Source organism: Hibiscus syriacus, unplaced genomic scaffold (genome assembly GCF_006381635.1).
Source record: "Hibiscus syriacus cultivar Baekdansim isolate YM2019G1 unplaced genomic scaffold, ASM638163v2 tig00109972_pilon, whole genome shotgun sequence".
In the NCBI taxonomy this organism is placed as follows: Eukaryota; Viridiplantae; Streptophyta; class Magnoliopsida; order Malvales; family Malvaceae; genus Hibiscus; species Hibiscus syriacus.
The window spans coordinates 2,524,595-2,577,155 of NW_024062543.1; the positions used below are offsets into that span (position 1 = coordinate 2,524,595).

Genomic DNA, 52,561 nt, shown 5'->3' on the forward strand with positions numbered 1-52,561 from the left:
GCATTATTTAATATAGTAATAATTTTATTTATGTTTTTAATTAATAAAATGAAAATATTTTATTATATATAATTAGTATATAAAATTGTTTTGATAAGTTTGTATTTAAAAGTTGGTGGTATTAACAAACATATATGGTTACCCATTATTAGGGTTTTTTTTCTTACCCATTATTAGGGGTTTTTTGTCATATTTTGCAAGTTCTGAAGATCCTTTGTTCGTTAGAGATTTCAATGATTATTGTGAGCGAGGATTTGTCGAGATGGGAGATGTTGTTAGTGAATTGGAAGGGTTTGAAATAGGAGAAGATTCTACACTTAGAGAGCTCGGGTTCATAGGCTTTGGTTTCTTTCGAGAACTGCTTGGTGGGGAGATTCTTGACAACGGGAAACGTGAATTTTCAGGCGATGAAGACAATGATGGCGACGTGCGGCACCCAATTGGAGAATCACCATTACTGAATTGGAGGGGCGCTATCTTTTCCGATTTTATCATGAAGTAGATATGGAGAGGGTGGGGATGCAGGGCCCTGGTATTTTAATCCCATATGTTGATTGTTCATAGGCTAAAAGAAGGGGAAAACTTGAATATGGTGGAGTTATGTTCTGGCGAATGATTTTTCGTTGGATTTATATCGGAGCAAGTGGCTAAACAGTTTGGAAATTTTCTTGGAGAATTTGTGGATTTTGATGCTTTGGCAATAAATCTGGGTTACAAGGGTTCGTTACAAATTCGGACTAGGCTGCATGTTGGGAAACCATTGAAACGTAAGAAAAAGATTGCTTTGGCAAATGGGGGATTCACATACGTTACGTTTCAATACGAAAAATAGAGGGTTTTTCCCTCCCATGTGGAAGATTGAGACCTGGGGAAGGTTTTTGTCAACTACGGGTTCTGAAGTCGAAACATAAATTGGTACCGCAGTGAGATCTTTACTTGAGAGCCCCAACACGAAGACAAATGTCGACACGCAGCCCAAGGTTACGCTAGGAAGGGGAAGTTATTGGAGTTGGTTGAAGTCAGGTATAGGGTTCGACAACAAAGCAGAGTGGGTCACGAGAAGGGAAGCCCCAGCGCTAGATTGATACATCGATGATAGGAAGTGACGATATGCAGGTGAATATGGACGTCACAATGATTCTTACAGAAGAAGATATTGCAACACCATGTCTAGTAACAAAAGCTACAAATGTTATATGAATTCAACTTATATTTTGTTGAATTTAAATGCTTAAAATTTTCTTTTATTTAATAAATGTTATATGATTTCAGTAAATAATTAGGTAGTTTAGTGTTATTTATATCTAAATACAACTGTCTAATACCGTTTGATTTTAAACCATTTAAATTATAATATTTATACTATTCACTCATAAGTACAAATAATATTAAAATTAGACAAAACTAAATAAAATAATCATAATTACTATTATAAGACATTTTTAAAACAAAACTAAATAAAATAATCATAATTACTATTATAAGACATTTTTAAAATAATCTTGATAAAGCAACCCAACAAATATAAAGTACATATCACTAATAAGTCAAAATTAGGATGTCTTACTGATATTGTCGGTAGATTTTATTTTTTTCATAAGATGTTGGCAAGCTTCTCACTTCATGACCTCTACTTTCTTCTAACCTCATTACCTCTACTTTCTTCTAACATACGCATGAAAATCATCACTCGCTAAGTAAAATTTAATGAGACATTAATATAACTAAAGTGATATAAAACTATAAATTTCATTAATATAAAAAATAAACTGTAATTTAAATAAAAAACATTAAATTTTAAAATTGGCTAGTCAAACCATTTTTCCTTCTGAAAACCTGAAAAATCGTCATCTCATGAACTTTATTAAAAGTCATGTAAGTAATCAATAAATATCAGAAATAGCTTTTGTTCTTAACATTCGAACCATAGTTTTCAGAACCAGACCGGTTAGCAAACCGACTATGCTACCGGTTCACTGGTTCAACCGGTCGAACCAGTCGGAAGAAGAATCGGACCGGTTAGCGAACCGACCATGCTACCGGTTCACTGGTTCAACCGGTCGAACAGGTCGGAAGAACCGGACGACGTCATAATTATTTAAAAAATTAAATAAAAATACCAAACATATTTAATAAAAAATATTTTTTATATCACAATTCATATTCAAATCAAGTCATAACATATATAAGTTAAAAACCATAAAATCAAGTGAAACAAAATGATTTAAATTAACTACAACATAATATTTAAGGTAAAACATATTAAATAATAAATATAATTATATAACTATAATTAAAAAAAAATGGGGCTAAAAAATCATAACAAAATGATATTGTTTGGTTTAATTTTTTTTAAAAACAATCCCACATGGCTAAGAAACATAAAAGATCATCCCAACTAACTTCTATAAATAATAAAGATAATTTGACATTCAAAATCATGGAGCCTTTTGGTGAGCATTGAGTGAACTATTCTTTCACTTCAATCAAGCTCGAATTTTAGGCTTCAATCGAGCTTCTAATTTTTTTTGAGTTCAAGCCTTTTCGAGTTCAAGTTTCAATATTATATTTCGAGTTCGAGTTAAACTTGATAATTTTTAGCTTGTGAGTTTGAGTCGAGGTGAGCTTACTTTTAAATTTTTCAAGTTCGAGTAGAGCTCAACAATACTCGAGTTCGACTTGGCATGTTTAACAAACGACGTCGTTTGATTTATTTATTTTAAAAACAAAAAAATAAAATTGGCGGTTTTTTCTGGTTTTCAGTCGGTCCGGTTTGAACGATTCAGCGGTTCTGATCGGTTCACTAGTAGCGGTTCAACTGGTCTAGATTGAACCGAACTAGGCAACGGTTCCCGGTTGAACCGGCCGGTCCGGTCCGATTTTCAAAACACTAATTCGAACATATTTCATTCTTTTCAAGTCTATGTTCTTTTTTATATACTGTCATAACATACACAATTACTGTTATAGCTCAATGTATATGTAAGAAAATATAAGGTACGTGAGTTTAAGGTGCACACTAGACACAACACGGTGTCGAATCATAACTGAAACTGAAATATGATACACTTTAGTGCAATCATAACCTGAGCACCAATGGTGCTGAACATTGATACACGAATGTACCAAAGCGATATGAAAATAATATATTGATACACGAATGTCCAAAGCTGATATGAACTGATAAGCACTCACTTAATGACATGCTAAATGTACCTACAACTCTCAATGCAACATACAATGAGCTTATATTTATCATAAAATCAATTATTAATATGTATTTGATAACTGTAAAATATCTTTATCTGTAAATATATGATATTGTTATCATCTTATATCTGTAAGATCTGATAACTGAAAATCATAAGATAACTGTAAACATTTAGATTTATCATCGTAAAATCTTACTTGGGCAGTTCATACCCAAAATCATTCATAGACTTGATGAAATTTATAGAATATTACATACTAAAAATTTAAATCATACTGAAAAATAAAATGAGGTTGACTTATCGCAAGTCATCCTCGACTATAATAATCAAATAAACCAATAGCACTGACTTTAACACTTCATTATTATTTTAAATAAATATAAGTCTCACTAAGTTTCAGATTTAATCATTTGTCTTCCACTACTTTCAATATACAATATATCAAAATTTTTATATTCTGATAATTTGTACTACCTTAAAAAAATATTATTTTGTATTAATAAATTTAATGAAAAATTATTTTGTTTGCACTAATGAAAACTATACTCGAATACGAATTTAACCATATAAGGCCCTCCGTCTAGTTCCACTTGTACAATTCATAGTGAATTTTTAAAGTTGATTGACAGAAACAGTTTCAGGCATAATTTGCTACCATGTTTTCTGACCTATCACCTATTAAGCTAGACTAATATACAAATCTAACAATATAGATCATCTTCTAATCAATTTTGTATAATTTAGATAAATTTTCTAAATCACTGTTTAAATTCAAATTTCTAGACAACTTTTCCTTAATTAGCTTCCTTAACTTAATTTCATAGTTCTGTAAGCTTAATAAATGAACATTTAGGTCAGAATCACAATTCACATAATATTAGGAGTCACTTATTACCATTTTAACTCCGCCACTGGCTCATCGCAAGCCAATGTTTGTACGAGAACAAAAACAAATTAAAGCACTACCATTTTAACTCCGCCACTGGCTCATCGCAAGCCAATGTTTGTACGAGAACAAAAACAAATTAAATGCACTTATATTTACCTCGCTATTGAAACTTCTCCACGATAGTCTTCTCGATCCCATAATTTTTCCTTCCCTTCAAGCTACTTGAATCACTAGATTTAACTTGATCTGACGACGTTATATAATAACATAAAATATTCAAACTATATGTTAGCATCGAACTAACATAATCTAAACTTAAATATAAAGTTCGATAGAAATAAATCCTATACTTAAATCGATATAAAACTAAATCGTACTTCCATCATAACTTTCAAACTTCTCAAAATACTTACTCGATCCTATGAATATTTATTTTCACTATCAGCCCTTCAACTTTTGCCAATTACACAATCAAACCCCTAATCATGAATTCTTTCTAGAATTCACCTTAACTTTTCTATTAACTTCATAATGATCCTTCACCATTATGATTATTTTACATTAATAATATAAAATTTACAGCATCTCAATAAAATATTCAAATCAATACTTTAACATTCAAAAGCTTGCAAATCCATCCTAAACTTTCTTAAACTTTGCCAATTCAACTTCTAATCTCTGTAAACTTGTAATTTGATTCAAACTTAATAACTAAACAAAAATTTCAGCAAGCTTCCAGAATTTTCAGAATTGTCCTAATTTACCCAAATGATACTTCTACATTTACTAACTTGCAAACAAGTCCCTATTTTCTTAGAACCTTTCGAATTCCAACCCAAACTTTTACCAAATTTGCAATTTGGTTCGAAATAACTTTCCAACTTAATTTTCCAACATCTCAATACTGAATATTATCATTGAATACTCCAAATCTCACATTTATACAATAATATCCCAAAATCCTTAAAACTTGTAAACTAACCCTTTTTCACTTTCAAGGTTCCAAATTGATCCAAAACAATTTCCAATTCACATGGAATACTTCTAATATCAATCCTAGATCATAAGAAAATTTTCAACATTTCCCCCCTAATTTTCTTCATGTGGTCGAACCTATCCAAATACATAGGGCTTGATTTCCATTCAATTTCAAGCATGAATTCAACCTTCTAACACAAAATTCATGTTATTCCAATAATCACAACATCAAATTAAATCAAAATTCAATCAACTCTACTAACCCTATCCATGGCCTAACTTGATTTAAGCTTCTACACTTGATTTTAACCGTCACTCATGAATTAGAATTATCTAACAACTTCAATAACATAAAAATATTCCATCATATTTTCAAAACCAAACATGATCTTCAACCACCCAATTCATGAATCTCAACATCTAAGCATGATTTCCATGTAATTTTTATACCAAATGATAGAGAATTTCATGTAGATTAATTATCTATCTAATAGCTTAATCCAAAAAATCAATTGAATAGACTTCAAAATCAAATTGAAAATAACCCTTACCTAGCTATGGTGGATTCGAAAGCTTGAAGAAGATGGCCGATGGGTTTCTTGATTTTTCTAGCAATTTTTTTATAATACACGTAGCATTTAACTTTATTTAATTGAATATTAAATTCAATTAATGAAAATTTCCAAAATTGCTATTAATGAACCATGATAATTACCATTTGACATTATAATATCTTCCATTAAAATATTTCTTGGTCAAATATGAATCAAGTTGGGTTTGACATTCTAATTTGCAGTGCAATTTTTGAAAATTTAATTTTAGTCACTAAAATTCAACTGTTCTGTCAAATCTAAAAAATTACACTGCTCTGAGCCAAATTTCTCTGATCTAAAATATGAAAAATAATATTTCCAACTATTTTCTAACATCCTTAAAATTTTCGTAAAATTTCGGTTCGATCCGATTATTCGATTTCAATACCGAACTTTATCGCTTTATAGCTTTTAGCACAAACCCTGTACTAAAAATCTAATCCCCATAAAATCTCGTTTAGGCCAAAATTTTATTTACGAGCTAAAATCTTTTTAAAATTACATTTTTATCCCTAAACTTTTACAAAGTTTATATTTTAGCCCTCAAACTTTTAAAACTTACATTTTAGTCACTAGTCAAAATTTGGGATATTACAATATTCCATTGCACAAAAAAGAAGGGTTGAAATAGGAAAAGGGTTATTTCAGAGGATTTGAGTATAGTTGAAGGAAACGAAGTTAACAAAGATAATTTATAAGCAAGCGCGCATACACAGGCCAGCCGGTCGCAATGAGGATCATTAGATGAAACATTCAGGGGTTGGGGATGACCCGAATGGTTCATCGTCTTTGACATACATTGAGATAAAAATCCCACTGTAGTTTTTATGATCGAGGTAAAACTACAATCAGAAGGTATGGAAAAGGTTCAGAAATCTTTTGGGTTCATGAATGGCCTTTATGTGAGTTCACGTGGTTCGTGTGGAGGACTTTGCTTAGCTTCAAAAGCACATTGTACCATCTCTTTACAGTCGTTTTCAGCGTCGCATATTGATGTTATGGTGGTGGATGATGCGACTGGATTTTCATAGAGGCTAATGGGTTTCTACGGGGTTCCAGAAGAAGGTAGACATGTAGATTCCTAGAATCTATTACAAAGTTTGAATGACATGACAGATGTACCTTGGTTGGTTTTAGGCGATTTTAATGAAATAATATTTTCTTTTGAGAACGAGGGCGGATTAATCAGAAGTGAGTGACAAATAAAGATTTTTTGTGAGGCTTTGGATGACTATGGATTGATCAATATAGGGTATATGGGTACTTGGTACACATGGTATAGGGGTTGTGGGCTGATCAATATAGGGACTATGGATTGATCAATATAGGGTTGCGGATTAATCATGCCCACATTGTTTTGATTCTGAAGATTGCATCTCCAACTACACTGACTCAGTATCATCCAACCTATGTAATGTCATTTACAAAATTGTGTACAAGATGCTGGATGCCTGTATTGATGAAGCTCAGAGTGTTTTCGTTCCTGGGAGACTGATTTCTGACAACATTATCGTCGCCTATGAACTTTAACACTCATTCATGAAAAAAATGGAGGGGAGAAAAGTTTTTTTTTTTACTCTAAACTTAGACATGGTCAAAGCTTATGACAGAGTTGAATGAGAGTTTGTCTGGGTAGTAATGAGAAAGATGGGCTTTGATTTGAGTTGCATTGAAATTTTAAAACATTGTGTCACTACTGTCTCCTATTCGGTTATTGTAAATGGGATTCCAAGGGAGTGTTTTGTGCCTCAAAGCGGTCTTAGGCAAGGAGACCTTCTCAGGCCTTACCTTTTTTTGATATGTAGCGAAGGTCTTTCGGCTTTACTCAGAAGAGTAGTGCAGTGGAGAAATTACAAAAGGGTGAGAATTAATAGGTATGCTCCAGTTATATCACACCTATTATTTGCTGATGATAGCCTTGTTTTTGGCGAGGCCACTTCTCATATGGCAGCTCAGGTCAAGAGGATTCTTGTAGTTTATGGTGAAAGTTCAGGGCAATTGATAAATCTTAATAAGTCTGACATTTGCTTTAGTTCGAATATTATTGAGAAAAATCGAAGAGATGTCTTGGGGAGCTTTTGCAAACTTGAAGGACAAGTTCCGAAATAGAATTCGGAATTGGTGTATTCGAGTATTGTCTTAGGGAGGGAAATAAGTCTTTATTAAATTTGTTCTCCATGCAATCCCAATGTATACTATGAATTGTTTCCTTTTACCCAAGACACCTTGTAGATAGTTATAAGGCATAATGACCCAATTTTGGTGGCAGAAATCGGAGAATAAGTGAGGTGCTCATTGGTGTTCGTGGGAGGTATTAAGCATGTTAAAAGAATAAGGAGGGCTAGGTTTTCGGGACATGACGAAGTTCAATATTGCCTTGTTAGCGAAACAAGGGTGGCGACTATTAATGGATCATGTGTCTCTGGTTAGTCATCTGTTACAGGTGAAATATTTTCCCACTGGATGCTTTATGGAATCACGACTTGGTTCTTCCCCGTCTTTCATGTGGCGTAGCATTTGGAGTGCCAGGGGATTATTAGAGAAGGGCTTACGGTGGAAGGTAGGTAATGGGCATTCCATTTCAATATGGAATGATTATTGGCTGCCAGGGTCTAGGAATCAACGGGTGGTCTCAAATCAAGAAGATTCGATCGTGAGGGTCTCAAATTTAATTATTGAGAACGAAGGCAATTGGAATGAAATTCTAGTCCGTCAAACATTCAATATGGAAGAGGCAGAGTTTGATTTTGAGTATTCCACTTTCACGATACATGCAAGACGATACACATGTTTGATGAGGTGAACGTTCGGGAGTGTAGTGTGCGAAGTGCTTATCGGTTGTTTTTACATCGGAATGAGGTGTCCCCAGATGAAGCCATAGTGATAAAGGCGACTTGGGATTGTACATGTCAATGCAAGATTAAATTACGCCTTTGGAAGTTCCTATTCAATTGCATACCCACAAACAAAAACTTTTTCAAAAGCGCATCATGAACAACCCTAACTATGCGAGATGTCAAACGGTGCTAGAGAAAGTGGAGCATGTTGTCAGAGATTGGCCAATTGCAAGATTTTACTGGCCGCCTAAAAGTTTCTGAAGTAGATGAGATGACCACCTTTGTTCAAGCACACTGCTTAGAATTTTCAACAGCAAATGCTTGCATGAGTACCCCGAACGCCCCTGTTGCTCGTTGGAAGCCGCCTGTCGACCCTGCAATAAAGGTAAATTTTGATGCTAGACTGCTGCGAAACCAAAAAATGGCATGGTCAGGGGGTTATCATAAGGGATAGAGGGTTTAATACTAGGAGCATGCAGGAGATTAAGTTCGAACATTACATCTCCGTTTATGGCCGAAGCAAAGGCGGCTCTGCATGCGGTGGAGTTGGCGGCGGACCTCGATTTCAAAAGAGTGATCATAAAAGGTATACCCGAACAGTAATAAAGAAGTTAGAGTCTCGGGAAGAAGATTTTTCAAAAATAAGTGCTTGGATTTGGGAAATCAATAGGAGAACGCACCGGATATTTTCCAATTGTTTTTTTAATGTGGCCAACTATAGGATGGCTTACTCAATGTGGTCCTGGACCACGTACCACATTGGTGCGGGTGTAACAAGTCCATTACACTTGAGACTATGTAGTGTAAATGTTCGAATTTTGTATAGTAGATAAGATACAAGATAAATTATGTGTTTAGTATCTCAATTATTAATTTTGTTCGCTTTAGTATCTAAATTTTTATTTTTTTTAAAAATCATACCTAACGTTTACTTTTTATTTTTTTAGTATCTCGCCATCTTAACAGGTGATTTGCACGTGGAACATTTTTTATGGATAAATTGCACCATTCTTCACTCAACTATTTTCTTACTCCTATTTTAGTTACTAAATTTTAATTTTTTTTAATTTAATTACTTAACTTTCAAATTACTCCTAATTTAATCACTGTAACTTTCATTTTTTTGTTTTTAGTTATATATTAGTAAAATAATGATAAAAATGTCATGTCACAAAATTATTAATAAAATAAATTAGAGTGATTAAAATAGGAGCAATTTGAAAGTTGAGTAATTAAATTGATTTTTTAACTCTAGTACCAAAATAGGAGTGAGAAGACAGTTGACAGATGAATGATGTAATTTACCCATAAAAATGCGGTGTCATCAAGTTTTCAACGACAATGTACTAAAATGAAACAAAAAATAAACGTTAGGTATGATTTTTTAAAAATTAAAGGTTTAGATACTAAAACGGATCAAAACTAATAGTTTAAGCACTAAACATTTAGTTCACCCAAAAATATACTAGATTGAGAGAATATTTTATAATATTTAGTTTAAATTAAACTGGCACGTGCATCAAGTTGATCCGATTATACGCATACTCTGTTCCTGTTAAGAATGCCGACAAAAGATAATACAAAAGGACAAATATTGTAGATCATGATATAATTTGAAATGATATTCGATTCGACCCTCAAACTTATAATTGATATTTATTCCGATCGAGGAATAAAGATTACGAACCTTACAAGAACGATACCAATCGATCCATTGATAATAAAGTTACACTTTTCAAGGAATTTTAAAGATTAAAACTATACACTTGATATAAAAAAATCTAAATCTAAATCGAATCGAATCAAATATTTAATCTAAAAAATAATTATATCTCAACCTTTTATGTAAAGTTTTTGATTTTGTTGTTGTGCATAACTAACATGTACCAATAGAGCCAAGTGATGAAATGATGGACCCAATATTATTGTGGTCAGGTACTAAGTTGGTACTTTAAAAAAAAGGGGTACTAAGTTGGCAAGTTTTGATAATAGTTTGTTCAAAACTAGAGTAATATGCCCCTTGTGGTTAGCACCATTGCAATCACCGCTTTTATTTTAGCCATGCGACGTCGCTTACCTACTTTCTCAAAAGACCAAACCATGAAAAGAATTTGTCGAAAAGAATTTGTCGAAAAGAATTTGGAGGTCACGTGTAGGTCTGCATTGGACAGTTTTCTTCCTCTCTATAATAATAATAATAATAATAAGTTGGAGATCTTGGATTTAATGGCAACTATTATTCAATACATAAAAAAATATTTATATTTATTTTAGTATTTTTTAATACTAATAAAAAATAGGTTTATATTTATTCATATTTTATTTTATAGTATATCTGGTTGAAGTGAAAGAACCCCCTCAGTCTCCTTGTTTCCAAGAAATTGTTAGATCAATTCGGTTCATCATGTTATTTATGATTTTAATTAATAAGATTTATTCATCTTAAAATATTTTTTAAATAATTACTCACTTCTCATTTATATTTAAAAAAAATAAAGGTTCACCTTCAAAAAGATGAAATGAACGGATCCTATTGATTGGAACCACAGATGACGTGATTAGATGAGACCATCTAATAAATTTTCCTACAGAAATTGTGTTTTTAGGATGACCAATAGGATTGTTCATGGACGGTTAATCGATCCGTTTAACATAAACGGTTGATTAACCGTTATAATAGCTATGAGATTTTTCTAACCATAACCTAATAATTAAGAAGCGGTTAATCGTTATTAACGTTTCGGTTACAGGTTAACATACAGGTAATATATTACAATTATTTGTGAAAAATCATAATTTATACTACAAAAAAGAATGTAACATTTAAAGTATCTAACAATAACTCATTAAATATATTTTTAAAGAAATATTAATTTAAAAACAATAAAATTATATAAATTAAGTTATTTGCATACAAATTAAATATATATATAAATTATAAACAATAGAAAATTATATTAAGTTATATGTGTAAAAATATAATTATAAATTTAAAATATTAACGATTAACCGTTTATTAAAATTTATAATCGTAGCATTAACCATTAATCATAATTTTTAGCGATTCGATTAACTGAAATTATTTAATATTAACGGTTCGATTAATTAAATCACTAAATGTAACGTTTATACCGATTAATAAACAACTTATGTGTTTTGTTTTTAATTTAGTATTTGCTCAACATTAATATTTCGATACTTTAATCAATTAATAAGATTTTAAATTCTTTATAATTTTAATTTTTTTTTTCAAATTTACTTTTATTTAACTATTATTAAATTTATAACGCAATCGAATAATTATCTGATCGAATCTACCACATACCTGATATTCACTCTGTTGCTTCATGCCTTGGCCTTGGCGGGCTTGCTAGCTACCGACAAAGTTGCCCCTCCTCTTGCTTTCTCTTCCGTTTCTGTTGTTGTTTTACCCTCTATTTTCAGTCTCCCATTCAACTCGGACTCAGACCCAGCTGTCGCCGATATTAAGCAACTCACCAGTAAGTTCATCTTTTTGACTTGTTTTATTGTTGTTTAATAAAGAGAGTAATAATGAATGCACATGGATTTCTAAAAATGGAGAAACATCTAGTTTTTGCGGCTCAGATCGATACGTTAGTTTCTTCATACGTTCTATTATCATGTCAATTATTTGAGGTTTAGAGAAAGGAAATGTAAAGAAAATAGTAGATGCCTTTATGATTTATATTGCTTCCTCTTTTTTATTTTTCCCACTATTTCTTTGTTTCCGCTTTTCCTTTCTTGCTTTCTGGGGAAAGTGAAAGAAACGACTACGTTTATTTTCTATTTAAAATATGATTTTTTGAAATTTACCTTTTGTTTTTCACTTCATATTTCTAGCTTAAATCTAGTTAGTTTTTTTTAAATAACGATATGAATATGATGGGTGATACCTGGATAGGGAGCACTGAGAAGCTACTTTCTAGAAATTTATTTCTTTCATGATTTCTATAAAAAATATTTAATTCATTTCTGTTTCTGTTAAGTACGGAACTAAGATCGTATGAGGATGAGTTTATGAGTATGATTTTATTTCTTGCACTGATTTTTTTTTATGCATTTGCTGTATTTCACTATTTTTTGATTGGTTTTCATATTTTCTTATGTTTTACTTCTTTTTTTAAGGCTGTAAACTTTTGAATTTGTGGTAGATTAGGGTTTCATTCAATACTTCTTAAAGTATCTATCGGTCTTTGGGTCTCAGTCAGGGACCCACTTTGTGGAATTGCCAAATTGAATTATTGAATCTGAATTATTGTGGTTGAAGGTTTTTAGAGCACGGTAGCATCATCAAAATTAAAACCTAAAAAGCAAAACACTTTTTTCCTATACTTGTAATCTGTTACCGCTTCCTATAGTTATTGGGGAGAGAGCTGGTTCTTAATGGTGCAGAAACTGGGTAGTTAGTTTCCAATGGGTTGTAGATAAGGGTAATTCCTCTAGGATTTTGTGGTGGAATTTGGTCCAAGTGTTGCACTTGCGGGTTCAGGGAATGCTTGTATATACGTACTTGGTATTGAAGTAAAATATTTATCTTGATGTTGTACTCTTACATATGTAAAAGAGCAAATAGAGATCCTTTGGAGTTAGTTTTCAGCTTGTTTGTGTTAGCCATAGTGGAAGGAGGAGAAAGTTCTACTACAATTTGTTCCGAACTTGTGTAGCTTATTCTGTGTTTTTTTATCTCTTTTGAGTTGTCAGTTTTTGAAGGATGGAAATTGATATCTGCACACACTTGGACTGAAAATTGGTTGCTACGCTAGTTCAACATCTTTGATACTTTGGTTGCAATTTTCAGTGAATTGGATTCGAAGTGTCATGGCCAATGCTTTTAGCGTAAAATTGGCGTAGGAGTGAACAAACTATCGTGTTATTAAAGTGGATTGACATTTTTCTAAGTTGCATCCCTCTAGATCTGAGGTACAGAGATGAGTGGGCTCTGAAGCTGTTGGATTTAGAGGTAAATTTTGTACTTTGTACGACCGGAATGATTAAGCTTATTTTTTGTTTTACATGCTATGCATCTATAGAGAAACCATAAATGGTCTCCATCTATAGTTGAATTTAGCATGAATACATGTTTGGAACTTCTTTTCCTGATTTATTTCCTCTGTGAATTGAACAAGTTTCAAGTTTATATTTTCAGGATTTTGTGACAAGTTAGCTTGTGTTTACTTTATATGAGCTTAGTTTTCTTTGGGTTCTGTCTCTCTGATGGATTGGAGTGCCAAAACCCCCTTGCAGTGGGACTGGGAAAAACTTAATGATGTTAAATGCAACACTGACTGAAATTCCAAGGAAGCTGAAACAGTAGAGTGGGATATTGATGGAGATGGAGGGATTAACTCAGGGCTCTCTATTCTTCCGGTGCTGCTGGGGTTAGTTGAGGTTCTGGCTCAGATTTGGGCCTTGCATCTCTGTCTAAAAGTTCAAAATCGGCATCTATTAATTCCTCGTCTGTGGGGGAAGTAAAGACAACCAAATATGATTTGGAAGCCTTTGAAGCTGTCCCAGATGGTATTAGCAACCAGAAAGTTTCCATGTTTGAGCTGGCTGATACTCCCCAACTCTCGAGGCTTCAGTTGGCTCTGGCGAGCCATTGCTCGGTTTAAAGCTTGGAAAAAGAACATACATTGAAGATGTTTCTGCAGGAAGCAATGCTAAGAATTTGTCTTATCAATCCACTCCTGGACCATCTCCTATCTCAGCAAAGAGATCCAAACCCAATTGTCAGGGAACATGTGTTCCGCATTGCCAAGTTGAGGGATGTAACCTTTACCTCATCTGCTAAGGATTACCATCAGAAACACAGAATTTGTGAAAGTCATTCAAAGAGCCCAAAGGTCATTGTACGTGGTCTAGAACTCCGGTTCTGCCAGCAGTGTAGCAAGTAAACCTTTTTTATTCAAGTTAATGGTATCCAAGAATATTGCTTATTGTGTACTTTTGCATTGTGATGTTTTCATTATCTTAGTATCAAAGATGCGGTTCTTAGCAGTAGTTATTTGGTTCCTTAGCCTTGTGATTCAATCTCTTAATGATTGTTAAAATGATAATCATTTTCATGATGTTCAAGGTTCCATGGCCTGTCGGAGTTTGATGAAAAGAAGAGAAGTTGTTGCAGGCGTCTTTCTGACCACAATGCAAGACGCCGCAAACCACAAACAAACCATTCCACTTCAATGCTGCAAGACTTTTGTCATTGAATGGTATAGGCTTCAGACTCAGATTTTATGTGTTTGATGCATATGATTTTTGTTGTATGATACTGTCACAGGAGTGGACCAATTGGATGCATCTTTCATTTTTATTTTCCCTCAACTCTCAAATTATAATCATGCGTTGTTGTATCTGGATATTTTCTATCAACTTTGAAATGGTGCTTGGAAGGCAATGGTAATACAATATCTTGTACATGTTCTAAGCCATTTTACGTGTCCAATTGGAAGGCAATGGTAATACAATATCCACGGACTATTTGATTATATTATGTCACAATAAAATCAAAAGAACTATTTAATAATCATGCGTTGTTGTATCTCATGTCTAGAGAAAAATATTTTAACAGTGTTACGTCTTACGTTCGGAAAAACTTTTTCCGAAACACGGTATGTATACTTTACAGATAAGTCATGGTGCTGAAGGCCTATGATGCTCTCCTTACTGAACTGGTTTACAAGCTCAACAGGTTTTGTCCAATTTTGTAGGTGTTGAAGAATCCACAGTTACTTCAGACATGGCAACGACGCAAGATCTTCATCGTGCTCTCTCTCTCTTCTGTCAAATGATTCCTGGGTTTCTTGTGAGCCAAAACACGGTTCGTTTGCCTACCCCGTGCATGTCAATCCTACCTCCGGCGTTTCAACCAGCAATGAATGCGATTCCGCAAGGATTTCTGAGCACCTTATCCGAAACCTGGTTGATGGAACATCAGACGGCTGAATCCCAAGTGCATAACCGTGATAGTGACAGCCATTTCCGAGTGTCCCAGCTGCTCAAGGCTCCCTATGATAATGGCTTTTATTCCGATCAGATGAACCGACTGTGCTAAGTCTAAGTTTGCATTTTTCTTTCTATGATTTGGAATTTACATGTAGTAATATATTATAAAAAATTAAAAAATATTAAATTTTTATTTTATTGATTGATTATTCATTTCAATAAATTATAAAAATCATGCTAATAAACATTATAAGTTAAAATCATCGCAATTAAAATATGTTAATAAATTACTAAAAGATAGAGCAATATTTTGATACATTTCAATTGGAGTATGTTAATTAGTTACATAAAATATACCAAAAACTATTTTTATTCAATATAAGAATTAGAAACCCGAAACGACACAAAATAATAAAAAAAATATTTTTATTCAATAAAAACATTGAATTAATTGAAAAAAATTATATATAGAGGGGTATTATTGTAATTATTCCTAAATATATATAAAGTAAAATTATATTTTTTTCGGGTCAGTCTGGGTTTTTTCACCCTAAACCCGAACCCGACCCGACCCGAATATCACACTTAAAAAAACTCGACCCGACCCGAATATCACATTTAAAAAAATCCAACCCGAATATCACACTTAAAAAACCCGACCCAACCCGAACAAAATAAAGTTTCACCTGACCCGACCCGAATATATGAATTAGAAATCCGACCCGACCCAAATAATAAAAAAATATTTTTATTCAATAAAAATAGTGACTTAATTGGAAAAAATATATATAGAGAGGGGTATTATTGTAATTATTCCTAAATATATAAGGTAAAATTATATATATTTTCGGGTTGGGTATTTTTCACACTAAACCCGAACTCGACCCGACCCGAATATCACACTTAAAAAAATTGACCCGACCAAAATAAAGTTTCACCCGACCCGACCCGACCCGAATATATGAATTAGAAACCCAACCTGATCCGAAATAATAAAAAAATATTTGTATTCAATATATGAATAAGTTACCAAAAGATTGATGAGGTAGTATGGTCAAATTTCAATTCCCTCCAACAAGGGAATTGAACTTTCCTTCATTTAATGGAAAGTTGAAGCCATGAGGGATTCTAATTCCCTTGGAAAACTTGAACCAAACATGGGAAAGTAGTGGAATTGAATTTCAATTTTCCATAATTTCAAGAGATTCCATCCAACTAAACGTTACCTCTCAATCTGATTTTAATCAAATTATTTTTCAAATTTTATAAAGATAATATCTTAAATTTATTTATTCTCCCAATCATTGTCCATAATTAAATACAATAATGGAAAGAATAAAAAAAGAAAAAGAAAATCTTTTAAGTAAGATTGTTAAATTATGTTGGAATGTTATAAGTAATTTTAAAAATAATAAAATAATTATTAAATTTCACAAATAATTATAAAATGATCATTAAATTTTATTAAGCTATTATAAAATGATGGCTAAAATTATTTTTGTATAAAATGACACTTAAACTCATAAAACATTATTAATTTATAATTTATGGTGACAATTTTATAATATTTTGATAAATTAAATAATTTATTTTTTAATTTTTAAAACTTCAATAATAAAAAATATTTTAGTATAATTCATTTATATAAGGGGTAAACTACTCATTTAGCACCTAAAATATCAGTTTTAGTCTGTTTTAATACCTAAACTTTTAATTTTTTCTTTCAAAACTTAATGTTAAATTTTGAATGAGGTACTAAAATGAAACAAAAAATAAACTTTAGGTATAGTTTTAAAAAATTGAAAGTTTAGGTACTAAAATGAACAAAAGTTAATAGTTTATGTACTAAATGCATAATTTACCCTTTATTTAACTTATAAAAATGGTTGGAAAAACTACATATTTAGTAGGAGTGTTAAAAAATACCCTACCTGGATGACCCACCTACCGACCCAATAAAAAAATATGTAATTTTAAAAAAATCAAGTTCCAAGTCGGATACCCGACCCTACATTTCTCGGGTCACGCCCAGGTCACAAAATGTATATTTTTCAGGTACCTGGTCACTTGAGTATATGGTTACATTTATTTTTTTTATATATAATAATATTACATATTTAATTATTAATAATTTTATATATTAAATTAAACTAATAAAATTAAAAGAAAAACATCCCACCCACCCAGCAACGACATACACTCAACTAGAAATTTGGAATTTCGAAAATTAAATCTTTAAAACGTTCATCATTCCTCACGCTCCACCGCTCTAGCATTGCGCTCTTGGCTTGTAACGTCCCGAATCCAGGTTAAGAGTTTTGGGCTAACCCAAGATGGACTTGGACAAGTTCTTAGGCTTGTAAGAAGCCTTGAGCAAAAATAAGTGAAATTAGGCTTGGAGTGAGTCAATAATTAAAAAGCATTTTAGTTTGCCATTAAAATCAGGAGGACCAAGGGAGTAATTTCAGCATTTAGAAATTCAAAACTGAAAACCTTTAATTATAGTTAGATATCACATTGTCCCCTCCCTCTTTTTCTCAACTCTTCCTTGTTATTCTCTTCCCATTCATCTTCTTCTCCCCCTTAGAATTCAAGTAAGTCCTAAAGATGGAAAGCTGTGGTTTATGAAAATTGTGAGTCTTAATTTGCCATTTCTGTAGAACCCAGAGCCATAGAGGTGTGTGAGAATGCTGCCATAGAGGAGATGACAGAATGAAGCTTTTATTAAAATGGTCATGAAATACTCTACATTACATCAGTTTATATATAGCTATGCCTTCAAGTTTACTCTACTTCTATAACATATTCAAACAGACTCCACATTCATAACAAACTTTAACACTCACTCCACACACAATGCTCATATTAGGAGCATATCCACACATTGCATATTCTAGAATACAATCGTGTATTCTAGATACTCTAATAAGGTGTCACGGTTAATACTCGATGATGATGGGTTTAGAATCAATGTATAAACATAAATTTCTTTACCATATTGGGTTAAGTTATTAGGATTTTAATTTATTTAAGTTTTGAATTCGACATGTAGTTCACTGTGGCCTCACGAGCTTAACTCATCTCTGACCTTTGTAGCCATAAACACAGCTTATGTTTTATAAATACTTCAATAGTATTATCTTTAATTTAAGACGAAAACAAACTTTATTTTTCTATCCATTATTTTCCTTTTTTTGGCTATGATGTTTGTCTGGCTGCCATAGTCATCGAGGGTAGACCTCGCTCCTTGACATCTGGACCGCATAGGGAGCCAGAATCAGTAACTCTCTACTTCCCGAGTCAATCATTTCAACTGCCATTCAAAATCTCTCTCACTCGTGCATTCATTTCAAATCTCCGATTTGAACACACAAACCAGACAGAACTGCCATTAAACGTTTGGCAGATTCTCATGAACAGTAAGATGCATGAATGCAAACTCTCCGTCCCAAACCCCTATATCCATCAGTAAAATTCTGTATGTTCCAACTCATTGTTTTCTTGCTACCTATGAATAGATGCATCTTCGTGGATCAGGTTTTATCTTCAGACCATAATTCCCCACTTTGGTTTTATTCCTTTTTTTTGATTTTATTGACATTTGATTTGGTTAGTTTAGCAGAATAAGATTACCGTGTTTGGTTAAAGGAATAAAAGATTATTGAAATGTATATTTAACTAAATTGTCCTTATTATATATTGTATATTACAAATTGTAAAATATTATATAATTTTTTTTACAAAATTAAAAACATAAAAAAAGTTTAATGAAAGGGTAAATTTTTTTAACCCCTAAACTTCATATAAAATTTTAATTATAGATTTTTTTTTGTAAATCTAAAATAATTTAAGATAATTTGTAATTTAACATTCGTAGAATTTTTATTATTCAATGACAGAAGAATGATATTGAAAAAAATACAAATTTAAGGGTATTTTAGTCCAAAACGCCGCTAATGTTACAATACCTAAGGAAAGGGAGGTAATGACATTTCCTGTAATATATCCAAAAAATCTACTATTGGTAATAAAATATTACCGAGATGAGATTCCCAACCCAATCAAACATGGAAATGTAAGATTCTTATCCCATAAAAATTCCATAATTCTTGAATCAAACACCTCCTAAAAGTAAGTCTATAGCTGTCACCATTATTAATAGGGTAGGAGTCGGGAGAGGATGGATGTATATAGCTCCCGAGAAAGTCACACATCCATTATTTCCAAAAAAAAGGTGTTAATTTTAATTTAATTTATTAATAAAAATAAAAAAATTACATACCCAAGATTTTTAGAATAGATCATAAAATTTTAGATCTCATTTTTATAATTTCTAAATCCACCTACCAGAATTTTAGATTTTTAAAATGGAGTAATAAAATTTTGAATCCTATTTTTGGATATAATATAACGTTATCCAAGAAATAATTTGTATAAAATTCAAATTTTATAATTTATGAAGAGAGTTTGAAATTTAGATTTAGGGTTTAGAGACATTGCATACCTACACATGTATGTCTGTGTGTCATTCTTTGTTTTGAGCATCAAACAGTCTCGCTAATAAGAGTTAAAATCTCCCATAAATATGATAATATTTTAAGCTAAGAAAGAAAGAAACAACAACAATGGCGAAACAAGGCTAAAGAAGAAAAAAAGACGGCCAAAGCACCAGTTAAGCGATCCCATCAGGGAGTGCATAGAAAAAGAAAACACGGCCGAAGCAACCAGTAGCACGGGGCCAATAAAATGATCAGCGGCTTCAAGCTTCGTCCCGCCGGACTTATCATCAGCATTCTGCGAACCAGACGACGGCGTAGCTGGCGTCGCCCTCGTTGACGACGATTCGTAAAAATAGCCGCGTCCGGCGAGTTTGGGGCCAACCCAAGAACCTCTATTCATTCAAAAATGCACACACACCATTTCATTAAATGTATAATCAAAAGCAAAAGAAAAGAGAAGAAAAAAACCGAAAGGATAATTTAAAGCTTACTCGGGCAATCACTGACGCTAGCGTTCTTCAACTGGCAAGCCGATGGAAGTTGAAAAAGCTTATCTTGCTGCACCCCCATGCTCTTGAGACTTTGAGCACCAGATGTCTGGCTTTGCTGAAGAATATAGCACAAACACTTGGGTTCGTTTTTTTTACGCTCGAGACCGAACCGCAACACTCCTTGGACGGCTTCTCCACCTTGCCTTGAGCAAAGTTGAGGCAGCTCATCACGCTCTGGAAATCTTTGCTGCACTGGTTGGCTAATCCACTCTCGTCGGCCGCACCGACGATACACGCCAGCAAAGTGACCGCCGTGATCGTCGCGATTGAAGCTCTCGAGCCCTTCACTCTCCTTTGTTCTTTTCCCATTTCTTGACTGCTTTTCTTTACTTGTTGAGTTTTTGAATCAAACTTGGAAAGTATCCTCTTTGTTTTTGGAGATTGGAGAAGATAAATATGGAGATGAGTAGTATTGGTCAAATTCTGAATATAATCCCTGTACTATACTATATATTGTATCTGATTTAGTTTTTTACTATAATTTAATCTAACACGAACCAAAAGATTTCAATAATTAAAAGATGATTGTGTCCCTAGAGATTTCAAGTTTGAACACTAATGACTACGATATTTGAGTTTTTATATCAAAGTTGAAGTCATTTAGTACATATAATCTTCACTTATAATCATTCTAGATTAATCGAAAATATGTATTATAATTTATACTACAATTTAATCTTCTGAGTGATCTACTCTTGGAATATGTATTTTCAGTCTTAAACTCGATCTTTTCCTTTAATTATATCAAATTAATTGTTTAACTTATTTTGTATTAAACTGATCAAATGATGGTATAAGGATTAAGTCCATAAAATAATAGTACATGGACATTTTGTAAATTTGACCTAATATTTTTAGGGCTGACTGTATTAATGACATGCAGTTGAACGGTGGAAAAGGATTATTTGTTGTCACTTGAGATGGAGATCAACGGTTCTGATGGTTTTAGATATGAACGGTGGCCCACTTTATTAGTTGAGCGGCAAGCAGTAACGTAGAGTAACAAGTTGTTGGTTTCAGACCGAGATTTAAGTAGAGGCTAACTTGGAGCCAACCACGTGTCTCTATATACGTCCTACGTGGCAAATCTCGTTGGTTTATAAAATGAAAAATAATAAATATTTTTTATAAAGGCAAAAAATCCATGCTTTTTAGTTTTCCAGTTTTTGGAAACTGAAATTTCATTAATTATGGCTTATGGTCGGGCATGAAATTTTGTTTATATATATATACATTAAAATTACTTAAACATAAACATAAAAATAATAATAAAATTTAATAACTTTTTTATAATATTTAGTTTATTAATATATCAAATATCAATAATTAAATTAGAATATAGATACTTTAATGATGGAGAGTAGCAAATTAACATTTTCAACATCATATGTTAACTTGTAACATGTACAATTAGGATGATAGGTTATCATGGAAGTTTTTATTTTTGGGTTGAAACTGACTTGCTTGAAGTTGGAGGTGTAATATATATATATATATATGATGTAATTGTGGTTCTCTTTTGCTCTTGTCACGCTAATTCTTTCGATTATTCTGGTTATTTTCCACGATTCCTTCTAATGACTGCTGCTGAAGACAATATGGCAGGGCTTTCTATTGAAGACGAAGAGGATGATGGTGTGCAAATAGATCTCGAAGAATCAGATGCTCCTTTTTCTTTAACTCGTTGTTTTGTGGGGACGTTTCTCACATATGGCATCCATCGGGGGGCATCTCAATCTCAGACCTGGGTGGAGGACGATATCTTTTTCGGGTTGACCATGAAATCGATGCAGACAGAATCGAGAAAGATGGTCCTTGGAGTTTTAACTCCCATCTGTTGGTTCTTCACCGACTTCTATGGTCCCCCTGAAGTAGACAACAGACTTGATTCCTGGCAGCTTCTTAGACATTTAATGATAGTCCACATATCCCTTGGCGTGTGGTCGGGGACTTCAACGAAATTCTCTCTGTATTCGGAAACAGGGAGGTCTTATGAGGAATGAACGGCAAATGAATAATTTTAGAGAAGCTTTAGTGGACTGCGACCTAGATGATCTAGGTTATAAAGGAAACTGGTTTACCTGGCAACGGGGTCGTACAACTACAAATAATATTAGAGAAAGATTAGATTGGGGCGTGGCTACTCCGGCTTGGTGGGATTGATTCCCGAATTTTCAAGTGGATCATTTACCTCATCCTTTTCGGACCACTGCCCTCTACTTTTTAAACTCCAATGTCCTACTGGCTCAACAAAATAAAATGTGGCACCTTAAGTTTAAGCACATGGTTACTGAAAAACTCTTGTGAGGAAGAGGCTAAAAAATATGGTCTTCCACAGTGGGCACTGTACCGGAGAAGCTTCTCTCTGTTAGTCAGGTCTCGACTGATGGCTCCGGAAGATTAAGAAAGAAATGCCTATCTATCAAAGAGCTCAACAAGGAATATCTCTCTTAATGTTCAACTTCTCTCAGATGATATTCTCGGTGACCTTATGGAATCAAAGCTCAATTTAAATTTGGAATACAAGAAAGGAATATACCCGGGAACAAAGAGCAAGAGCGAATTGGCTTAAAAACGGGGATCGTAACACGGGTTTTTCCATAAAGTTGCAAGCCAACGCCACCGCCGGAACAGAATTGATGGTCTCATTACTGAAGATGAGACTTTCCATGATGAGGATGAAGACATCCGGATGATGAGAGGTGAGTGATGGGGTTTTGGACATCTGTTGAGGTAGCATGGTATACGTGTAAGTTGAATTTTTACGACTTAAAAATACTCAAAATACAAGAAGAGCATCCCAATGTCCTTGGAGTAGGTGTATGAAGACAGTTTCCGGACATGCCTAAAGCCGTCATGAAAGCCATTGTTTGCACCAATTCCGGTATGATTTCAGCCGTGTCTCCCCCGATGAACGAAGCCGGTGTTAGGTTATTGTCGAGGCTCAATGACGAGATGAACGGAGTTGAAAGCGATCGACAAGGGTTGGGATACGTGATGACGGAAAATCTCGAAGACGAAGGAAACGACGGTGGTTTGATTCTACTAGCTTTGTGTGAGTAATGTCGTCGGTCTGTTATTAGTTGTATTGGTTTGGTACATTGTGTTTCAGTGTCGTTGAAAGTTTGCTATGAAGCGTGGTTTGATTAAGTCTTTTATAGGGTTCAAATGATGTGATGGGTACGGGTGTGCATTTATTTAATTGAGTCGAATCGAGTCGAATCAATAAATTTTGAGTTATTTAAGTTGACGAATCGTATTTAACTTACGACTTGAATAAATATGTATCTTCACCTGGTGTAAATGAATATAGCTCGTCTCTTTGATATATTAGAGCTAACCATCCGTAAAATAAGTAGATTGTTTTGGTCTTAACGCTCTAGTCTATTTCTTTTGGAACATTCTCGAATATTTTAAGTGTGAATGATAACACTTCTATTCATCTTTCTTATAGTTAATATCATAGACATACGCAAAATTTTATATTTTTAACTGATAATCTATTCTTTTCACCCTAAAATTTTATAACTTCGTCCTTCCTAAAATTTTATGTTTATTAATAAACTTATTTGTTAATATATTTTTAAACTAATTTATTAGTAGATTTATAAAAATTGATATTTTCTCTCTAAAAGATACTTAAAATTTATGTTTAAGTTTATTTTTATTTATTTATAATATTATTATTAATATTAAATTTTTTATTATTTTATATATGAAAATAAAAAATTATTTAAAAATAATTATTTTAAATTTGGTTCACTATTTTTACAAAAAAATATCATAAATTTAATTTAATTTTTTTAACGGATGAATAAACTTCAAAAGATAAATATACATAATCACATAACCATTAATACTTCATTGAGATAACCGTATCCAAATATTTGAGGCCCATGCCGTAAACACGTGTGTACTGAAAGTGATAATTTAGGGTAAATTACACGCTTTAAACTATTAATTTTGATCCATTTCAGCACTTATACTTTTAATTTTTTTAAAAATCATGCCTAGAGTTTAATTTTTGTTACATTTTAATATCCCGCAATTAAAAATTTTAGTTTTTGTTTTATTTTAACATCTCTTTCAAAATTTAACGTTAAATTTTGAACAGATTTATAGTTTAGGTACTAAAACGGATCAACACTGATAATTTAGATACTAAATGCGTAGTTTATCCGTAATTTATTAACTAAAATGAATAAAGACAAGCCCGTGACTATCTTAACAAATGGGAGACACTTAAAAATGACGTGTGTGGTTACTGAGAGCATTGTATTTGGACCTCAATTATTTTTCTTTTCAATTAAAAAAAAAACCCTTAAATTTTGCCTATAAGTACTGGTTATGTTGGAGATGGTATCATTAAACATCATTTAGAGAGTAGAGAGTAGAAGATTGAGTGATGGGTTTTTTACATATTTAAATGTAGCATGGTATATGATGAAGTTAGTGTATTATGACTTCAAAATAGACAAAATACAAGAAGAGCATCCGGATTGGCCTTGAGCAGGTATGAAGAAAGAGTTTTCCGGATATGCCTAAGCCATCGCGACATCGGTCGTCGCCGCCAGATTCGGAGCTTCGATACAAGGCGCGTCTCCGGCCACGACCGCGACGGTGTTCAATTGTTATTAGAGATCCATGATAGGATGAGAAAGGAGTTAAAAGCCATCGACGAGGAATGGGATACATGGTAATGGAAGCCGCAGATTCAAGGATAAATATATAGAGACGGATGAGGGCGGTCGCTTCCTTAATTTAAAATCCTAAAGTAGAGTAAGAAGATTGAGTGATGGGTTTTTTACATATTTAATGTAGCATGGTATATGATGAAGTTAGTGTATTATGACTTCAAAATAGACAAAATACAAGAAGAGCATCCGGATTGGCCTTGGAGCAGGTGTATGAAAAGAGTTTCCGGATATGCCTAAAGCCATCGCGACATCGGTCGTCGCCGCCAGATTCGGAGCTTCGATACAAGGCGCGTCTCTGGCCACGACCGCAGAAGGTGTTCAATGTTATTAGAGATCCATGATAGGATGAGAAAGGAGTTAAAAGCCATCGAGAGGATGGGATACATGGTAATGGAGAGCCGCAGATTCAAGGATAAATATATAGGAGAGACGGATGAGGGCGTCGCTTCCTTAATTTAAATCCTACGTCTGTTCCTGATTGTAATTATTGTTGAACATCTGTGTCTATTTGCTATTAGTTGTGTTAGTTCGATGGGTTGTGTATGCGTCAATGGTAGTTTGTTATAATTTGTGGTTTGGTTAAGTGCTTTTAGTGTTCAATTGGTAGGATGTTGTTAATGTAGCCCATGCTAAGGGATTGAAACTTTGCCCTAGTGTAAATAGATCGCTCGTCTCTTTGAGATAATAGAGCTAACCATCAATAAAATAAGTAAACTGTATTCAAGCTATAAATAGGAATGATGACGGATTGAATTAGATCAAATTTTGATAAATTTAGAGTTAATTGTATTATACGTCCTTAAATTGTGAGTTTTATTTTAAATTGATCCTTAAACTCTACATGTTTCAATTCATTCTTAAATATGACTACTTCTAAATTATCCTCAATCTTTTGAATATTTTAGTTTTATCCCCAAACTATATCCTTCATTCTAAATTGGTCTGAAGACATTTCAAACGTTTAATTCATCTCAAATTATATGTATATACTAATCATATTCCATGTTAATAAATCATCAGGTCAAGTTATGTTATTATATTTGAAAAATATAAAGTTCAATTTAAATTATGATTTGATTATAATTAATTAGATATTTGGATGAATTGAGAATGAAATTCAAAGTTTAAAAGTTTTAGGGGCTAATTTAGAATCGCTCATAGTTTGAGGATGAAATTGGATTTCTTAGAAGTTTAAGGACTAATTTAGAATGAGTATCATAGTTTGAGGATGAAATTAGAATATTTAAAAATTAAATACTAATTTAAAATGAGTACCATAGTTTAGAAATATATGATGCAATTAACTCGTAAATTTGTTTTGAATTTTTTTTATTCAGTTAAAATTTTAGATACATTAATTTTAATACAAATAAATAATATTATTTTTAATTTAATAAACATGAACAATCAATACTTATCTCCAGCCTCATAAAAGCCGGCGATGATTCCCTCCTATGTTCTATCGCCAAGTCAAGATCGCAACCCATAAATGCATTCTCCGACATTGAAACTGAACTCCGAGCTCTCGTTCACTACGCCACCTCGAAAAGAACACCGCAACAGAACTTCGGCGAGATCTCCGTCACGTATAACGTACTAAGAAATCGAAGTCCGTGCAATTTCCTCGTCTTCGGGCTCGGCTACGATTCGCGCATGTGGAATGCTTTGAATCCCCATGGGAAAACGTTGTTCCTCGAAGAAGATCAGAAGTGGGTCGACAACGTGCTCAAAGGCGAACCGGACATCCGCGCTTACGCCGTGAATTACCGTACGCAGCTGAAGGAAGCGGGAGATTTGCTCAAGCATTACCGGACGGAGCCGAGCTGTTTCCCGTCGAACGCTTATTTGAGTGGCAACGACCGGTGCAAGCTTGCGTTGACGGGTTTTCCCAATGAGTTTTACGGTACGGGGTGGGATTTTGATAATGATCGACGCGCCGCGTGGGTATTTCGCGGAGGCGCCGGGTAGGATGGCGGTGATATTCTCGGCGGAGGTCATGGCGAGGAACAAGACAGGATTCGGCGTGACCCACGTGTTCTTGGACGATGTTGATAGGAAGGTGGAGAAGCTTTTCGCCACCGAGTTCTTGTGCAAAAAGTACTTGGTGAAAAGCGTTGGGAGGCTCTGGCATTTCCAGATTCCCCCCGCCGATAAAACCACCATTCACGACGGTCCTCGTTTTTGCTGAAGTGCACCCTTAAATTGTTTCGTTTTGAGCCAACTTATGTTGGTGTTTTGTTATACATAATTGCATGCATGCAGAGTGTTGGCATAATTAATGTCGTTTTTCTCCAGTAACTGTAACATATCTTCGTAAAAAATTAGTGGTGTAGCAGCAAATTTAGGTTTCCATTATTATTTTTAACCGAAAATGATGATTTTGGAATATAATCTCAAATGAACACCATATTTCATCTCAATCAGCATTTTAACGTCTAACTCGGACGATCATTATTTTTAACTGAAAAAGATGAGTTTAGAACATAATAAATAGTCGACTGACCATTTTATAACTTTTAAGAGTCAAATGACTCAACAAAACAACTCCCTATAATCAGGGGACCATTTTATAACTTTTAATAGTCAAGAGACTCAATAAAATAGTATCTTATAGTCGGGAGACTTTACACAAATAAAACATAATTGTAAATTTAATTTTTAAATTAATTAATACCATGACAATATAAATACTCCACAGGTGGGACTAAAACACTGTAAAGTTCCTTTAAATTATATTCAATAAAAATAATCAAAGACAAACCCTAAGATTATAAATTAAGCTGAAATTTGTTTGCATTATGTCAAAGCCTCAATGGTGATTAATAAATAAACTATAATATACAATAAACCAACAGATCGATATGGCTTAGCAAAGGGGCATTCCTTGCCTCTTGGTTGCTCCAAATAACATCAACCAGCCCAGATAGTAAATCCAGGAAGTCTCTACATGATCACATTCAAATCAAAACGAGAATGAAGATCATATCGCATCATAAAAAGTATTTCATCCTATCGTCTCGCTTCATCGCATTATATACGGCTTGAACCTGCTCAACACAACAAGTTCTATCAGATTTAAAAAGTACTCAAGCACGGGCATGCGTTTGTGTGAAAGAGAGACGCGAACCTGTTCACTAGAAACAACTTGGACGGGACCGATGTTAACAGATACGTACTTCCCCCTAGATGATAACTTCTGCTTCACCCGACCCTGTCCCAACAAGTTGTTAGATTGTGAAAAGAAGCAGAAGAGAAAATTGAAAGAGCAGTTTATGTTTCAACACTGATCTTAATTCATTCCCAGAAGAAAAATCTTTATGCAAAAAATAAAAAGAAACCAAACAAATTCGTCGTGATTAGTCATACTTAAGCTTTTTCATCCTTTGAACTTCTCCAACACAGGGGATTCAATGTTAGTGTATGAACAGCTTGATATTGCCATGAATATTAACGAGACAATAGCTATGCAAAAACTTACTTCCCTGTCATGCAGCCTTTTAGGGCAAAACCACATTTTCAAGCCATAAGTTCATCACCTTAAGCCCAAGTTCATTTTCTTTCCTCAGCCCCAGGTTTTATTTAAGGCGAGTCAGATACCTCACCCCCAAGATGTGCCTACATAACATATACTTTCAATCTTTGCCTAAATCAATTTTTTTTTTAATAATAGAGATTAAGTGTGTTAGATCAAAGTTGCCCAAAACGCTAAATAAATTAGCCTTTCTTCAAATAGGTCATCAAAAGACCCAAAATATACACCTAAGCATTCGACTCAATTGTCGGTGCATGCTTTTCACCCTTTAAAGAACTAGGTTTAAGTTTATTTTTATTTATTAAAATTGATATTTTCTCTCTAAAAGATACTTAAAATTTATGTTTAAGTTTATTTTTATTTATTTATAATATTATTATTAATATTAAATTTTTTATTATTTTATATATGAAAATATAAAAAAATTATTTAAAAATAATTTTTTTAAAATTTGGTTCACTATTTTTACAAAAAAAATATCATAAATTTAATTTTAATTTTTTTAACGGATGTGAATAAACTTCAAAATAGATAAATATACATAATCACATAACCATTAATACTTCATAGAGATAACCGTATCCAAATATTTGAGGCCCATGCGGTAAACACGTGTACACTGAAAGTGATAATTTAGGGCATATTACACGCTTAGCACTTAAACTATTATTTGTGATACATTTTAGCACTTATACTTTCAATTTTTAAAAACAAAATCATGCCTAGAGTTTAATTTGTTTCATTTAATATCCCGCAATTAAAAATTTTAGTTTTTGTTTTATTTTAACATATCTTTCAAAATTTAACGTTAAATTTTGAACATATTTATAGTTTAGGTACTAAAACGGATCAAAACTGATAATTTAGGTACTAAATGTGTAGTTTATCCGTAATTTATTATCTAAAATGAATAAAGACAAGCCCGTGACTATCTTTAACAAAAGGGAAGACACTTAAAATGACGTGTGTGGTTACTGAGAGCATGTATTTGGTCCTCAATTATTTCTTTCAATTAAAAAAAAAAACCCTTAAATTTTGCCTATAAGTACTGGTATGTTGAGATGGTATCATTAAACATCATTTAGAGAGTAGAGAGTAAGAAGATTGAGTGATGGGTTTTTTTACATATTTAAATGTAGCATGGTATATGATGAAGTTAGTGTATTATGACTTCAAAATAGACAAAATACAAGAAGAGCATCCGGATTGGCCTTGGAGCAGGTGTATGAAGAAAGAGTTTCCGGATATGCCTAAAGCCATCGCGACATCGGTCGTCGCCGCCAGATTCGGAGCTTCGATACAAGGCGCGTCTCCGGCCACGACCGCAGACGGTGTTCAATTGTTATTAGAGATCCATGATAGGATGAGAAAGGAGTTAAAAGCCATCGACGAGGAATGGGATACATGGTAATGGAGAGCCGCAGATTCAAGGATAAATATATAGGAGACGGATGAGGGCGGTCGCTTCCTTAATTTAAAATCCTACGTCCGTTCCTGATTGTAATTATGTTGAAACATCTGTGTCTATTTGCTTAGTTGTGTTAGTTCGATGGGTTTGTATGCGTCAATGGTAGTTTGTTATAATTTGTGGTTTGGTTAAGTGCTTTTTAGTGTTCAATTGGTAGGATGTTGTTAATGTAGCCCATGCTAAGGGATTTAAACTTTGCCCTAGTCTATATAGATAGCTCGTCTCTTTGAGATAGTAGAGCTAACCATCAATAAAATAAGTAGACTGTATTCAAGCTATAAATAGGAATGATGACGGATTGAATTAGATCAAATTTTCGATAAATTTAGAGTTAATTGCATCATACGTCCTTAAATTGTGGGTTTTATTTTAAATTGATCCTTAAACTTATACATGTTTCAATTTCATTCTTAAACTATGACTACTTCTAAATTATCCTCAATCTTTTGAATATTTTAGTTCTATCCCCAAACTATATCCTTCATTCTAAATCGGTCTTAAAACATTTTCAACGTTTTAATTGCATCCCAAATTATATGTATATACTAATCACATTCCATGTTAATAAAATCATTAGGTCAAGTTATGTTATTATATGTTTGAAAAAAATAAAGTTCAATTAAATGATTATGATTATAATTAATTAGATATTTGGATGAATTTGAGAATGAAATTCAAAAGTTTAAAAGTTTAGGGGCTAATTTAGAATACGCTCATAGTTGAGGGATGAAATTGGATTTCTTAGAAGTTTAAGGACTAATTTAGAATGAGTATCATAGTTTGAGGATGAAATTAGAATATTTAAAAATTTAAGTACTAATTTAAAATGAGTACCATAGTTTAGAAATATATGATGCAATTACCTCGTAAATTTGTTTTGAATTTTTTTATTCAGTTAAAATTTTAGATACATTAATTTTAAATACAAATAAATAAATATTATTTTTAATTTAATAAAACATGAACAATCATCGAAAGTTATGCTCATTCACGATCTTTTCCAATATTTTTGGAAATATATATTTATTAAATAACCGAAATTTCACTTTAATATTCGTTTTTACCATTTAATAATAGAAAAAAACCGTATTAATAAACTAGAGTAGAAAACAAAATGAAGAGAGATGATCGGCAATTCCCCACCGATGGAAGAACCCAATCCCTCATCGCAATCGCCGGCCTTATCGCCGGAGTAATACTTATCTCCAGCCTCATAAAAGCCGGCGATGATTCCCTCCTATGTTCTATCGCCAAGTCAAGATCGCAACCCATAAATGCATTCTCCGACATTGAAACTGAACTCCGAGCTCTCGTTCACTACGCCCCTCGAAAAGAACACCGCAACAGAACTTCGGCGAGATCTCCGTCACGTATAACGTACTAAGAAATCGAAGTCCGTGCAATTTCCTCGCCTTCGGGCTCGGCTACGATTCACGCATGTGGAATGCTTTGAATCCCCATGGGAAAACGTTTGTTCCTCGAAGAAGATCAGAAGTGGGTCGCCAACGTGCTCAAAGGCGAACCGGACATCCGCGCTTACGCCGTGAATTACCGTACGCAGCTGAAGGAAGCGGGAGATTTGCTCAAGCATTACCGGACGGAGCCGAGCTGTTTCCCGTCGAACGCTTATTTGCGTGGCAACGACCGGTGCAAGCTTGCGTTGACGGGTTTTCCCCATGAGTTTTACGATACGGAGTGGGATTTGATAATGATCGACGCGCCGCGTGGGTATTTCGTGGAGGCGCCGGGTAGGATGACGGTGATATTCTCGGCGGCGGTCATGGCGAGGAACAAGAAAGGATTCGGCGTGACCCACGTGTTCTTGCACGATGTTGATCGGAAGTGGAGAAGCTTTTCGCCACCGAGTGCTTGTGCAAAAAGTACTTGGTGAAAAGCGTTGGGAGGCTCTGGCATTTCCAGATTCCCCCCGCCGATAAAAGCACCACCCACGACGGTCCTCGTTTTTGCTGAAGTGCAACCTTAAATTGTTTCGTTTTTTAGGCAACTTATGTTGGTGTTTTGTTATACATTCTCGCATGCATGCAGAGTGTGGTAATTAATGTCATTTTTTTCTCCAGGAACTGTAACATATCTTCGTAAAAAATTAGTGGTGGAGCAGCAAATTTAGGTTTACATTATTAACTTTTTAGAGTGTTAATTATTCTTAAGTTGTTACTATTAAAATTTTAATATTTTTTTAAAAATTATTAAAATGTCAATTGATGGTTAAATTTATGAAATAGTACTGTTTGAATTTTTTGTTATGCTACAACAAATATCCAATTATCGGTAACAGAAATTGATTTTAATAAAAGTATCCACAACTCAAATCGATTTAATAAAAGTAAATAAATTAAATTTGAATGTAAAATAAATAAATAAAGGGCAAAATATACGAATGATCCCCGATTATAGAATAATGTTTTATTTAGTTTTTTGATTATTGAAAATTATAAAATGATCGTCTGATTGCAGGGAATTATTTTTGTTGAATTCTTTGACTATTGAAAGTTACAAAATGGTCACTTGATTATTAATTATGTTCTAAACTCATCATTTTTCGTTAAAATTTTGACGTCAATCTGAGTTATACGTTAGTCTGTTGTCTGAGATATGATAAAATATGATCTCATAATCTCAAATAAACACCATATCTCAATCAACATGTTAACGTCTAGCTCAGATGATTATTATTTTTTACTGAAAAAGACGAATTTGGAACATAATAAATAGTCGACTAACCATTTAATATCTTTTAATAGTCGAATGACTCAACAAAACAACTCTCTATAATCAGGGAACCATTTTATAACTTTTAATAGTCAAGAGACTGAATAAAATAGTATCTTATAGTCCGGGGACTTTACACATAAATAAAACATAATTGTAAATTTAATTTTTAAATTAATTAATACCATGACAATATAAATACTCCACAGGTGGGACTAAAACACTGTCAAGTACCTTTAAATTATATTCAATAAAAATAATCAAAGACAAACCCTAAGATTATAAATTAAGCTGAAATTTGTTTGCATTATGTCAAAGCCTCAATGGTGATTAATAAATAAACTATAGTATACAATAAACCAACAGATCGACATGGCTTAGCAAAGGGGCATTCCTTGCCTCTTGGTTGCTCCAAATAACATCAACCAGCCCAGACAGTAAATCCAGGAAGTCTCTACATGATCACATTCAAATCAAAACGAGAATGAAGATCATATCGCATCATAAAAAGTATTTCATCCTATCGTCTCGCTTCATCGCATTATATACGGCTTGAACCTGCTCAAAACAACAAGTTCTATCAGATTTATAAAAAGTACTCAAGCACGGGCATGCGTTTGTGTGAAAGAGAGACGCGAACCTGTTCACTAGAAACAACTTGGACGGGACCGATGTTAACAGATACGTACTTCCCCCTAGATGATAACTTCTGCTTCACCCGACCCTGTCCCAACAAGTTGTTAGATTGTGAAAAGAAGCAGAAGAGAAAATTGAAAGAGCAGTTTATGTTTCAACACTGATCTTAATTCATTCCCAGAAGAAAAATCTTTATGCAAAAAATAAAAAGAAACCAAACAAATTCGTCGTGATTAGTCATACTTAAGCTTTTTCATCCTTTGAACTTCTCCAACACAGGGGATTCAATGTTAGTGTAAGAACAGCTTGATATTGCCATGAATGTTAACGAGACAATAGCTATGCAAAAACTTACTTCCCTGTCATGCAGCCTTTTAGGGCAAAACCACATTATCAAGCCATAAGTTCATCACCTTAAGCCCAAGTTCATTTTCTTTCCTCAGCCCCAGGTTTTATTTAAGGCGAGTCAGATACCTCACCCCCAAGATGTGCCTACATAACATATACTTTCAATCTTTGCCTAAATCAATTTTTTTAATAATGAGATAAGTGTGTTAGATCAAAGTTGCCCAAAACGCTAAATAAATTAGCCTTTCTTCAAATAGGTCATCAAAATCAATTGTCGGTGCATGCTTTTCACCCTTTAAAGAACTAGGTTTGCAGCTCCAATCCCCAAAATCAATAGAATACCGCAACAGAGTTCTACACAGTATCATCCTAGTGCAGGCAGTTAGTCTCTTGCATCCAAATGCCACGACTATTGAGGTACTCACTTTCAAAGGTTGCAAGAATTCCTATTCCATCTGAACTTCAGGCTTTCTAAACTCTTATAACAATATAAAATTTCCAAATTCTTCCTTCGGTCAAATCTGACCGATAAGTAACACTACCTGATTAAAGCACATTCTGAGGTTTCGATTAATACTGTAGTCAATCATTGTTCTATATGATCCAGAAATGTGCAATACGAAAGGGGAATTCTTGAGAATCCACTTATTCTCCATCAGAAAACATCCAAGTGCATGAGCTTAGAAACTAAAATGTCATATCGAATTCTGCTGTCTATTTTCAACAGTATGAGTTCATCTAGCTGTGTATGTACCTCGGGAATAGGCTGTTGTATCACAGATTCCACAGCAACAACCATAGATTGCACAAAATCATACCTCCTGTTCCAATCGCGGTAAATCCTCTAACGGTAGGGGTATGAATTGACCTGACAAGTTAAAAAAAAAGCAAAGTAAGCAGCCAAAACAGTCTCAAACCATTCATCATCATAAGGCTAAAAAGCTGCATGTACCACATACAGCCGTATAACGAAATTCCCCAATCGATCGAACTTAAATCTCTTCGAATTTAGTTTACAAGTAACGAAACAATCATCGCAAACCCTCGACATGATCTGAAGTTAAGTGTGGATAAGGTATACCTTCTGATCCAAAGCAAGCCATTCATTAGTCGAATCATCGGCTACTGTACCGCCAATAACCACATTTCTGGTTTCTCCAACTCTTCCTTCTGTCTTTGATACCTCTGAATTCCAAACTAATAGTTAAACCGAATAAAAATATATGGAAAAGCAAAAATAAACTGCAAGGATTTAAGCAAGCATCGAATTCCATTCATACTCTGATAAATATACTAATCCATATTCAAACATAAAGAACCAAACAAATCCACCGAAAATAATAGAAACAAATCAAAAAGTTTAATTCAAAAGATAAAGGGAACCTGAAATTGCTTTGAGGACGGCTTCCTGAGGCGGGCCTTGCTCGAGGTCATCATCTCAGAAGACGACGACGACGACGTTTCGTTGTTGGAGCAATTCAGCTTCGGAGTCCGTTTCCAGAAGTGAACGTCTCGAGCCAAAACTACAGAGCTCCGTCTCTTCGCCGCCGAAATCCCGAAGCACCTCAACGCTTTCCCATACGGAAATTCCCGTTTATTTGCGGTTGTCTCCACGGTCCAATTACGGAAATCGAATGCAACACCGTCATGCTCGCCATCTCTGACGCCACTGGCGGCTAATTGTCTTATCCTTAACTTGGAAATAAAGAGAGTAGAGTTTACAAAGGTCTATATACAAAATATAGATCCCTATACTTTTTGTATATTAGATATTTAATCCAAAGTTTTCCGTTTTTAGATAAACGAGAATTCTATAAACTAATTTTATATATGTCTTCAAAATCCATCAATAATATTAAGGGTAAAGTACAAATGGTCCCCCGACTATAGAGTACTACTTTATTAAGTCCATCGACTATTAAATATTACAAAACAATTACTCGACTATTCATTATATTCCAAACTTGCCATTTTTCGTTAAAAAACTAGCGATTATCTAAGCTGAATGTTCACATGATGACTGAGACATGATTTTCGTTTGGGATTCTGGGATCAATTTTAATGTTAGCTCATTATATATTTTTAACGGAAAAGAACGAGTTTAGAACATAATAAATAGTCGGGTGATCATTTTGTAACTTTAATAATCGAATGACTCGTCAAAACAATACTCTACAGTGGAAGGAATATTTTGTAAATTTTAATAGTTGAATGACTTAATAAAGTAATCATATATTCAAATGACCATTTGTGTACTTTACCCCAAATATTAAATATATTTAAACAATCACAACACCATTTAAATAAAATATGCGAACAAAATAATTTCAAATCGATATAATAAAAACTTCTCAAAGCTATTCTTAACTCAATAAGTAGTATTTCCAACTAAAAAAAAAATTATTTTTATAAATTTTGCATCAATTATCATATACTCAAAGAGATTCAGACTTTAAATATAAGATAAATAAATATATTATTTGTATTCATTTATTAATTATTGCTACTACATCAATTAATTAGTTAATTCAAATTAAATTCTGTAAAAATTTATTAGAACGATTTATCTAACTCGTTTTTTTATTCACAACGTGTTTCTCCTCATCCTCCCTTGCTAGATTGTTGTTTGACATGTGCTCCAAGCATTTAAAGAATATAGAGTAAATTACGAGTTTAGTATCTAAATTATTAGTTTTAGTTTGTTTTAATACATAAACTTACAACTTTTTCAAAATCATACCTAAAGTTTAATTTTTGTTTCATTTCATACCTAAAGTTAAATTTTTGTTTCATTTTAGTACCTCACCGTGAAAAACTTTAAATTTTGTTTCATTTTAATATCCCGTTCAAAGTTTAATGTCAAGTTTTGAAAAAATTGAAAGTTTAGATATGAAAACGGATCAAAATTGATAGTTTAGTCACTAAACATGTTAGGTTTTTAACGATGGGTACTAAAACGAAATAAGAACTAAATGTTAAGTATGAATTTGAAAAAAACTAAAAGTTTTGGTACGAAAATGAATCAAATCTGATAGTTTAGGCACTAAATGCGTTAGGTTTTTAACGGCATGTACTAAAATGAAATAAAAACTAAACATCAAGTATGATTTTAAAAAAATTGAAAGTTTCGGTATTAAAGCTGACCAAAATTGATAGTTTAGGTACTAAATGCATAATTTATCCTAGAATCTAACTTAAAAGCAGATTTACTTAGCTATTGGTATCACGTAGAAAAACATCAAGACAAGTAACACATAGCATCTTGCACATCACCTTAAAAGAAAGCATGCAAGAGAGAGAGAGAACAGGGGATGCTTTACAAACTCCATTTCAAGAAATCCTTTCATTTTCATACATGGTCTGTTTAGGGGTAAGAAAATGCTGGCGGCATGTCACACGGCGGGGGCTAGAATTTTATTTTTCGCTTTTCCGAGTAATTTGCTTCACGGTTTAGGACCAGTAAACTTGGACACCAGCAGTTTTCATGCCCTGGCATACAGGACACACACTGATTAGCACATCACACTCTTTACATAAGCAAAGGTGTCTGCATGGCATCGACAAGATGGACACCTCCTTTGCTTTGCATGCTCTGCAGATCATGCCATGGTGATTCCCGGAAACGCATTTCGTTCCACTAGCAACGAGAACGCTGAGGAAGTTGTTGGGATCGATTTAAGAGGCAGCATCATTGATTTCACTGTCTCCAAAACCTTCCTTCCCAGCTGTTCAGCACATGTGCTGTGAGGTTACTTGCTCAAGGTTGGTCTTCAAGAAATTAAACGACCCGTTATGTTTTGCTCTACAGTGCCAATTTTGGGCTTCCATGGCCAACTGCTTTATTCTCTCAACCAGTTCCCTGTTCTTGCTATTCACGGTCTCTGGTTCCACGTCTTTCCTTAAGCTTCTTGCAGACGCCTTTCTCGACAGCGGCAAGAAAAGAGGCTGTGTGCCTTTGCTTCAGGTCTCTCATTCCCTTTGTCATGTGCTCTTGCTGATAACAGAAAAATTCGGGAGTTCCGAAAAAAGGGCATCAGATACCATCACATTTAAACCGATACTCGACTAGATAGCCTACTACTAACTTTTATAGTAAGAACAATGCAAAGACTAAATGAGGAAATAAGTAACCACAATGAACTGACTAAACATCCTCCTAGACATCTCAATGTCAGCATTACAAACAGCCACGAGCATGTGAGCTTTATTATGAGATAGCATCGTCATTACCAAGACGGAATTTAGGAGCCTAAAACCGAGGGATAACTCCAACAGAGAATTCATCGGGATTATGCAGTAAACAAAGAAAGTAAGAAGTGTCTACGGGCCATGTAGAAGGTAAATGCAGCAACATAAATATGAGTTATTAAGCACTACCATGATAAGTATCATTTTACTATACTTGGTTGGCAATACCGTAATCGTACCTGCAGTTTGATATATTGATCAATTTCTTCTTTTTGACGATCAAGTTCAGTTGCAACATTGTCACCGAGTGACGGGATCATTGATGTTCCTTGTGTCATGCTTCCACTAGCGGAAGTCACAGATGAATTCCGCTCATCATCATCATATGATAGTCGTAAGCCGGTTGATACAGCATGAGGATTCGGAATGATAGTGGAACGGTCAGCTTCCTCTTTACAAATGCTATAATTCAAGGAAATTTGTAGCTTTTGCTGCCTTAGAATCTCTTCTGTTTCCCGGCTTCTTTTATTGGGTGGAACCATGTGACTGAGACGCTCATTTCCAAAATAATTCACCGCATCAATGGTACACCCAGCAGGCACTGAAAGTTCAACAAAAGATGGATCAATTGCCATTAAAAACTTAAGAAAAAAAAAGATGAATGTGTGGTTTTTCCTAACAAAATAAGACAATGAAAGAAATTAAAACAGAAACCGATTGCTATAAATGGAAAAAAAAACTTACGGCTTCCAGATAACTGCAGCTGATTCGATGCATTCTTCTGATACCGGAGAAGACGAAAAGAAGATTTAGATCAATTTCACATCTCGATGAATTCCCCAACAGAAAAAGAAACAAAAGAAACCCCTTTTTTATAAATGGTAACATAATAAAGGGAAAAATCTAAAGAAAACATCATCAAAGGCATGGAGAACACAATAGTCTAAAAGAGCTTACCTGCGATACGAAAGCGTTCTCCTCGAATCAAATCCAAACAACAGTAACAGCCCATATCCTGCAATTGCAAACCAATCTTAAACCACCCAGAAATGAAAATACAGTCTATAGGCTCTGAAAGTATTTGACCTCTAAAAGCAAACAAAGAATCGAAGAAAAAAAAAAGGAGCGAAAGGGGAGAAGAAATAAATAACAGTAAGGGTAAACTATCTATTTGACCACTCACCTATTATTTAGTTTCTATTTTGATCACCTAATATTTTCTTCAAAATTATACTTAACGTTATTAGTTGGCAAAACTCACGAGATAATGTGTTGGGAAATTTTATTTCACGAAATAATACTTTCGCCAGATTAATTGCTCAGATAGGACGAATGCTACAGTCCCCATGTAGGTCACCAAGTCTCCGGACGACGTAGGTGAGATAGCATAGGTCGTCATGCCGTCCACGAGTTGTGTTGAGGTCAAGGTCGCCATGCATGCCCAGCATGACCATAGGTTGCCACGTGAGCCGAAGTAGGTCACCTTGCAATTCCAGGTCGCCATGCACGCCCGTGCTAGCTCTAATAATTATTATAAATAATAGCCATTAAAATTGCATGCATGGTACATGTACACATATAATATCAACAAATGCAAATACTGCAATTGCATTGTATCACGTCTCTAAAATTAATAGTAATTTTGAAGCAAATGAATAGCTCACACGAAAAAAGCACTAAATTAACATTAATTAAGGATCGATTAGCAGATAATCCACCATGGTCAAAGCATGGAGAAGAACACGTATGCAACTCCTTTTGGAAAACCCATGCGACCTAATTAACATTAATTAAGGATCGATTAGCAGACAATCCACCATGGTCAAAGCATGGAGAAGAACACATATGCAACTCCTTTTGGAAAACCCATGCGACCTGGAATTGCAAGGCGACCAACTTCGGCTCACATGACGACGTATGGCCATGATGGGCGTGCATGGCGACCTTGAACTCAACATAACTCGTGGACGGCACGGCGACCTACACTATCTCACCTACGTCGCCCGAAGCACTTGGCGACCTACATGTCTGACGAGAGCATTTTCTCGTGAAATAAAATTTCCCAGCACATTATCTCGTGAGTTTAGCCTTATTAGTTTTGTTTTATCATCCGCTATTAAACATTGACAATAATATTAATGTGTCATCATCAGATAATACAACGTAAGTATTCAATTCAATTCTTAATTTTTTATTTAATCTTAAACCGATCCTAATTTATTTCTAAAATATATAATTTAGTCTAATATTAATATTTATAATATTCTATATTTATTATTTATTATAAAATATATAGTAGTCAAGACTTTAAAATTTCCTTTTGTTTAATTTCAATCTTTAAAAACTTTTACCTAATTTTAAATCTACTTCTATTTATTTTTATACGGTTCAAACAATTTCCTTAAAGGATTATTATTATCTTTCGGGATCTTAGGTTCAAACATGGCGTCTACAAAGATGTATGAACGTTCATTGGCAAACGATTGAAAGTCTTTCAAACGAATAATATCCCGCATTTATTTTAAACTAATAATACCAAATTCAAAAAGCCCTTATATTTGTGCCACAAGATCGAACCCCATAAACGTGTCCCATGTTTCCTACACAAAACCAACACCCTCGTCCCGTATGGTCACCATTCATTCATTAAGGGGACCATCCACGACAACAACAAATGCATGCAGCGATCGGTCATGGTTCGGCTGATGGGAATGCTTTCAATATTCTTATCTCCTCAAGATGAGGTGAATCTCTCGATTGGATATCTTGTCTCTTTTGGCCCTTCACTCAGATTATCTCTGGATAACAGTCGCTCTCATTTGGTCCTTCAAATAATTTTCTTCTCCCTTAGTAGCTTTGTCTGCAGTTCTATTTTTCCTTTCGTTTTTGTCCAATTCTGTTCGGGGAAAATATGGTTACTGTTACAACTACCGCCATCTTGTTCCTTGTCTTCATTGCCACCACATAGCTACATCCGAATGGTATGTAATACCCTAGTACTAACACTCGCACTGCAATTATTCTTTCCAAGAATCTCGGCGTTTGTAGTTTATAACCAGAAGATTTGCGGTTCAGAAATGCTAGAGAGGTGCTTGCTTCTTCACATGAACCAACAACAATCCGTCAAGGCATTGGCACAGTATGCGAGCATTCAGCCGTGCGTTACAATCACAGGTGATGCGTCGACGAGCCGACGGTGATCGTCGGGTTTGAGGTTCCGGCGTTTAATGTCATTGATGTGTTTTTGCAGTGTGGAGAGAGCTCGAGAAGGAGAACAAGGACTTCTTTGAAGCATATGTCCATGCTGTCTCTCCCTACAGCTACAGGTCTTTCGTGGGTAAGTGTTAAAGCATGTGCCCTACAATCCCAACCTAAACTATCATGTAGAGTACATGTATCCATGAAAGGATCTACATAATTTATGAAGTTGTTATTACTTGATGAATTACGTTGATATTTGTCCCTTCTCCGGTGATGTAAAATTAAAACTAAACGAGTATTGGAATTCGAATGTAAAACTTGAGTTACTTGTTCTCTTGCTACGGGATGAGCAGCATCAGTTACCTACAAATCCAAGTTTAAAAATGAAAGAAAGAAAATCACGTTTGTTCCCAGTGGGATTCACACGGACAACATCTTCTTCATCTTCTTTATTGGAAGAGCTCAGCGACGATGGGCTGCGCTTGGCTGAGGTGATCTTCCTAGGGGCAGCCGGCAGCTATTTCTTCTGAAAGTACTCCTTTTGGCTGCTTAAGAGAAGCATAATAAAATAATTACACATACTAAGCATATATATATATATATGTATCGTTCACATTTTAATTCTACATTTTTTAAGATAATTGATAAATTAAAATAGATAATTAAGAATAATAATAAAAAATTAAAAAATTTAAAATTTAAAATCTTATATCACATAAGTGAAAACTTATATATAATTATTTTTGAAAACATCAAGAATAATAAAAATTCATAGAAAGATAACATAAAAATAAATAAATAAATAAATAAATAAATAAACATTTAAAATTTTATGATTTGTATTTTATCATTTCAAATTATCAAAAAATATATTATCAAAAATAATATACTGAGAAAACAATTTATTTTTTAATAATTATCATGTTAAATTATCAAAAATAATAAATGTCGTGGAATCTTATATGTACACAATTTATTAGTAAATAAAATATTTCAATTTAATATTAAACTATTAAATATTAAATTTAATATTTAAATTAACACATAAATATTAAAAAAACATTCTTATTAGTATGAAGATAACATAAAAAATTAATTCACATATAATTTAAAAATTATAGCTCTAACCGATAATTTAACAAAAATTTAATTTAATCAGTTATCATCAACTCAAAATTAATTAAATGTATATTTTATTTAATTATTTATTAACTTTAATTTACATTTAAAATTTAAGATAAATTCAAAACAAGTAAAAAATATTGTAATTTTAGATGTATTTGAGTTGGAATAGAAGAGAGATCATTTCAAATTAAAATTAGGACCAAAAAAACCTATTTTGTACCGTTACGAGCGGCACAGTTATCTTCTTTGCCTCTTTGGTTATACCCACGTAAGGGCTAAACTCACGATATAATGCCCTCAAAATAAATAATTCACGAATAACGTATCCCAACATTATTTGCTGAATAGGGCGAAATCAACAGTGTGGCCGTAGGTCGCCATGCCTTCCGGGCGACCTACGACGTGGCTTGCTCTGCATGGGACATGCACAACCCAACCTAGGTCGCCATGCACTCCCAGTGACCTCCTAGGTCGCCATGCACGCCCGGGACCAAGGAGGTCGCCATGCACTCGGGCGACCAAGGAACGGTTCATGCATGGGACACTCGGGGCCATGGAGTCCCGGCAAGGTCGCGAGCATGGATGGGCGTGCTCCTTTGGCGAGATGGGCGTGCATGGGCATGGAGGTCGTTGGCTGGTAGGTCGCAGGGCATGCATGGCGACCTACCAGGTCGCTGGGCGTGCATGGCGACCTGGTAGGTCGCCGGGCGTGCATGGCGACTACCCGGTACTGTAGAGGACACCACTTGAGCAATTAATCTGACGATCCCACTATTTCGTGAAAAAAAAAATTTCAACGCACTATCAACGAGATTTTGCCTTCTGCTCTTCTTCAGCCATTTCAATCCTAGGTTGGAACTCTATTAATGTAATACACTTACGTGGGGGCAAAATCTCGTTGATAGTGCGTTGAAATTTTTTTTTTCACGAAATAGTGGGATCGTCAGATTAATTGCTCAAGTGGTGTCCTCTACAGTACCGGGGGTAGGTCGCCATGCACGCCCGGCGACCTACCAGGTCGCCATGCACGCCAGCAGCGACCTGGTAGGTCGCCATGCATGCCCTGCGACTACCAGCCAACGACCCTCCATGCCCATGCACGCCATCTCGCCAAAGGAGCACGCCATCCATGCTCGCGACCTTGCCGGGACTCCATGGTACCGGGGGTAGTCGCCATGCACGCCCGGCGACCTACCAGGTCGCCATGCACGCCCAGCGACCTGGTAGGTCGCCATGCATGCCCTGCGACCTACCAGCCAACGACCTCCATGCCCATGCACGCCCATCTCGCCAAAGGAGCACGCCCATCCATGCTCGCGACCTTGCCGGGACTCCATGGCCCCGAGTGTCCCATGCATGAACCGTTCCTTGGTCGCCCCGAGTGCATGGCGACCTCCTTGGTCGTCAGGCGTGCATGGCGACCTAGGAGGTCGCTGGGAGTGCATGGCGACCTATGGTTGGGTTGTGCATGTCCCATGCAGAGCAAGCCACGTCGTAGGTCGCCCGGAAGGCATGGCGACCTACGACCACACTGTTGATTTCGCCCTATTTCAGCAAATAATGTTGGGATAACGTTATTTCGTGAATTATTTATTTTGAGGGCATTATATCGTGAGTTTAGCCAGAGCAGAAAGGAGTGGAGGTGGCCATTCATGGAGTTGTCTTGGAAACCATTTTCTCTCGCGTTCCTCTCCACCTTCTTCTCCCATCCTGCTTCGTCTCCAAGGCCTGGAACGCTGCCGTGTTCTCCTCCATCCGCCGCCTCAGCAACCCAAACCATGGCTCTTGGTCCACACCCAAAGCATCTACCACCCACACGCCACCGCCGCCTTCGCTTACTACCCCCGCTCCGACATCTGGCTCCGGATCAACCGAAAGCATCCACCTGAACACGTTTCGTGCTCAACACTGTGTTCTTCCAACTCTACGCTCCTCTACTTCCTCAACTCTTCCGTGTTCTCCTACTCCGTCGACCCTCTCCATCTGTCGTGGCACCACGTCGATCCACCCTCAGTCTACCGCGTCGATCCCATAGCCGCCGTGGTCGGTGAACTCATAGTAATCGCCGGTGGAGTCTGGGGGTTCGAGGACGACCCTTTGGTGGTCGAAATCTACGACATCAAGACTCGTACTTGGGAAAGGACCGAGTCGTTGCCCGCCATGCTTAAAGACTCAGCAGCTTCAACGTGGCTCTCCGTCGTGCTAGTACAAATACAATTTTCATGAAGAGAATATATCCGGCACGACTTATTGCTTCAATCCCGAGTTGAAGACCTGGTTTGGAACCTACGATCTCCGTCCTGATCGGAACATTTACTTCTCGGCGATAGCGTTTCATGGGAACAGCTTGATATGTTGGCGCTGCTCGGTGATTCCGGGAAACACTCGGTGTAAAAGTCTGGAAACTAAACGGCAAGTCCTTCGAGTTCAGCAAAGAAATCGGGTGATGCCGGAGGAGTTGACGGAGAAGCTGAAAGGAGAGGGAACAAGCTTCAGTTCAATAAGAGTAAGTTCAATGGCTGGTTTTTTCTATATATATAATCCTGGTGAACCAGGGGAATTGGTGGGTTGGAAGTTGGAGACAAAGGCGGTGCCGGTGGGGAAGTTTGAAGAATCCGGTGGTGAAGAGGGGAAAAATGTTAAAAATTTAAAATTTTATTTAAATATTTATCTATTTTAAATTGAAATTTAATTGGTAATTTACCATTAAAATTATTAGATATGGCGTTTCCTTTACTTCATGGTCGGGTAACGAAGGCATCCTATCAATATTTAATTCAAATGGTTCAATCTCGTTTAAGTGGTTGAAAGATGCGGATACTCTCTTTGGCGGGCTGAATTACCCTTCAATTTCTTGACGAAAGGAGATTCACTGTGGGTTAAATTCTTGAGAGCGAAATATAGATGTACGGAGGCCGTGCCGGAGGAGCTAAATAATTCAAGAAGTTCTCATCTTTGGAAGGGCCCAGCTTGTGTGTGGAATGATGTTCGAAAGAATACAGCGGTGTATTGGCAATGGTCAGAAGGTCGACTTTTGGTTCGATGCTTGGCTTGATGATTATGGACCGTTAATTAACCATGTGACATCCGCTGGTGCAATTGGTTTACACAGTAACGGTGGCAGCCATGGTAGATGCGCAAGGGAATTGGAGATGGGACTGTTTTGAATCTTTTCTTCCGGTAAGAGTCCTTCTATCCATTGCGGCCAAGAAAGGGCCTTTAGCTCACTTTGCTTCAGATATGGTGGGATGGAACTTGAGAGAGGATCGGAAATTCACCATTAAATCAGCTTATGAGAGTTTGGATGAGGATCGAAACATGGAAGCTGGTGAATTATGGATGGTTATTCACAAGTATAGGGGGCTCCAAAAAATTAAGCTCTTTCTTTGGTTAGTCTACTGGGGACGTGTAATGACGAATGCTGAACGCATGCGTCGACATCTAACGACGGATAGCAGCTGCCCGGTTTGCTTTGCGCCGGTTGAGGACATCAACCACCCGCTTCGACAGTGTCCTTCAGCTTTAACAGTTTGGGAAGCAGTGATCAAAACGGATCGACTTCAGGAATTTATTGGGATGGATTTACAATCATGGCTGAAAACAAACCTTGGGGATGCAACGAGTTTTGCTGGACAACATGAGAACTGGGGCATTCTATTCGAAGCGCTCATTTGGAATATTTGGTTGAGTTGAAAAACCATTGTTTTCGACGGATGGCCGGAAGTTTATACAACTTTACGTAAAGATGATAGCAGCACTTGCTCTTTCTTTACCAAAAAAAAATTTATTATTATAACAATGTAAGTTATTATATTTATCAAAAATAAAATAAAATTGATGACTAAATAAAATAATTAATATAAAAGTAAATAATTGATTAAAAATAATTTATCTTTATTTTAGAAAAAAATGTGGAAGTAAGGAGATGGAAAAGAATATAGACAAGGAAATAGGACCCATATTTGGATAAATGGACCCATTATTATTTTTATCATTATTATTAAATTTATTAATTTTAAAAAAAAAATCTATCATAAAGTTGTAATGTCTGCTTTATTAAATTCTAAGCCCGAACTTGTTGCGTAGGAAGATAGGAATAGTCTCCCGAGAGAGAGACTAACTTTGATTTGCCCCAATGATCTTTTGTCATATGAATACTATTATTCCATCATACTCTCCAAAACAATGTACTCGATAAAGCTTGAATGGTTTTGTGAATACCCTTCCAAGCATAAGAACTCTTATCGCCCTTAGGGGCACTTAGTATGTCTCAATTTGGATAGTACTGTGCTTTTCAGACTAATGCCAACAAACAGTCAGGATGATGAATTAATCTTTATATTTGTTTACCGAGCATATCCAAATTAAAAGAGCGAAGATCCCTTAACCCAGCCACACTTGACTCTTCGGGTATAAATTGTTGACCACGCCACTAACGACCATCCAGCTATGAGATCTTACATGTCCACCAAAATCGTCGCATTATGCCAGAGATTTCATTAAACAAGTGTCCTGGAATCAGATAATAAGGCATCGCGTACTGGGGGAGGACTTGAACCACGAACTTTAGAAATACCTCCCTACCGCCAGAGGATAGCAACCGTTTTTTCCATTCAGTAACGCGTTCATGAACCTTATCTCGTAGATACGAGTTCCCCCCCCCCCAATATATAATGGAAGTCCTAAGTAATGGCCTATGTGTTGAAATGTCAAAGCTTGGGAGGCAGAAAATTGGTTCAAGTTAGGCACCTAATATTGCAATATCAAAATTAGATGCAACAATGTCAAAATTAGGTGCAATAATGTTTGAAAATTAAATGGGTAAATTACAAACTTTAATCACTAAAACTTTAGGGTATTTATAAGATTAGTCCTTAAATTTCAACTATAAATACCCTAGCTCATTTAGCTTCAAAACTATCCCAAAGCATTCTAGCTTTCTTCCAATACTAGAGAGATTTTAGAGAGTTTCTTAAGAGTTGTTTTCTCTTTTTTATCTAGAAAGAACTAGAAAGAATTATCATTGTTTTCTCCTTGGTAGATCGAGAGAGGTTGTAATTCCTATTTTCTCATAGTAAAATTCTTCTACTGTTGCCCGTGGTTTTTACCCTAAATTTTTAGGGGTTTTCCACATAAATTTTGTGTCTCTTTTATCTTCATTTTTTATTTTCTCAAATTATCAGTTGCGATTTTGCTCTATCTGATAGCCGTCTTCCGCAAAAATTGGTATCAGAGCTAGATTAGAGTGTGTAATATCTGCTTATTGTCTTTGTGGTTGCCACCAAAAGGTGGATCCTCCAACTAAGAAGTAAGAAGGTATTACCCATTCTTTGAAGGTTCCAGAGAACTATTCACGATAGTGAATAGGGAGCTATCTGTAAAAGAAGCTATGGCAACGAAATTTGATATTGAAAAATTCAATGGGAGAAATTTCTCATTGTGGAAATTGAAGATGAAAGCTATCCCGAGGAAAGACGGGTATCTAGCATCTATCAGTGAAAGACCGGTAGATTTCACAGATGACAACAAATGGATCGAAATGGACGGGAATGCTATGGCAAACTTTCATCTAGCATTAGCAGATGAAGTATTGTCAAGCATCGGGAGAAAAAAACAGCTAAGGATATGGGATCATCTCACCAAATGTACGAGGCCCATCGCTGCACAATAAAATTTTCCTTAAGAGAAAATTGTACACTCTCCGTATGCCAGAATCTACTTCAGTGACGGAGCAATTAAATACACTGAACACTTTATTTTCTCAGCTTACATCTTTAAGCTGTAAAATAGGAGAACAAGAACGTACTGAACTTCTACTTCAAAGTCTACCGGATTCATATGATCAACTCATCATCAACTTGACAAACAGTAATGTCACCAGTCTAGTCTTCGATGACGTTGCAGCTGCTGTTCTACAAGAAGAAAATCGGCGCAAGAACAAGGAAGACGACAAGTAATCTGCAACAAGCAGAAGCGTTGATAACGATGACAACGATGAGAGGGAGATCAACAGAACGTGGCCAAAGCAACAGTCACAAACATGGTAGATCGAAGTCGAGAAGCAAGAAGAATTTAAAGTGTTACAACTGTGGAAAGAAGGGTCACTTGAAGAATGATTGTGGAGTCTAAATAAAAACTCCAATCCACAAGGCAATACTGCAAACACTTCAGATGATGGGGAATGCTCTATGCTGTGAAGCGTCAACCACCGTGGAAGGAAAAAACGATTTGCAGATATATGGCTCATTGATTCGGGAGCAACATATCACATGACCTCAAGAAGAGAATGGTTCTATCATTATGAACCTGTCTCAGGAGGATCTGTGTATAGTTGCAATGATCGTGCCTTAAAGATCATTGGCGTGGGAACCATCAAATTGAAGATGTACGATGGAACAATCAAAGTTGTTCGAGATGTGCGGCACGTGAAAGGCCTGAAGAAAAATTTATTATCCTACGGATTGTTGGATAATAATGCAAGCAAGATTGAAACACGGAAAGGAATCAGAAGGTGTTCCGTGGATTGGCAATGCTATGGCATCAGAAACTTGGACACATGTCAGAACAAGGAATGAAAGTTCTTGTAGAGCAAAAACTACTTCCAGGCTTAACAAAGGTATCACTTACTTTGTGTGAGCATTGCATAACAAGTAAGCAGCACCGGTTGAAATTCAACGTCAAATTCTAGAGGCAAAATGTTCTAGAATTAGTTCATTCTGACGTATGACAAGCACCAGTTACTAGGTGGAGCAAAATACTTTGTCTCATTTATTAAGACTACTCTAGGAGATGTTGGGTGTATCCTATTAAGAAGAAGTCAGATGTGTTTTCAACTTTCAAAATCTTCAAAGCGCGGGTGGAACTTGATTCTGGAAATAAGATCAAGTGTTTCAAAACAGATAATGGAGGAGAATACACAAGCGAAGAATTTGATGACTTTTGCAGGAAAGAATGCATCAAAAGACAGTTCACAGTGGCAAACACTCCTCAACAAAATGGAGTGGCAGAGCGGATGAACAGAACCTTGTTAGAAAGAACAAGAGCAATGTTGAGGGACGCAGACCTAGAAAAATCATTCTGGGCAGAAGCAGTCAATACCGCCTGTTATTTGGTGAATCGAGCTCCATCAACTGCAATAGAGCTGAAAACACCAATGGAGATGTGGACTGGTAAACCAGCTGATTATTCAAACATCCATATATTTGGAAATATTGTGTACGTGATGTACAACTCCCAAGAAATCTCAAAGCTGGATCCAAAATCCAGGAAATGCAAATTCTTGGGGTATGCTGATGGAGTCAAGGGGTATCGCTTGTGGGATCCCACTGCCTGCAAAGTGATTATCAGCAAGGATGTTATCTTTGTAGAGGATAAACTACAAAGAAAAGAAGACGATGATAGCACTGAAAAGTCAGAGACTACACAGATAAATGTGGAAAAGGAGTTTGAACAATGAGATTCTTCTAAAGCAGAACCAGCACATGATGAACAAGAACCAGAGAGTTCTGAAGCACCAACAACTCGTCAATCAGATCGTGTGAGAAGACGTCCCAATTGGCACTCAGATTATGTTATAGAAGGTAATATTGCATACTGCCTTTTAACAGAGGACGGTGAGCCATCAACATACCAGGAGGCAATAAAAGGCTCATATGCTTCACTGTGGATGATGGCAATGCAAGAAGAAATCGAAGCCCTTCATAAAAATAATACATGGGACCTTGTGCCACTACCACAAGGAAGGAAGCCGATTGGTAACAAATGGGTCTTCAAAATCAAGCGAAATGGTGACGATCAAGTTGAGAGGTATCGTGCAAGACTGGTGGTCAAAGGATATGCTCAAAAAGAAGGTATTGATTTCAATGAAATATTTTCTCCTGTGGTTCGACTAACAACAGTTCGAGTAGTTTTGACAATGTGTGCTACATTGGACTTACATATAGAGCAGCTAGATGTTAAAACAACTTTTCTTCATGGAAATCTTGAAGAATATGCTCCAGCCTGAAGGTTTTGAAGAAAAAGAAAAGAAGAACTTGGTTTGCAGGTTGAACAAATCTCTGTACGGTCTAAAGCAGGCGCCGAGGTGTTGGTATAAGAGATTTGATTCTTTCATTATGTGCATTGGATACAACAGACTTAATGCAGACCCTTGTGCTTATTTCAAGAGGTCTGGTGATAACGATTTTGTTATTTTGATGTTGTATGTGGATGACATGTTGGTTGCAGGACCCAACAAAGATCATATTGAAGAATTGAAGGCACAACTGGCTAGGGAATTTGAAATGAAGGACTTGGGATCAGCAAACAAGATTCTAGGGATGCAAATTCACCGAGACAGAAGTAATAGGAAGATTTGGCTTTCACAAAAGAATTACTTGAAGAAGATCTTGTCGCGATTCAACATGCAAGATTGTAAGCCAATATCTACCCCTCTTCCTATTAACTTCAAATTATCCTCCAGTATGAATCATAGCAGTAGAAGAGAGGATGGAGATGTCTCGAGTACCGTATGCATCAGCAGTGGGAAGTTTAATGTTCGCTATGATATGCACAAGACCAGACATTGCACAAGCAGTGGGAGTGGTTAGTCGGTACATGGCGAATCCAGGCACAGAGCATTGGAATACAGTAAAGAGGATCCTAAGATACATCAAAGGGACCTCAAATGTTGCATTATGTTACGGTGGATCAAACTTACTAATCAATGGGTATGTAGATTCTGACTATGCAGGGGATTTGGATAAAAGCAAATCTACTACAGGGTATGTGTTCAAAGTTGCTGGTGGAGCTGTAAGTTGGGTTTCAAAATTACAGTCAGTTGTGGCTACGTCAACAACAGAAGCAGAATATGTAGCAGCTACACAAGCCAGTAAAGAAGCAATTTGGTTGAAGATGCTATTGGAGGAGCTTGGGCACAATCAAGAGTATGTGTCTCTATTTTGTGACAGTCAAAGCGTCTTGCATCTAGCAAGGAATCCAGCATTTTATTCAAGGACAAAAGACATACGAGTTCAGTATCATTTCATTCGTGAAAAGGTGGAAGAAGGGACAGTAGATATGCAGAAGATCCATACCAAAGACAACATAGCAGATTTCATGACGAAGGCGATCAACGCTGATAAATTTACCTGGTGTCGATCCTCTTGTGGCCTGTTAGAGACGTAAGCAACATGATGGTACAAGGTAGAAAGAATGGTATGAAGATATGATTGTTCCAATCAAATCTTCAAGTGGGAGATTGTTGAAATGTCAAAGCTTGGGCGGCAGAAAATTGGTTCAAGTTAGGCACCTAATATTGCAATGTCAAAATTAGGTGCAACAATGTCAAAATTAGGTGCAATAATATTTGAAAATTAAATGGGTAAATTACAAACTTTAGTCACTAAACTTTAGGGTATTTATAAGATTAGTCCTTAAATTTCAACTATAAATACCCTAGCTCATTTAGCTTCAAAACTATCCCAAAGCATTCTAGCTTTCTTCCAATACTAGAGAGATTTTAGAGAGTTTCTTAAGAGTTGTTTTCTCCTTTTTATCTAGAGAGAATTATCATTGTTTTCTCTTTGGTAGATCGAGAGAGGTTGTAATTCCTATTTTCTCATAGTGAAATTCTTCTACCGTTGCCCGTGGTTATTACCCTAAATTTTTAGGGGTTTTCCACGTAAATTTTGTGTCTCTTTTATCTTCATTTTTTATTTTCTCAAATTATCAGTTGCGATTTTGTTCTATCCGATAGTCGTCTTCCACAACACTATGTAGTCGACAGCCTATATACCTAAGATATTAACCATTTGTGTACGATATTCTGGTAAGGTTCGTGGGCTAAAGTACAATACTGATTTAGTTAAGTTCATACGTTGACCATAAGCATGTGTGTAAACGTTTAATGTTTCCTTGATCTGAGTAGCCTCATACATGGAGTTCTTTAGAAAGATCAGACTATCATCCGCAAAAAAAATAGATGAGAGACACTTGGACCTTGTTGAGAAGCTCGAATCCCTTTAATTAGACCTGTCTTTTGTGCTTCATGGAGCAAAGCCGTTAACAAACAAGAATAAAAGGCGATAACAGATCCCTTGTCTCAATCCCCTTGCGGGGGTGAACTCACGAGTGA

General features: G+C 35.2%; 1 protein-coding gene and 7 pseudogenes across 1 annotated transcript; 5 read left to right on the forward strand and 3 right to left on the reverse strand.

Moving 5' to 3' along the window:
• The first annotated feature begins 13,744 nt into the window (after positions 1 to 13,744).
• Positions 13,745 to 14,905, forward strand: LOC120211345 (annotated as a pseudogene).
• Positions 14,906 to 20,026: 5,121 nt separating this feature from the next.
• On the reverse strand, positions 20,027 to 20,894 carry LOC120211533 (annotated as a pseudogene).
• A 5,738-nt stretch (positions 20,895 to 26,632) lies between these two features.
• Positions 26,633 to 27,410, forward strand: LOC120211534 (annotated as a pseudogene).
• Positions 27,411 to 31,329: 3,919 nt separating this feature from the next.
• On the forward strand, positions 31,330 to 32,193 carry LOC120211531 (annotated as a pseudogene).
• A 972-nt stretch (positions 32,194 to 33,165) lies between these two features.
• LOC120211346 lies at positions 33,166 to 35,591 on the reverse strand (annotated as a pseudogene).
• Positions 35,592 to 37,356: 1,765 nt separating this feature from the next.
• On the reverse strand, positions 37,357 to 38,900 carry LOC120211532 (annotated as a pseudogene).
• Positions 38,901 to 40,814: 1,914 nt separating this feature from the next.
• On the forward strand, positions 40,815 to 41,639 carry LOC120211348. The gene is made up of 2 exons (XM_039209900.1): positions 40,815 to 41,295; positions 41,372 to 41,639. The coding sequence occupies exons 1-2, from the start codon at positions 40,815 to 40,817 to the stop codon at positions 41,467 to 41,469; spliced, it is 579 nt and encodes a 192-aa protein (XP_039065831.1). The 3' UTR covers positions 41,470 to 41,639.
• Positions 41,640 to 43,000: 1,361 nt separating this feature from the next.
• On the forward strand, positions 43,001 to 45,098 carry LOC120211349 (annotated as a pseudogene).
• Positions 45,099 to 52,561: the final 7,463 nt, after the last annotated feature.

Coding starts and splice junctions, on each gene's coding strand:
- LOC120211348 (XM_039209900.1), top strand. CDS start 40,815: ATGGTTCGGCTGATGGGAATGCTTTCAATATTCTTATCTCCTCAAGAT. Junction 41,296..41,371: donor GCCGTGCGTTACAATCACAG/GTGATGCGTCGA, acceptor GTGTTTTTGCAG/TGTGGAGAGAGCTCGAGAAG.